The 69896-nt window shown below is 52.9% G+C and overlaps 2 protein-coding genes across 5 annotated transcripts in view; both read right to left on the reverse strand.

Moving 5' to 3' along the window:
• Positions 1 to 378: 378 nt before the first annotated feature.
• Positions 379 to 46339, reverse strand: CSNK1G2 (casein kinase 1 gamma 2). 2 transcript variants are annotated; one of them, XM_059831918.1, is made up of 13 exons: positions 46310 to 46339; positions 16615 to 17111; positions 8374 to 8414; positions 7742 to 7811; positions 7167 to 7315; positions 6406 to 6640; positions 6092 to 6177; positions 5563 to 5647; positions 5308 to 5456; positions 4747 to 4830; positions 2853 to 2957; positions 966 to 1072; positions 379 to 453 (listed from the first exon to the last, which is right to left on the reverse strand). In XM_059831918.1, the coding sequence occupies exons 2-13, from the start codon at positions 16799 to 16801 to the stop codon at positions 399 to 401; spliced, it is 1353 nt and encodes a 450-aa protein (XP_059687901.1). In that variant the 5' UTR covers positions 16802 to 17111; positions 46310 to 46339; the 3' UTR covers positions 379 to 398. The 2 variants fall into 2 exon arrangements, with proteins under 2 accessions (XP_059687901.1, XP_059687902.1); XM_059831919.1 differs by lacking the exon at positions 2853 to 2957.
• Positions 46340 to 49678: 3339 nt separating this feature from the next.
• SCAMP4 (secretory carrier membrane protein 4) overlaps positions 49679 to 69896 on the reverse strand; it is a 21146-nt gene continuing 928 nt past the window's right edge. For 2 of the 3 annotated variants that reach the window (XM_059831723.1, XM_059831724.1), the window contains exons 2-7: positions 64748 to 64815; positions 64250 to 64305; positions 58027 to 58183; positions 54737 to 54838; positions 53646 to 53763; positions 49679 to 52914 (exon numbers count right to left, since the gene is read on the reverse strand). In XM_059831723.1, coding sequence (XP_059687706.1) covers positions 52738 to 52914; positions 53646 to 53763; positions 54737 to 54838; positions 58027 to 58183; positions 64250 to 64256 — 561 coding nt within the window. In that variant the 5' untranslated portion in view covers positions 64257 to 64305; positions 64748 to 64815 and the 3' untranslated portion in view covers positions 49679 to 52737. Of the gene's footprint in view, positions 52915 to 53645; positions 53764 to 54736; positions 54839 to 58026; positions 58184 to 64249; positions 64306 to 64747; positions 64819 to 69896 lie in introns of all 3 variants that reach the window. The other variant, XM_059831722.1, reaches the window with a different exon arrangement.

Below are 69896 nucleotides of genomic sequence, written 5' to 3' on the forward strand. Positions count from 1 at the left end.
CTTGAAATTGTCTTCTGCTTCTTCTGACAGCGACGGTTCAGAGTCTGTAGAGTTGATCCCCATTTTCAAACTAGTTATAGACTCAAAAGCAAGTGACGCTGTGGATTTGTTTCGGTTTCTTTTTTTTTCTTTTTGACAGACGCAGGAACTTCAGCGAAGTCGGGCTTGGTTTGAGTAAACGGCCACGCACTGGGCGAGTGGCGGAGGAAAGGACAAGCAGTTTGGGGAGGCCCCGCTCCCCGCCTGCGCGTGGGGCGCTGGGGGAGGCCGTCTGGCTCGGCCCCCCCCGTCCCCGTCCAAACCGAGGGGCCGCCGGTGGCAGCTCCGCAGGTCAAGATCCAGCCACGGCCAGAGGGAGAGGAGCCATCGCGCACGCCGCTCCACCCGGCCCCGGCAGCTCACTTGCGACGCTTGGTGGTTTTCCTCTTCCTTCTCTTGAAGAAACAGCAGCACCTGGGGACGGAGGGGACCCTGTCAGTGCCCGGGCCTGGACACGGACGGGCTCAGCAGCCTCGTGGTCAGGGCAGAGCCAGTGGCGGGGCGGGGAAGGAAACCCCTCAGGGTCTTGGTGAGCCCCACATGGACAGAGCTGCTCTGGGAAGTGCCCCCGGTACATGGCAGGGGCTGGACCGGGAGCACCGCGATTGCCACAGCAAGTGACACCGACCAGGGTGAGTGGCACTGGCCACGGCACGCAATACCAGCCATGGCAAACGCCAGTGGCTGGAGCCGGGGCCAGGCAGGGGCTCCTGGAGAAGGAATGGCCCCGGATCCGTACATGCCCCTCTGCGCTGGCTTTGGGGAGGAGGCGTGAGCCTCGGTGCCAGGCAAGGGCAGTATTTACTCGCTCTAGAGCGAAGCTATTCCTCCCCAGAGGGAACCAGACAAGGCATCGCAGGGTAGCTGCCGAAACCCATATCAATCCCGGCCCCGGTGAGAGGGAAGCAGTGGGGCTGTGTCCTTACTTTGTATCGTCTGTCACCTCCACCTCGGTGGGGGCTGTGATGGGGGCGTTCGAATGTCCTGCCGTCGGGTCGTCCGTGTTCAGCTCTCCGTTGGTGGAGCTCATCACCTGGGGAGAGGCGAGCGTCAGCACGGGGCAGCCCGCGGGGCACAGGCTGGTCCTTAGCCTCGTCCCCTGCCCTGTGGCAGCTGCGTCCCAGAGAGGTGCAGCCCCAGGAGGCGGCACAGCCTCCCCCCCGGGCCCTGCGCGAGCCAGGAGCACCGAGGTCCCCATGCAGGGCAGCAGGATGGTGCCCTCGCCCAGACAGCAGTGCTCAGCCTCGGTGCTGAGCACTCCCAAGAAGCCCCATCGCACAGAGGGGTTTGATCCCCTCAGCATCTCTGGGAGGATCCCGGCTCCTGGGAACCCCTGCCTACCCCACCGGGAGAGGGGCTTGCTGGCGGCCAGCTCCAACATGCCTGGGAGACCCCCGTGAAGCCGTTGTTATTTCCAAAGAGACCTTGCCGTGGCCAAGCGACTGGACGCAGCTCTTGCTCCCCAGCCCCAGTGCCGCTGGGCCCTGCGGGACTCAGCCCAGCGCCCACCCTGCGGGCTCCTGCCGGCCTCGAGGTGCCCCTTAGCTCCTGCCCGCTCACCGGGGCAGCGGGACTGTGCACCAGGGCTGGGTGGAGATCCAAGTCGCCAAAGCAAGGACGGGGTTGGCACAGGCAACTGGAATTTGCCTGAAGCCCCCCTCCTGCTCCCACTGCCCCCAGGCAAAATCAGGAGCTCCCTGGGGATGCGCAGGCCAAAGGGTTGCCAAGCTGCTCGTCCCCAGTGAGGAGGCTCGGCCTTACCCAGACATGCGAAGGAGCTGCCATCCGACAGCCACAGTGCCCAGCCGGCAGGGCTACATCAAGCTACAGCCCCCCGAAAGAAGCCCGGAGACCCCTGTGCGTCACCAACACCCCCCCTGCAGTGCCGGGTGCAGGCGGAGGATGGGGGGCAGGTTTGCAGAGCGAGAGCAGGGTGCAGCCGCTGTGGCAGGGAGGGGACATGGTATGGGAGAAGCGTGGCAGAGCGCGAGCTGGCCCCACGGTCTGCTCCAGCCCTGCGACGGCAGTGGCAGGAGCCGGGCCCAAGCGTGGGACCGAGCACCAGCAAAGATTCACCGCAGAGCACCAGGAACGAGCAGGCGGGGACGGAAGCAGAGACGGAGGAAGGAACGCAGGCCCAGCCGAGGGGGACCCACCTTGGATGCCCCACCATCCTGCGGGCTGGACCCCACCAGCCCGAGGGGGGCCCAGCAGCGGAGGGCAGAAGGCTGCAAGGGCGGCGAGCACGCAGCTGACGGCGCGAGTGCAGGACCGAGGCGGGGAGACGAGGCCAAGGACTGCCCAGGGAAAGGGAGGAGAAGCAGGGCTTGAAGCCATCGCTCCAGTCAAGGAGGCACAGGGAAGTCCCCATGTCGGATAAGGCCGCATTGTCCGGCACTGCTGGGACGAGCGGCACTGGGGACAGAGCCTGATGCCCACCCGGCTCCTCATGCTGCTCTGTGGCACAGAGCCAGCTCTTCATCCATCTCAAACCGCCCTCCAAGTGCCACCGGCAGCACCAAGGGAGCCCGGCAGCCCCCGGGAAGCAGCACCAGCCTTGTCCAAGCTGTGAGCATCACACACCACGGGGACAGGGCAGCACAGCCCCCGGGTCCACGTGCTGCAGTCTAGGCAAGACCCTGGGCATGTGCGGCCCCGATGCCGCCCTGGGGCAGGGAAGTGGGGCTGATCCCCTGGCACGGCTGGCAGATACACGTCTGCCTGCGTCCGGCTGTGCGGGCAGGTCGCGTGGTGCAGGTTGGCTCTGCTCCCTCCCGCGCCCGCCCCTGCCCTCGGCGCGTGGTTGCATGTACCTGGACGGACCCCCCGAGCCTGCCGGCTGCCAGGTGAGCTCCCAAAGGCTCCTCGGCAGGCTGCCCACCGGCCTGAGGATCCCACAACTCCGTCCCCTCGGGCGGCTGCTCACAACAGGCAGGAGGAACAGAATGAAAAGAAACAAAAGAAAAGAAAAGAGGAAGAATGGGGAAGAGAAGGGAGAGGTGGAGGGAAGGGGCAGGGAGAAGAGTGGCAAAAGGAGTCGAGAAAATAAGACATGCAAAAGCAAAAACATGACCGGAGCAGCTCAAGTTTGTGATTGCAGAGGGCACTCGCGCAGCACTGTCCCGGCGGCTCCCCAGTACAGTCCCTATGGTGACACCGTGGGTCTGCATCCTCCCTGCCACCTACACGCACACACGCAACCCCAGCAATGGAGCTGGGCTCTTCCCCTGCACCGGGCACGTCCTCTCGGTACAGCTGAGGACACACTGCCCTGCAGAGCATGGCCAGCCCCATGCAGGGCCAGCGGCTGCATTTCAGAGCATGCTGGGACAGCAGTGCTGCTCGCTGTGTGGGGAGATGCAGCCGGGCCGAGGCAATGTCGCCGGCTGCTCTCCTGCGAGCGCAATGTTCCGAGGCCAACGCGGATCTCTGCGGGGTGACTGCGAGGAAGCGAGCTGTGCTGCTCCTTGAGGGCACCGGGCTCCTCAGCTGTCCCACAGCGGGGGTGCACCCCACTGCCAAACCACTGCATGGCACAGCCCCACAGCTGCTGAGGGCCCCTGCATCCCTGGGCTGAAAACTGCTCCCATGCTGTGGGAGTTCTGTGCTTTGCTTTTCCCACTGCCCTCGAGAAGGGATGTCGAACACAGCGCTTCTTGGGTGCTGGAGGCAGAGAGCAGATCTTACTGGGAGCAAGTTCCCAGGAACGAGCCAGAGGCACTTTGAAGACGACTCTCTCCCTAAGGAAGTGCTGCCCATCCACTGGCCAGCGAAAGCCAGGGCTGTCCCAGGCTCCCCGTGCTCGGCCCACAGCAGCGAGAGGCACCGCTGGGCCGATACATGGGTGAGGGAGGACAGGGTGCCGCACCCTTGGCTCCAGCCTGTTTGCAGGCACTCCGCTCGCTGTGGAGGTTTGAGGCAAGAGGACGAGGGTCTGTACGGGACCACTGGGGAAACGCGTGAGCTTTGCTCTTGATGGCAGCAGTCCCAAAACTGTGTTTCCTGCACCAGGGTAGGACAGGCTGTGGCACCGGAGGAGGGCTGGGCAGCCCAGCCCCTTTTCCACAACGACCCAGGCAGGGAGCTGCCTGCACAGCTCTGCCCAGCTCCCTGCCCCGGGCTGCTCCCAGCTCGGCCCCACGTGCTCTGCCAGTTCCTAGGGCAAAGCCAGCCCCTCTCTCCAGCACGGGGCCACACGCTGCCAAGCTGCCCCACAAATGTCCCCTGAGACCTATGCGACCCCCTCCTTTGTCCCATGTCCCCATCCCATTGATGAAAGTAGCACCACGAACAGAGCAGCAAGTTAATCCCATGGGGACACGGCAGTGGGGACATCATCCTTAGCGCAAGGTGGCTCAGCCTGTAATGTGCCCGCACCCACTGGCCAGCGCTAAACCCTGCAGCTTGCCGGCTGAAGCCCAGGCCTAGCACCTCCCCGCCATGCTACAGCCTTCCATGGCTGCTTCCTCCCACTTCTGCCAGGCCACCTGGCCCCAGGGACACTGCCCTGGTCCCCCTGCTAGCCACAGACCCAGACCTGCAGGGGGGGAAGCCCTCCTACAGACAGCCAGCACTGGGGAAAAAAGGATGCCCCAGTCCCTGCCTCCATCCAGAGGCCCTGCTGGGCTCTGCGCGTCTGTGGAGCAGAAGCCCGAGCTGCACACGACCGCAGTCCCGTGCCCCGGCCAGGGCAGCGCCGCCGCTCACCTGGTGTTTGGTGTGTGGCTGTGCTTTGTCTCTGTTCGGGGGCTGCACCTGCACCTCGCTGTGCATCGTGCCGATGGGGGTGGGCTGGGGACAGGACAAGGACAACATCAGCCGCGGCACAGCAGCCCTCCCTCCGCCCCGCACCTCCTGATCCAACCTCTGATCAAACGTGCAAAACACTCTAGAATCGGGGCCTGATCCCAGCCCCTACCCCCACCCCAGCAGCACCACACTTGGTGTTTGGCTGCAGCAAGACCACGGAGGGTGCCCATGGCAGAAAATGAGGTGCCAACTCGACTACTGGGTTCCCCTTAGCTCCAGGAGCCTCAAATTTCTGTGCCACACCTTTAACTCATTGGCACAACAGCCCCAGCTTGGAGCTGGCTGCTGGTGTCAGATGAGGACTGGTGGAGCTGATCTCTCATGGTGTGCGTGGCAGGGACAACTGCCGAGCTGCATCCTCCCTTGGCTGCTGCCACAGACCCCACCACGCTGCCCACCGCCCCCCGGGTGCCCTGGGGCCCAGCACCCTCTGCCCACCCCAACTCCCTTGCCACTCACCAGCGGTTTCCCTGCCCAGTCGTATTCATAGTCAAACACGTAACCGTTCCTCTCGAACAAGTCTGTGAAGAGCTTCCGCAGGTAGTCGTAGTCAGGCTTCTCGAAGAAATCCAGCCGCCGCACGTAGCGCAAGTACGTGGCCATCTCCTCTGCAGGGACAGAGCGGGCTCAGTTTGGGCAGGGGGACAACGTGCCAGGCCAGCAGGCTCTGGGGCCAGGCTGGGGACAGGGACAGGCCATGCAGAGTGACCTCACCTGGGAAGTTCTCACAGAGCACCTCCACTGGAGTGGCTCTTTTGGTGTCGCCGATCTTCTGATACCTCTCCTTTAGTGTGTCAGCCTGGCAGAGACAAGGAGCAGGTCAGTATGAGGGCCAGGCACATCCCCAGGAGAGGGGAAGGCACCGGGTGCCGTCAGACCACGAACGGTTTCTTGGTCCCCCTTTTCCAGGTAACAGCAAGAGCTCATTCCCAGGGAATCCCCTCACCCAGGGCAGGTCTGGAATACAAACACTGGGGAATGCGGTTCCAGGACAGCCACTGTGAGAACTGGAATACCCGCAAAGCAGGAGGGACACAGAGAGGGGGACACCTACAGCTGCTCAGCACAGCAAGAGCCTGACACAGAGCTCAGAGCAACAGACCCTGCATCTGGTGGGGTGCCAACCCTCCAACACCCGGGGGGCCAAAGCTTTCCCCTCTCCACATCCTGATACTGCCCATGCCAGGGCAGAGCCAGACCCATGGGGCAGCCGTGCCTACAGACAGTGGGAGCTGGCAGTTACCTTGAGGCCTTGCCAAGGGAGGCTCCCACGGAGGAAGTACATAAACATGTGCCCTAATGCTTCCAGGTCGTCCCTGCGGCTTTGTTCTGCATAGAGAAAAAAAGAGACATGGGCACGTTCCCACTACAGCCACCTTCTCTGTCCCTGCCAGACCCTGCAGCACCCCAAGTCCCCTGCCGACATCCCAGGCTGAAGAGCAGGAGAGGCGGTTTGTCCCCAGCCCCACCTCTGGCAGGGGGGAGCTTGCACCCTGCAGTCCCCTTCCCTCTCCCTTTCGGCCAAGAGGCAGAGCTGGCCGCACAGTGCGCACACACCTTTCCCGAGGTGGGTGTTGATGCTCATGTAGCGTGCTGTCCCTGTCAGGCTCTTGTGCTCTCGGTAGGGGATGTGTTTTTTGGTCTCAGGGTCAATATACTCTTTGGCCAGGCCAAAATCAATGATGTGGATGGTGTGCTGCCGCTTACTGCCCGGCCGCCCCACCAGGAAGTTCTCAGGCTTGACGTCTCTGTAGATCAGGCTTTTGGTGTGGACGTACTCCATCCGTGTGATCTGGGGGCAGAAGGAGATGTCAGCACCATGGCAGAGACACACCCTGCGTCCTGCACGCATGCCTGCACCCTCCCCCCCCAGGGCCCGACTCTGCTCCAGTTGCCTTGCCCCCCAGCCAGCAACCCTGCTCCCCTCAGCCCGTATGTCACCCTGGGTCAAAAGAACAGGCACAACAGGTCCTCCAGCCCTGGGAGACAACCTCAGTCCGGCTGCATCTCCGACACACCGCCAAGAGATGCTCAGCTGTGCTCAGAGAGGGGCTGCGTGGGGCTGAGGGAGAGCCCTCCTACATCAGCGAGAGGGTGAGGTATGGAGGGAGGCAGTCTGGGATGTGCCAGCAGGCAGCATCTCCTGTGGTCTGCCGGGTGCTGGCTCACCCCTCCTTCCCCTCCCCTTCACTGAGGGGTCCCCACACAGCCTGACCACCGTGCCCACGCATCGCCCCGCTCCCCTGCGGTGGTCTGCGGCCAGGCGGGACGGGGTGAGCCGTGCAGAGCCGCAGGCGAGGCGGAGGTGCTGTGCTCACCAGCTGGATCGCGATCATCAGGACGGTCTTGAGCGTGAAGGTCCGATCACACAGATCAAAGAGATCTTCTAGGCTGGGTCCTAGCAGCTCCAACACCATGGCATTGTACTTCCCGCAGGGGCCAAAGTAGTAAACCTGAGGAATTCCTTCTGCAAGAGATGGAGCAGGGGCTGTCAGGGGTTGCAACAGGGCTGAGCAGCACACGGCCATGCTGTCACAGCCATGCCATTGCTTGGAGCCGGGACGGGGGGCTGCAGATGGGGGGATATCTCTGCATTGTCCTCCCTCTGCGCTACAGACAGCCTGGCTCTGCTCTTAGCAGGAGGGCGAAGGAGGCAGCTCCATCTGCCTCCCTGACTCTGCTGCGTGGGAGGTGGGGGAAAGAACTAAATAAAACGGGATCAAAGATTAGACGTGGCTCTGTGTAAAATCGGCCTCTCCCAGCTGAGCAGATGGGCAGGAGTCACTCATGCCGGGGAGCAAATTTGCAGAGTCACATTTATAGGAAGCCTCCTTTTCCTAGCCGTGTCGCCTGGGTGGCCGGCTCCCCGTGGCAGCTCAGCCCAGCCCCATACCTGCATTGCCGAGCTGTTTGTAGAACCGATACTCCAGGTGTAGCTGGGGTGCCCGGGATTTTATGGGTTCCTTGGAGAAGAGAAAGACAATGGTTAAGGCTGTTGTAGGGAGCAGGATGTTAGGGAGGTCTGGGTGTCAGACACCTCCTTCACATGCTGGCAGCAGCTGGACTGAGAGCATTTGGGGTTGAGAAAAACTGATATAAAATGGAGATGAAGCCTCAGGGGATGATGAGAGAAAACTAGCCCATAGGGGAGCCAGACCCATGCCCTCCAGAGAGATCCTGGTGCTGGGGCAGGCATTAATGGGAGCAGGTATCAGTGGGGACCACCCTCTCCTAGAGGTCTTTCCACTGCAGGCACCAGCTGAGCACAGCACAGGCCACGGTGGGGTCCTAGAGAAGTGAAGACCCAGCTCTTCTCTCCCCAGGCCCAGATCACCCCACCTGCAGTGACGTGTCTTGCTTTGCCTGCCCTGAATTCCTAGCAGTGAGCACAGCTCCCAGCGCAGCCACCCATCCATCACCTATCGCAACCAGCTTGGCTCAACCCGCTCTAACAGCCTGGGGAGGGTGAACAATCTCCTTCCCAGGTGGCCTGAACATCACCACCCCGATCACGGAGGGACTCACCAATTTGATAGCTACGTATTCATTTGTGTAGAGGTTCTTTCCTGCAGGGAGACATGAAAAAGGCAATTGAAAGCAAGTGAGCCTTTGCATTAACCCCACATCACACCCGCCGCAGTCCCCTGAGGGCTCTTGGGCTGCAGAACATCCTGAACAGGTTTGGTGGCTCCCACAACACATAAACAGGCCTCGAGGCTCGAGCGGGAGCAGGAACCCACTGCGGGGAGTTGCAACACGCCACTTAATTACCCCCAGATGGGGTACGTGGATTCCTCTGGGATGGGCAGGCTGCTGGGGGGGGGGGTGGGAGCCAAGTCTGCTGGGAGAGGGGAGCATCCCAGTCCAGGCCTGCAGGGATGTGACTGGCCAAGGCAGGAACAAGGCTGGGACTTGCTGTTTTTCCCAGCCACATCCCTGCATGAGGAGGGGCCGCCCTGCTCTGGGAGGGCTGTCCAGAGTTGGGGGATGCTGCTTTGTAGGCAGCGGGACCACGCAGCGGGTGGCAGGGAGGAAGGACCCCCAAGAGCATTGGGGCAGCCTGAGGCACTGCAGCTGGTGGTGACTGGAAGACACCGCAGGTAGGTGGAAATTCCCTCCCCAGGGCTGGGGTCACTCCTGGGGATGGCACATGTGTGTGTGCGCGCATGCGTGCAGCTCAACCTCATCCTTTGGGATGCCCCCACCCACCCAAGGGTGCAGGGGAAGCCAGGAGCAGAGCCACAGCACGGCCCAGACTGTACAAGGAGGAGCTGAAGGCAGCAATGTGCTGCGGGGAAGGCCAGACAACTGCTTCCAAGTGCCCAGGAGAGCTGAAAGGGCACCCATGCCACCCCAAAGCCCTATAAATGACTTCCTAGAGAGCTCAGCACCTTCACGGGAGTTTTCACGCCCATAAGTACAGAAAGGTTGAACTCACGGTGTCTGCACATCACCCTGCTCACCCCAGAGAGCCAGAAGGGCAGGAGGAAAGTGTTACACCTGGAAAGCATCAGTACAACCTCTGCCCCAGGTCCATAAAGGCAAAGATTGAAGAGGTTTGCAGAAATATCCGAATGCCCCTTCTGCCAGAGCCCTCCAGGACACCGGGGAGATGGGAGTTAACTGCAGCAGGCTCCCTTCAACGGCACGCAGAGGCAGCAGACACGCGATCCCACTGCCTGGCATGTGCGTATCTGATGGAGCTGCATCTGTCTCCTCGGATTTTCTCCAAGCAATTTGCTCAGGGAACAAGCTCCTCCTGGCATAAGATTTCATCTGCTCCGACTGCCGCTTTCCACCTGAAGCAGCAATAAATCCTCGCCGGGTGACATCAGAGCCAGCTGCTGAGTGCCAGAGTCGGCGGCAGGATTACGGGAAGAGGGATGAATGGGAGATATTAATGGAGCGGCTCCTCCCAGAGATGGGATCTGCAGCCAAGGAGGGGCTCAATCCTGCTGCCTTGCTGACCCTCTCCCATCCCAAAGACCTCCACCAAGCCACTTTGTCTCCTACCCCTGCAAAACCAAATCCCTTCACAGCGATTAGGAAGTAGGTGATTAGGGAGGGAGAAGCGTCTGGCTAACACAAGCATATGCCAGACCCAAGGTTTCTGGCCCATCACGGACCAACATTTCCTGGGGAGGAGGTGGGATATCCCCCAGACCCATGCATGGCTCCAGAGAGCTCAAGAAAACCCTCAGTTCATTGGGAAGTTGATTGGGGCAGGGAAGAACTGAAATCCCAATGGACCCCAGTGCAGCTCCCTCGCTCCCGCTGTGAGCAGTCACCTCCCAAAGACTTAACGGGGAGAGGAGGCAGCAGGCTGGCAGGGAGGAGAAGCGTGTGCAGGCAGCTTATCTTCCATGCAGCAGGACCTCTGTTTTGCAAACAATCGCAAGGGAGAGCAAAACAGCCCCACGTGCAGGCCAGGATGCAGGGGCAGGCAGAGCCCAGCCAGGCAGGCATGGCCCTGCCTGCGACAACATCGCAGGGTCCCCGGTCCCCACATGCTCCCCAGCTAAGGAGGGTTCCGGCCTTAGGGCCCTACAGTTCAGTCCAAAAAAATCACTGCTGTCTTCAGGACAGTAACATGCAACCAGAAAATTCACAGCTGGATTTTCCCTGCGGTTAGGCTGGGTCTGAAGAGGGGGGGGGGAAAAAAACCCCCATGGCAGGATACCTGCCACCCTGCCAGAGCAGTACTGCAAAACCAGCCCAGCACAGCAGGGAGAGAGAAGGGAAGGAGGCAAGAGCATCCCCAGCAGGACTGTGCTTGGAGAGGTCCAACCCCTGCCACTGTTACCTGGCATCTGTCCTGTTCGCAGCGCGGTGGCCCCCCCATGGTTCACTGACCCAGAAAGCTGCCCGCAGAAACACTCTGGGAGCTGGCAGCCCTCTCCCAGCCCAAGAAATGAGTCCAAATCATTTGATACCCCCATGGTTCATCCCTTTCTGTAACTCTCGGAGGGCTTGGACAAAGTTGATAGAAAAGATGGGGGAGCAGAGAGAGCACGGACCATTGCTGCTGTCTAAGCACCACCATCCTCTTCCCCTTCCCCAATAAAAAAAAAGGTGTGAAGAGCAGAACCCGTCTATCATGAGAAAAAAGAAAAGCAACAGGAAAGAAAAAGCGAAAGAACAAGGAGGCAGGGCTGCGGGGTCCTTCTCCTGGCCAGGCCTGGCCCACACCAGGGAAGTCCCTGCTCCAGCTGCTCCTGGAGCAGCTCCTGCGGCCACCCCCATGCCGCCTGCTCTGCCGAACGTTCAATAACGATGACAACTTTTAACACCTAAAATGTGTTGGAGCCCACGGACTGCCCCAGGGGAGGATTCAAGCAGGCAGCACTGCAGGATTCACAGAAGAAAAAGTGCTTTTAAAAGAAAAAAGAAAGAGAAAAGCAGTAAGATGGGCGGCAGAAAGCAAATATTTGCCTTTGCAGAGAGGCCTTTGCCCAGCTCAGTGCTGGCAGCACCTCCGAATCCAGCTGCCAGCACCTGCAAGACATGGCATGTCTAATCAGAGCCTCAGAGGCGAGCCAAAGCCACCCATGGGAGGAGGCGGCCAGACCCGGGGTCTGTATCGCATTTAAAAGCCGGACATGGCTTTCTCTTGACCCTGAGCTAACACCCAAATCATCCCCCTCCCAAAGGCAGATTTGGCAGCGGTGGGGTCCGGCAGCTGCTCCCGCACATCACAGTGGCCGGGGAGGAGCCAGGCTCTGCACCGGGCTCCCAACCAGGTCCCCCTCCAAGTGGCTTCCCCCATGCCAGCCCCTCTCTGCCTGGCACTGTCCCTGGGTCATGGCACAGCACGGGGCACAGCGCCGGACCGATGGCGCCTGGGGTCTCTGCACTACAGCCCTGCCTGCAGCAGGAGCACAGAGTTGCACCTGGGCACTGGGACCGGCAATTTGGCTTCTCCAGTCCCCAGGCAATGCAGTCAAGGAGCGCGCGAGAAGGCAGCTCTGTGCGAAGGCAGCCAGGCACGGGCCAAGCACCACAAGCACCAGAGACACAAGCTCCATCAGTCCAAGCAATGACAATTCCTTGGAGCATTGGGTTTTAATACCATCGGGGGAAAAAACCACCCAAAAGTTATTTTAGAGTTTGATTTTCCTCTAGAGGAGGCTCTGAAAGGAAAAACAAGCGTGAACCATTAGCAAGGGAGGCCAGAGGAGCAGTTAGCAGGCAGCACGTGGGCTCTTCTCTCCCACAGCCTACTGCAAAGACACCCATGAGCTGCCTCCGGCGCGTGGTGGGTCTGTGGCTCTCACCAGCCAGCCACGTTTTAGAGGTAACTGAGCCCTTTGCCATACGTGCACATGCACGGAGGTCTCCGCAGAGCCGAAGACAGAATAGTGTCATGTGCAGTGTGCTGACCCCAGCCTGCATTTTCTGAAGGTACCTTTTGTGGCCCCCGAGAAGTAATCCCCCCGTGAGTAGCGGGGAGGCTGCAAGCCAGGGGTGAGAGCCACAGCTCAAGAGAGCTTGGGAATGTCCCCAGAACTTGCACGTGACCATTCAGCTGGGACGTGGCCCCAGCCCAGCTGTAGTAGTGACCTGCTGCTGGCTCTTACACCGCAAAAGGACACCATCCCCCATTTTCCTCCCTCCAAAACGCTGGCTTTACTTTTTTTTTTTTTTAAAAAGTTAATTTCCAGCTTTTAACTTAGAAGGAAAACATCCGCTGTGTTTCCATGTTACCATTAGAACTGAACGCACCAGGCTGGGGGACAGGCATGAGTGCAAGAAAGCTGCAAAAATCGTATTTGCAGAAGTTTATTGCAGGAAGAACAGCCTCCGCTGGGTCCCCATCCCTCCCCACACTCCGCTCCCAGGCTGAGGCTACCCTGGGGCAGCCGTGAGGCATGGCCTTGCCACAGCACCAGCCTCGGGCCAGGCTGGGGAGGGGGCCGTCAGGGAGCCCCCGCTGCAGGGCAGCCGGGACAGCCTCCCCTCCCCATGCCACCCACATCTCCCAGCTCCTGGCAGGGAAGCGGCTCAGGCAGCCCCACGCCCAGCCCCTGCCCAGGCTGTTTGTCTGTGCCGAGGCAGCCCGACAGGACAAACAGCAGCTCCTGGCTCCGAAGCGTGGCTCTGAGGCAGCCCAGCATCAGGCAGAGCTTAGCGGTGGAAGGCTTGCATACCACCAAGATGCTTCGGGCTCATTTTTGACCTTTCTGTTGAACGTCTGGGTTTTCTTCCTCTCCCCTATCTCAGCCCAGCAAAAAGCACCACCGAGGAGCTGCTAAGAGGGGGCTACTCCGACAAACCCTCACTGCAAGCTGTATGTGCTGGCCTTACAGGGAGCTGGCAGAGGCAGCAGGCTGCAGGCTGCCACTGCTCGGCCATAGCCTGGTGCCAGGGCACATCAGCCACCAGCCACGCTCCAGCCACCCCCACTGCCACCAGCTTCCTCCTGCCTTGTGTTTCAGAGGGCAGCATCCAGCCTTGGCACAGAGGCGGGCTGGCTGCAGGCAGCAGATGGGCAGGGGTGCTGCCCAGCCAGGGCAGGGGGGAGCTCAGGGGGCTGCAGGCAGCGGGTGCTGCCCAGAGCTGCCTTTGGAAAGCCCCAGGAGGAGCTGGGCTGGCGCTCATCCAGAGCTGCAGGCTGGCAGGGGGAGAAACAAGCCCCAGAACATGGTGACCCACCAAGCTGCAGGACCTAAACCTGCCCCTCGCTAACCTCCACATGGCTTCCCCCAAACCCCATGTGCCAGAGGGCTGGGGCAGCCGCCCCGCTACAGCTCCCAGCCCAGCTCTCCAGTCGTGCTGGTACAGCGAGGAACTGGCCAGCAACGCCGCCTGACTGGGAGGGGGACTGGCACTACGTATGTGTATCGCTCAGGATGCCAAGGCCGGCATGAACAGGGAGGGGCAGGATCCAAGCATGGCTCCAGCAGCCAGGAACTCCTGCCCAAGTCATTCCCCTTCTGGCTTCCCACAAATGCCTTATGCCAATTTTTTTTTTTTTTTTAAATTTTATTTTTAAACAAATCACTTTTGATTTTGGACACCTCTGTACCTGGGAGGACACTTGTCTCGATCTGGGGCAGCTGGGCTGAGCCACTCGGAAGGACAGATTGGCACCTGCCTCTCGGGGCAGTGGTGAAATTGGGCAAAGTGTTACCTGTTTCAGGAAGATAACTTCATCCTCCTCCATCCCCCACCGTTGGGAGCTGGAGCAGTCACCTCCTAGCATGTTTCTGCAAGATCTCCTGGCTTTTTTTATGAAAGGAGAAAGTCCAAAGAAGATTTGGGAGCTTTTAAACACTGAGTTATACTTTGGCCTCTGCAACCAGCCTGCCTTGAGGACTGAATACTCCATTCCCAGGGGAAAACTGAATGTCCAGCAAGCGCTGGGGAGCATCCCTCCTCATGCCACCACTTCACAGCAGGATCCCTCTGGTCCCTTGCCATTCATCTGCAGTTGGAGGAATCCCTACTTTCTGTGAAGTCTTGAAAGCATTCCTGAGCCCTGACGCAGCTCAGAGACACACCTAAGGAAGAGAGATGCGATTTTAGGAGAAAAGCCACATAGCTGTGGCTTCCACTGCTGTGATGAGATCTTGTGCTCAGGCCATTACCATGTTACAGCTGGGTACTACAGGGTGTGACAGTGCAGGAAAACCACGCAAAGGGACTAGAAACTTCTCTTGCTGGTGGCAAGGACAAATTCTCGCAGTGAGAATCAACCGCTACAGAGCCCTGGAGCAAGAGTTCTGTGCTTGTCCCTTCGGCCATGAGCAAACTGAGCCCAACTGCTCCCAGGCCCCTGCAGCGGCTGTGCTCTGAGCAACCCAGACCACCAGTTTCACAGATGCTTCTCAGATCTGTGTAAGACTCATGTCCACCTTGGTGCTGCCCCCAAAAAGCAAGGGGGTGGCCAAGGCAGGGGATCACGCCCTCAGCACTGAGCACATCAGACAAAACAACAGCCAAGGCCCCAGTTGTATCAGCCTCCTGCTTAGACCTACCAAAGCCTTGCCACGCAAACCCAATACAAGGATCTCGAAAGACAGCTCACCCAGAAACACATACCCACTGGGGGACATTCACTGGCAAGCAGGGAAAAGCAGGTGGAAGGACACAGGTAGACCCTGCATAGCTCAGAGCCCTCCGTCCACCCCCTCGCAGCCAGCCTTGCAGGGAGGCACCGGCAGTGGGATGTGCAGCGTCCCCAGCGGGTGTCCAGATCCACCCGGGTAGTGAAAGGAGCAGCTGGTGCAGCAAAATCCCTAAATACCTCTCCTTCCACAACACCTGGATCTGGGGGAAGGATCAGAGCTCTTCATGAGACCAGGAGAGACAGACCCTCCGCTGCTGAACACGGGAACCACTTGGCTGGATTTTAAACACAGCATTTTCCCAAACTCTCCAATTAAGCGGTGATCCCATTGGGGCGTTCAGGCACAGAATGGTTTAGCCTGGCACCAGCCAGTCTGTTGTGCTGGGAAGAGCTAACATTAACTCCCCACAGACAGAGGCGGCACAGCGAGGTGGGTAAACTCACCCCACCCTCCACACGGGTGCCTGAGCCGTGGCTGCCGGCGGCGCCTCCCGACAGCCTCCCACCTCCTGCTCCTTTTGCACGCAGACAGGCTGCCGAGACGACCACATTTACTGGAGGTTGAGCTCAGAGCTTGGTTTGAAAAGGCGCTGCTTAAAATATCATGGAGCAACAAGGTCTACGGCTGTCACAGGCTTCCTGCCTGCTCCAGGGACCAGCTCTCTTCCCTTTTCCTAGGGCACAAGCCCTTTCCCAAAGCACTCGCAGCCAAGGCCAACGCTCCGCCTGGCAGAGACTCCATCAACACATCCAACTCACATTCCTGGAGACATCCAGACTGCGCTGCTGGCACAGCGGTGCCTGGCACTGCCAGGCCTCTCCCAGCTGCCTGATGCCAACCGAAGAGTTAACAGCTTGCTGAAAGCCTCCTGGGACATGCCAAGTCCTTGGGAGAGGAGCAACCTACCCACCCTCTAAACAAGAGTTTGCTTGAACCGCTTCCTGACAAGCTGGGTTCAAAATGGGAAGTGACCATGGAAGGTACTTGAGCTTTATTCAGCCTTTTCTCTCTCTTCTCTGTAAAATTTTAGGAAAGTCTCTGAAACAACCAGTTTCAACAAACAGAGAATTTACCCGGGATAAAATACCGACTCGCTTCTCCAGATGCTGGCCACAGCAAAGTGAACACCCCACAGGCTCCCACTCTCCACCCGCTCTCCTGAGGCACGTGGTGCAGCTGGAGGGCAGCACCCTGTGCACAAGTGGGGCGAGATCTGGTGACCACACAGTGGCACCTCATGAAACATTACTCACCAAGTGTTCCTGGACTGGACTGGGGGGGAGCACCCAGGCCTGCATGGGCCACCACCACTTCCAACAGACAGGACTGTTGGACTTGATGATCTTACAGGTCTTTTCCAACCTTAGTGATTCTGTGACTGAACTGTAACGCTCTCCCTAACAAACCTGAAGAGCGATAGGTATGGGGATGAGATGGGAAACACCTCTGCAATCAGCCCTTTGGGCTGTGATGGGCTTTGAAAATTCAAGCACAGTGTGAAGGGGCTGAGGAAAAGGAAACTGCGAAGGAAGCAAAGGCTACCTGCAACGTGCAATGCTTCAACACTGTACGGCCGGTCAACACCCTTGGTGCTGACGGTCACAGGCATGTGCCAGCTCCCCCGCTGCAGGAGGTGGATGCCAGGGCAATGCCTCCACGAATAGTTACAGCGAGGACAGAAGACAACCCTTCTCACCTAGACGGAGCTCCCCAAAATTGCCGCATCCAATCTTCTTGCCGACCCGGAAGTTAGGACCCACCATTAAGACGCCCGAGTTGGTTCCAGCACTCCGGCTTCCATGACTGCTCCTTCCTCCACCTGTCTTGGACATCCTTTTACCTTCCTCCAGCTCCCCTTTCCCTCCTCTCTTATCAAAATCCATAAGTTTGTGATACCCCGGCCTCTCCACGGTTACGCTGCTGCCATACAAATCCCAGAGCTGCCGAAAGTTGAGGGGTGACGAGAAAAGAAGCAGGGCTCTTCTTGGCTAATACACCATCACGGTGAGCGATGGGAGGGCGGGGCGTGGAGAAGGAGGGATAAGTGGCCACCCACGGGTGCTGGGCTACTGAAACGTTAGTGCTTTCCAAGGTCCCACCGGGATTGTCATCATCGCCTGTTACAGGGAGTTCTTTGGTGGAGAGAACATCCTGCAGAGAGGGTCCTCCCAGCGTGGCTCCTCGGTCTCCCAACTGCAGAAAGGAGAGGGAGAAAATTAGCATGAGGAAACAAGGAGGCAGAGGACAACAGGGGGTTGTGGGCTCCAGGCTCCTGCCCCCAGCTCCGCAGAGCCCCTCCAACACCTTCCCTGCGTTACAGATAACTCCCACAACGATGAAGGGTGCCGCAACTGAGGGGTGGGAGAAGCTGGGGTATCAGGACCATCGCAGGGTGCCTTACGTCTTAAGATGCTGGCATAAATAAATAAATAAAAGTCTGGCTATGGCAGGCGGCAAAACGCTTGATGAGTGTCTCCAGGTCGGAGCCAGCAGAGAGTTACTTGAGGAGAACATCCCCACAGGGAAGGGCTGCTGGCAGCATGGAGACCTTTGGAGGCACTGGCCAAGGTGCTCAGGGCCAGGCTGCCACTGGTCAGACCCGAGAGTCCCCAAGAGAAGAGGACACACGTAAACCACTGTGTTATGGTGCAAACCACGCCAGGCATGCGATTTCCTATGAAGTGAAAAGAGGATATTCTGTCCAGGCGGTTGCTTGCCGGGAGGGTCCCTGCGGGTCCAGAGGTTATGGCCAGCTGAGTCAGAGCATTTCCCCCCAGCGCCAGCCCGCGTTGTGGCTGGGCCGGGACCTTTGTGCCAGGACGCGTGGGAGAGGACACAGTTTCTAAGGAGCTGTGCGTGTGTGGGGAATGACCACGCCCAGAGCTCCCATGACAGCCCGCCCAGGCCTGCCGGCCTGGGGTAAAACAGACACCCGTGAACAGGAACCCAGGACTTACTGACACCTCACTCGCCTCCATGGTGAGCTCCTGATTGCCTCCATTTCCTCCACTCTTGCAAACAAACCTTGATTTTAATTGCAAAGCTTGGAGTGAGGCACAGTGGTCAACAGGGCTGCTAGCCACAGCCTGGGCAAAAGCTGCTGTGACACTGGCTGATAGTAATTGATGGCTGTGGATGCTTGTTTGCTCAGTGGTCACGCAGCATCTTGCCTACCTCATGTGTGCAGCCCCCAGCACTTCCCAAGTGAGGCTGGCGGGAAGCCCTGTGCTGGCACTGGGGTAACCCGGGGTTCCCCTTGGCCCCCACAAACAGGCAGGGCTCAGCTCAGCCCCTTGAACCAGGGAGCTCCTTACCACATGCACACCCCTGCTCACTCACAGGGATTGGACTAGATAACCTTTAAAGGTCCCGTCCAACCCAAACTGTTCTATGACACTGGCTCCGCACAAGCCCCCCACGTACAGCTGACCACGCTCACATGGGTACAGCCTAACACCGAGGCCAAATCAGCCCCTCGCTCCCTTCCGGAGGGGTGGGATGACAAGTACCATTGATGAGCTCCGTGCTCAGGGAGCCAGGTTCCCAAGAGGGAGCCATACTCTCCCTCCACCCAGGACTCCCACTGGAGCTGCCTGGGGGAGGTCAGGCTCCATCCCTCCTTGCAGGGACACCAGTGTGGGAGGCAGCTACAGCATGCCAGGAACAGGACAGCCAGGAAGCTAAACATGGGCTGGGAAGTGCAGAGGGTCAAACAGGAGCCGGGTGCATGCTGGGAGGCCACGTGAGAGACAGACAGACCGACTGGCATGCGCATGCACATTCTGCTTTCCCCCCAGCATTCATCATCTCTGGTTTTACTCCCAGCTCAGCCCTTGCTGTGTTTTGAGTGAGCCGAGCTGGGAGGCAGCCCCCACCCCTCCCAGCCCACCCTCCCCAGCCCCAATCCCCCTCTCACCACCTTCCTCCACTTCTCTCCGGGCTCCCGCAACACCCACCGAGAGCCCTTGCTGCCACGGCCTCATTACCTGCGGGTTAAACAAGCAAACCCACACCCCTCCAGTGCTCAGACTCCAGGAAATGAGCACACTGCGAGCCCTGACGCTTGGCCAAACCCCGTAAAACTTTTTATTGGCTCTCAATAGCTATTAACAACAAAAAAAGGCTTCTTGTGCTAAAGGGTGCATGGGGGGAAATGGGGGAGGGTCTAAGAGCAACAGAGGGAAAAAAGCCTCCCAAGCCAGAGCTCAGCGAGGGGGAAGGACCGGCTGTGTAAGGGTCCATGGGCAGGGGATGCTCCCTGGGGCTGCCCCACTACCAGTCCTCACCTGACACCGAATCCTCGCCAGGGTCCACCACTCCCTGTCCACAGCACCCTGGCAAAATGCCACTGCTCTCCAGGAGGGACCAGAGCTGCAGGCACCGAAGGTACAGGGTGCTGGCCCAGCTCCTCGGGGCTGTTGTGGGTGCATGACGCCCATCTGTGGGACCTGCCTGTTCAAGTACTGGGGAACAAGGCTTTTCATGCAGGATGGGAGCCCCCTCCTTCCCCCGCAGGCTCCATCCTCCAGGCCAACAAGTCCGGAGCATCCCTAGAGCACAGTAGCCCCAGCACAGAGCAGCCTGGCCCTCCAAGGGCACCACTGGCAGGCCAACACCTGGGGACCATCCTGCTGCACCCAGCACATCTTGGCTGAGGGAAACTGAGGCACACAGAGCCTTCCAGCTTCCCCGAAGGCAGGCAGCTGCAGGCCGGCTCCTGCCCTGACGCTCCCTTCCCCCAGCAGCCAGCGGTCTCTGTCCCGTGCCAGCAGGAAGCAGGGTGGGAGCGGCAGCGGAGCAGGGCTTCCCTGCGCTTTGTTCTCCCCCAGCCCCAAGCGCACACGGCCAACACGTGATATCCTGCTCATTCTTTGCTCTCCTGATAATTTCCGCCCCGGGTTCAGCACATGGCGGTGCCCTCCCACCCGTCTCATGCTTCTCCCACCTCTGCTGGCCTCGCGCAAGGGCACCGGGGAGCCACTTCCCCCGTGACCTCCCAGCTCCTGGTGCAGGCGGCAGGGCACAGCGCTCCCGGGGCGTTTCGGGAGCCACTTTCCCCGGACGCGGCTCCTGCCACACACTGGGGAAGGGGCGGCAGCCGGTGATGCGCAGGCCATGCTGCTTCATACCCTGTTTTCGTTTTGAATCAGACCTTTATGTTCTGTCCCAGGGGGTTTCAGGCCCAGACTGTTTGCACAGTCAGGCGGCCGACAGCCAGAGCTGAGGGAGCTCCAGCCCCGCGCTTGGGATTATTTTTTTTAAAGAGTTATGGGCCAGTCTCTGCAAGGGAATTTCAGACAATGGAGCGAGACAGAGCCCTAACAGAAGGGAAAAAATAGATACTGTTTCCTGCGAGCACTGGGAGGCTATGCTGTCTTCCCCCAGCCCAGACGAACACAGGCAGCAGCGTGGCATGACTCTCCAGCCCTGCCTGTGCAGCCAGCCCCAGCCTTGGGAGCAGCCCTCCCGGCTCCAAACCCCGACTTCAGGCAGCTGGGACAGAGCAACGACCAGCAAGGCCATGGCACTGACCCCCGTGCTGGGGCTGTGTGCCAGCCGGCTGCCACGCTGCAATTCCCCCTTTCCCAGAGCCGGGCGGTCAGAGCAGCAGGAAGTCACTGAACCGCATCCGTGTGAGTCAGGCCAGGGCGAGCGATGCTCCTCCAAACTCTGCCCACCAGCCTCCCCTGTGGATGAGCCATGGGGAGGAATCTATTTTCGCATCCAAAGAGCGCCAAGGAGAGGCAACGGCTCTCCGCACCTTAGTACAAAAGCAGGACCCACCTCTCTGTGTGGTGTCAGCAACTGGTCAGCTTTTCCACTCTGTGCCATAAAGAGATCTCTGGCCTTTAAAATTGAGAACAACCTAATTAGAAACAGAAAACTTTGGTAAAATCCCAGGATTCCCACTGCTCTGGAGCAAACAGCTCTGCAAACCCCATGTTTGTTAAAACCTCTGGATGGGCAACAGGGACCCAGACCTGCCCCGTCCTGCCACCTCAGGGTAGCAGCGCCACGGGGAAGATGCCCCTGATAAAACTGACGGCACATTGTTGTGCTTTGAACAGGACTCCTCACCCAGAAGGTCACACCGAGGCAAGCAGCCTCAGAAAAGCACCTTCTAGGCTGGATTTGTTGGCCTGATATCAAATCAGATGCAAGATGAGACTAAGAAAACTTCTTTCTCTCTTTGGGGGGAAGGGGAGGTAGAATAAGAAAAAAAAAAGTTGGCCTGAAGTTTGGTAGAAGAAATTCCAAAGCAAGCTGTGGTCTTAAAACAAATAAGCACTGCCCTGCAGTGTTTGCAATGCAAGTGCTCCAAGCCAGGGAACCTGAAAGTGAAATAAACTGCAGACAAGTGCAAGTGACTTCAGCACCTCCCCAAAACAGAACCACAAGAACACTGAAAGTACCATAACGGGGGCAACACCACACTCAAGCAATCATCTGAAACCTAAAGAAGGGGTTTGTGTTGTTTTTGTTGAAATATTGGGTTCTTTTTATTTGCCATCTGGTTTTGAGCATGCCAGGTCTGCTCCAGTCACATTTACAAGCTTTTCCCTGCAGTCATGAGGGTGAGAAAAAGGGATTGGGGGTGGGGGTTGTTTCTTTTTTTTTTTTTTTTAAACCAGCAAAAAGCCACAATTCTAGTGCTAGCCCTTGTCTCCGAGACCTGTGACTTAGACTGAAATATCAAGGCTCGGGAAGTTCCTGGCCACATTTGCACGTATAAAACGCTGAAAAGTTGTATTTTTTAAAATTTCTTTCCTATATAGTGAAATCTCAGGGTTACTGAGAAAGGACTTGTACAATACCATCTGGGGCACATTGTTCTAGGCCCTTTGTACATACACACTGTTCCTGCCTGGAAGAGGTTACAATTAAACGGGGCAAGACAAAAGAAGGGAAGAAGAGGAAAAAATAGCTGCCCTGAGCAGGGAGGCGATTGGTGAAGGTCAGGGAGCAGGTCCGTGGCGCTTCTCGGAACACAGTCCAGGTGTCCTGGACCAGCTGGCACCCCTGGACGGATGCGATGCTGCTACCAGCCACAGAGGCTTGACCGTACCGAGCCCTGATCTCCGCAAGCCTTTGGGATGGTTACTTGAAGCTGGTTTCCCCATGTACTCTGTGCTTCGCGAGCAAAAGAGAAACACAGCTGCATCCAGATGAAAGAGAAAGGAAAGCTTCTTGAGAGCACAAAAAAGAAAAGCCCTTGACACTACACAGCTCCAAGTACAGATCACTGCCAATTAAAAGCTAAAAATAATCACAAATACCCTGATGTCCCAAAGGACGACCCATCAGCTGGCTCCCAATACAAAAATGCAGACCAAAAAGCAACCAGTGGCCTTACACAGCTGAAACCAAAACCCAATAAATCTTAAAAGTTGAAGAGGCAGATGAAGTCTTAGCTTACAAGGAGATCAAAAGTCATAAAACAAAGCAAGATCCAACATCTTTAAAGGAAGCTGCAGACGATCCCAGATGATGTCTACAAAGGTTTGTAGTTAAAAATGTATTCCAGCCTTCAGTGCCGGCAGCCAACCCCGCTCATGACGAAACGGGGAAAAGCTGTGCCACAACACAGAGGTTTCCCAAAACAAGGGGTCATGGAAAGCCTCACCAGGCTTACCACGGCAGACCCCTGTAATGGGTACGGTCAAGTCAGAGGTGGGAGTGGAGGCACCAGAGGGATGTGGGGCAGCTCTCTCCTCCCATGGGAGAGCAGGAGAACCAGGGCATCCCTACGCAGGCACCCGACAAGAGCTCAGCAACCAGAAAGGCAATGGGCTGCTGGAAGGCTCCAGCTTTTGAGCAGTGTGTAGATGCGTGAGCGCTACCCGAGCGCATGGAGCCCAGCCTCCAGGCACCATCCCAGCGCTGCGAGGGCCCTCTCCATCTGCCCCACACCTGACACGAGGCCTCCAGAGACTCAAGACAAGCAGGACAGCTCTTGGTACTCATGCGTGGCTCTGACTAGGGACCTTCCAGGTTGAGGGGAACGACTCATCTGGGGTGTGAGCAGCTATAGAATGAGAAACAGATGCTGAAGGGAGGCAAAAAACCCCAAAACCTCATTCCAACCTAATGCTGTGAATTGTAGCAGTACAAAAGGTCCTCCTGAGATGGCGATTTGGGCCCACACCTGTGTCGTCCACAGGGCCACCATTCCCACACATGTCCATGGCAGTGGGGAGCAGAGGCCAGCACAGGATGGAGGAACAAGACAGCAGTTTGTGGACAAAGGCTGTTCCAGCTGCCCCAAAGGACAGGAACTGGCCATGGAGTCACCTTCTCCCACCAACTTTGCTCTGGATTGAGAGGAAAGGAAAAACCTTCTGGAATGTCCCAGCGCAGCAGAAACCCTTCCCACAGGGTCTGCAGTGTCCCATGCTCTGCAGGACTGGCTGAAGTCCACCCTCTGGGCTGAAGCTCCTCACTTCTGCTCTTTCAACAGCTGAAAGCTTCAAGGAAAAGCCTGTCCAAACAGCTACCACAAAAGGGAAATACAGTGGATTTTCCAAGATGTAAAAATAACGCAACTACTTCTCATATTCTGGAAATTTCATGTTCAAACCATATTTGTCCAAGCCCAATGCTAGCGTCTCTTGCGGGACAGCCAATATGACCAGTACAACTAGACAACCTGTACTGGAGCGACAGCAAGCGCATACATGTGTGTAAAAACCCAGCTTGACCCACTGTTATTTAACTGATGTTTAAGAACAAATACAAGCAAACTGGAACTAGGCCACCTTTACACTAAGGTGGGAGCATTCACACACCTTCAGCATCAATTTGTCTTCACGGGCTCAAAACTCCTCTCTTCCACAACCAACAGAGAGCTGTAAAGCTGGGGGTGATCCACTCCCAGGCCCATAGCAGTACCAGGAACCTGCTCCCCATGCCGCTTTCCTTCCCTTTTCTCTCTGTGCACACACACACCCCCCCGAGCCGCAGGAGAAAGCCTGGTTCGAGATGGCCACATCAGACACCGAGAGAAGCCTGATCCTGTTTCTACCTTGGAGAGGTGGCAGCATGCTCCGGAGCACGCTGCCAAGCTCCCTGTGACTCAAGTCTTAACATTTATGAGAAAAATCCATGCTGGGTGAGGAAACAAGAAAATTGGTAGGAGGGGCTTTGGTTTGTTTTTTTTAAACGAAGAGTCCTTCCAAGACTTGGACTTGGGCAGTTTACAGCAGCCTTTTGCTTGGGCAACAGGCAAGTCATAAGCTGGAAGCATAAGCTCCTCTCCCTGTCTCGTGCTGCTGGGGTCAGGCAATGCAACGGGCTCCAGAGGGATCTCCTGAGCATCCTCCACCCCCAGACACACACCTCTCCTCCTAGCTGGACACAGCAGCTCGCCATCAGCTCCTTCCCACAGCAGACATGCCAAAGAAGCTTGGACACAGGTCCGTGGGGTGGGCTGTCCCCAGCTGCATCAGCTGCTTCCCCAGGAGGAAGAGGGAAACCTTGCTGTTTGGAGAAAACCTGTCCTGACCCCCACCCAGGGAAGGTTCCTCTGTGGGCTGGACAGGCAGCGGGGCTGTGCAGCACTCGGAGCTCACCCCACCTCGCACCTCTACCAGCTACAGCTCCGGTTGTGGGAAACCCAAGCAAACCTACCACGGCAGCAGAATATTCCTTATGCAAAGGCAAATTGGCTTGTTCTGGCCCAATTTCCTCCTGATCCCTCAGGATAAGAGGAGATTGAGCGCTTTCACTGACGATCTCGAGGCACCTGGTCAAGAAGGGCGTTCTGGATGTGAGCGCCTCACCTGCCATTGCATAGAAGAGTTGTGCCAACCCCGTCAGGATGGAGGACCAGTCGCATCTTGCAGGGGACAGCCCCTGTGGAAGAGTCGGAGCAGCAGGACAGGGGGTGAAGGGGCATTTATCTGTCCCGGGGAATCCCTTAAAAAAATCAGGAAGTCCTGAAAGCAGACGCTTTCCCAGCAATACATGACGCTTGTGCGGTTTCTGCTGATCGCAGCCACAAGAACATCATCCCCCAACCCCAGCAGGGTCAGGTTAAGCAGAGATGGCATCCAGGCCTCCTCGCAATCTCCAACGCTCTTCCCAGCTTACAGCAAGGCAGGAGCCAGCACAGCTCTGTTTACTCTGTTTCCTCCTTTGTGCGTTCATGTTGGTGTCAGCACAACAGGAAGCTCTTGTTAAATAGTTTGTTACTTAACTGCTGATGCAGAGCCACCGGGGAACCCAGGCGTAACACGCAGCGTGTTTCGAGAGGTGGGGGAGCCTTGTAGCTCAAGTTCAGGGCTGGGATTTGAGAGCTCTCAGCTCTGCCACTGCCTCCCTGGAGATCTGGGCATGTACTGACTTCCTGGCCTTTTGCATCCCAGCCGTTACACTGGGATAACAACTCCCCTGCATCTGCCTTGTTCATCCGAGGTCCCCAGGGAGATGCTCAGCTCTTTCTCAGTTTTGGAACAGTGCTGAGAGCTCAGCAACCTTCCCCCTGCCTCCTCCAAGGCATCCTTCAGGGAAAAGACAGGAACACAGTAATTGACTGAAGAAACTCCCCCACCAAACAGCAAGGCCATCCCATGAAATCCTCCCACCGTACCTGCGCTCCTGCTGCCCATGCGCGAGATCATCAGCCCACCACGGGGGAATATCCAACGGTCACCAATCTACCTTTCTGATCCTCACGTCAAGCCCACCAGCCTGCTCATCCCAAAGAACAGCCCTCATCTGAAGCCCTACAGCCCATCTTCCCGACTGCTTCCTTACAAGCCGTTGCATCCCTCATCGCACAAACATGGACACTGGTTCATGTCTGTACAGTCCTATCAGACTGAGTCATCGATTACACGGCAGACGCAGTCCTATCACCATGGTCACTGTACCAGGAGCGTTTGAAGCGCAGTTTCCCCTTCGATATGGGAACAGTTGCGGCTGGTCTGCCCCTCCAGCAAACAGAGACACCGCAGCGTGGTTTCACTTTTTGCCCCACAATGCTTATAATTAGGAAATTTGCAAGGGCAGTTTGTCCAAAACATGGGGTTTTTTCCATCCAGGTTGTTTCTTGGAAAGGAAAAAAAAAAAAAAGAATAAAGCCGAGGCTAATGTTTCCACCAGAATTTCTTCTAGTGTTCAGGGGAAAAAAACACCAAAACACCCACAAAACCCCTAAACTGTGGCAGCAAAGCTTTTAATCCAACATGATCCGAGCATCCTTGTTCCAAACCTCCCCTCCCTTCCTGGCTTCCCAGCTCTTTACTGAGAACACGGTGCGTCCGTGAGGAGGGAGGACTCCAGCCGCACGCTTTAGCCCAGCTCAGCCCCCTGAGCAGCAGGCACAGGGTGCTCCCGGCACCTTCAGCCTCGCCAGTGCCCTCCTGCCTCTGCCGCTCGCTGCACCCCATGGCCGGGCTCTTGCCCTCCCTGCATAGCAAGGGGTCAGACACAGCCAAGACAATTTTTAGCACCGTAATTAAAAACAACCACGACTAACGGAGCAAATAATCAGACACACCATCACCTCCAGCTATATAGTTAACACAGAACGAACAAAGAAATTACTTATAGCAAACAAAGCGACAGAGGAGGAACGCGTTGAGCCTCTGTTAGAGATTAAAGCATTTACCACGCGTAGCTGTACTGCTCTCAGCACAGACCATCAGCCAGCCTGAGCACCTCAGCATTTTACCCTGGCATCCCTCCGTGGCTCTCGGCCACATCCAAAAAAACATCCAAGCCACAAAAACACCAGGATTTAAAAATAAATAAATCAAAAAAATAAAGCACTTGTTTTTTACCCAGAGTTGAGCTGTACTGTGAAGAAGATGGATTTTTCTTTCTGGCTTCCTCTTTCAGCTATCATGTCTGTTAAGTATTTTTCTAAATTCAAAGTGTTCTCTTGTTACTGCCTATTCCCTTCCCCAGGAGATTTTTTAGACACTGTGCACTCTGGTCAGCTCTTAACCTAAAACAGATCAAGCTCCAAATCTCTTCCATTTTCTCCCAGCTTCCAAACACAAATATGGCTTTTTAAAGGATTACTGTGAGTTTTCTTTTTTTTTAAAAAAAAAAAAAAAAGGTTTATGCCACATTGTTTCCTCCTTAAGGACGAGAAAAGCAGACTTTCAACACTGTAGCAGAGAACTGCTTCTCCCGAATGGGAGTCCCGCTTCACAGCTCGGAGGCCTCACCAACACAAAACCAGTAATGACTCAGACGTGATTTCATTGAGATCTTTAGAGGATACTAGCTGACATATTCAATATCAGCCTGCTTTAAAGGCAAAATCTCAGCTGTTCCTCAAACTCCACCACCACTAACGGTGCAGTTAGTGCTGGGATGCCCCCCCCATCCCAGACAGACTCTTGCTGCCCAAGGAGCTGTATGTGCTCACGAACCTGGAGTGTGCACAGCGTCCCCCTGATCCAACTCCAGCATCCCAACAGCCCCAAAAGAGAGTGGGAGCAAAACTGAAATCTGTTCTCTAAACATAATGAAATTAAATAGGCAGTAAAAAGGGGGGAAAACCACCAGTAGTAGTGTTTTCAGTTCCCAGTGGAGCCCAGAAGGCAACGTCCTGAAGAGCTGATAGGAACTCACGTGAAGGTATGAATTCCCCACGCTGATGTGATTTTCAAAGAATTGCCTCCTTTTCGAGAGGAGCAAGGAAGAGCTGTACAAGCCACGTGCTGGAGAACCCCCCTGGACTGGCAGAAGGGTACAGAGCCGGACAACTTCACCCTGAAGTCTCAACCACTCACACCACAGCTCAGTGTGGACGAGGAAAACTCCCTGCCTGGCAGCGGGTAGGCAGGCAGGCAAGGATGCGTGTGTATAGCGTCAGCTCTAAGAGTCAGCTTTCTGGCAGCAGTTCAGCAGTAATTATTTTGCACCCAAAAATATCTAACGAGGAAACAAGCCCCTCTAACCAACAGGAGTGGGACCGTTTGGATGTGTGTTTGCTCCCTGCTTGCGTAAGCAGAAATAGAAATCAATGTGCTTTGGACAGTCCAAATTCAGAACAACCCAGGTCCTCAACGGTTTTGAGCACAAAAAAGCTTGCCGAGTCACCAGCTCTTCTAGGGCAACTCCTAAATCACTCAGTAAAAGCAGCCAGAAAGAAAACTTCATGCAGTATCTCTCCAATGCTGGAGCTGCTATGTAGTTTGCTCCCAGCCAAATGCAGAATTTCACTCATTTTGTTGGATCCCCATCCAAAGCAGTTACACCTGGATGGAAAATATTAACTGTGCTTTACCAAGGAGCCGGAAATACCACAATGGAAATTTCAGCAGCAGCACAGGAACCAAGCAAAAAGCTAAAAATACTTCTCTAGGAAAAATAATAATAGTAAATATACACATGCTAAAATAAGATCTGAAAACTAGACCGGAAAAGATCAAACACGGCACAAGTCAGACAAATCCACCCGAGAACCAAGTGCCTAAAGAGAGCCTATTCACCTTTTTTGGCTCATCAGCCACAAATTCAAACTTCCAACTACAGAATTCATAAAATCTACCAGAAAACACACTGAAGCTTTATTAGAGAGACCTGAAGGGAAAAAGCTTTTTGGTTGACTTTACAGACCCCACAAAAGGGATCTGTATTATACCCCTTGGTTTACCCCTTGTGTGACATGCAACTGGGCCCAACTAAGCCCCGGGGCAGCCACCTCCCAGCTCTCGAGCCACGTCCATCTCACGAGCCATTCCCACGCTCCCCATGCCAGATCCACACTGCATGGAAACAGCGGCAACGCCAAACCACTGTGGTGTGTTGGGAATGCAAAACCCCTGGTTGCAGGAGGGAGACAGGCAGCAAGGGATACCTGCTCACCTTCCCATCCAGCCCTGCTGTTGTGCCTCTGGGATGTTACTGGCATCTTCTACCCGCTCTCTACTCCAGTATCCCTTCTCTAACACCAGCAACAACCGTCTTCATGGCTGCTGGGACAGGAGAGGTTCTCGTATGCAGCTGGAAGATGGCAAGATCAGCAAATGACCTGACTACAGCTCCAGCCTGCTGCCCCCACTGCTTGTACTAGCGTCGCTTTGGTGTTCCTGCTCACAGATGGAGCAATTTCTGTCTGCGAAACTGCAACTTGCTTTGCTGTTACCGTAAGAGGGACACCGCAGGTTACAGGTGGGTAACCAGAGCAGCAAACCTGGTTCTGAACAACAGCGGAAAAGACACAGGCTCGCCTTCTGCCCCTGCATGAAGTCAATTACCCAAGGCTGTAATTCCGCAGAATCTATCACATCTTAACAGTTCAGCACAAAAAAAGCCAATTAGTATGTTGAAGTGGTTTCAGTTTTACTAATGTAGAGTTAGTAGTATTGGAAGAAAGGAAGTTCATTACAGACAAAGTAACGTCTGGCTGGGAGACCTTAAAAGGACAGTAGTCAGAGTCCAACTCCCAGCTCTTCATCCCTTCCCACAGCCCACATGCTCCAGCAGTTTCCATGGGACACACAGAGGCACCCCAGCCAAGACGCTGACGATGCCTTTCAAGCCCCCGCTCAGCACCGCAAGCGCTGGATTCAATAAGGCATTTCATACAGAGTCACTTACTTGAACAAGTGGTCTCAGCCGTCAAGCCCCTCGCATGCGCCGGGTTTTGCGGCTCTGCCAGTGGGTTTTCTATTTAAACCAGACAATACATCCACAACACAGCAAGCTCCAGTTAGACACCGGATACTAATTAAATCCATGCTGCTGCTAGAAGGCAGAGCTGCAAAGGAACCAGCTGCCTTCCAAGAGTCCACAGCAGTTGGCCAGCAAAAAACTGTTTACCAGTCCCCTGCCTTCCCCTTCTTCTGCTCTCCCCTCCACATATTTACCGAGGTTGACATAAGAGCAGAACCTCCTTCTTCTTGCACCGATTCCACTGTCACAAGCACGCTCATCTTCGGAGAGAGCCTGTAAAGGTTTCGTTTCTACAGTCAAGACCCGATACTGCTATTTACTCCACTCATGCCCAGAGCACAAAGCCAGAGACTCAGCTGTACAGCCAACATCAACCCCAAGAAGCTTCAGAGCAGAACAATCCAGCCAGATCTGACTGACACACTGGGAAAGGTCAAGTCCCTAATGCTCACCTAATGCAAACCCCAAGGTTTGCTTTTACACCTGGTGACTCCTCACAAAATAGGCTCTCTCTGCAAGCAGGTATCCAAAGGATTGTCCGTATCCCAAGTCACTGAGTCACATTTTGTGTCCTGGGAAACGGAGAAGCCCCAGGAGAGCTACTGCTCAAACAGCTACTGAGCACTGACCTCTGGAAGACAACTACAGAGCCAGAGCCCAAAACATCTTCAGGGACAGCCCTATTCTGTATTTCAACCTCTGCCACTGGATACGGATCCTTTTTAACCATTTTTGCTTCAGCTTTGGGGAAAAACCACCTTGACAACTCAGCCACCCTTTTACTGCCTTGGCACGCGATATGGAAAGGGAGGCTGAATGCAGACAGATCCAGACGTGCTCCAAGCGACTGCTGGGCCCACAGCACTGCAGGGATCCAGCTGAAGGGCGACTGACTTGTGAAAGTTGAGCAGCGCCTGCAGATGCAGAACAGGAGCTGCACAAGCACGTCTGTAACAGGCATCACCATGCCCTCTCCATCCTTCCCCCAGCACCATAGATGTTTCGAGAGCAGGTTTAACTTCAGGTAACCTGTTGGTTCAGCAGCAAAAGGCACATGGCAGCAGTGGGACCCAAAGCACCTGCAAAGCCTTTCTGTGAAAGGGATGATCCTACATTTGTCACAAACACACAAATTCACTGCCACCACAACCCAGATCATCAGCCTGGTTGTGACGGTACCTATGCTGGGCCACGCTCCAGGAACAAGGCAGGAAAGTACTGCATTCAGATGTCAGACTTCCAAGTAAGGCAAGTTCCCCTTCCACTTTCTTCCCTCCCGTCTCCAGAGCTTCGCAGTCACCAGACAGTGACAAAAAAAAAAAAAAAAGGCTTCTAGACAAATAATTTTCACCCAGCAGCTTGGAACAACCATTTCCATTTCGCATCTCACATCTGAGGCTAGAACACCTCCTCCTGTGCTGCTGCAGCCTGAAACAAGGTTAAGACCACCTCTACCAGCATGCTAGTTCTCCAGCCCTGTCCCTGAATACTCCCATGCCCTCAAAAGCTAACATTTTTCACAAGAACAAGATAAAGTGCTGCTCGCTTTTCTCTTGATAAGGGATCTTAGCACACATCCGGCAGCGTGCACAGGAATGGATGTGAAAGAAGAGTTGCCATCGGTTTCACAGACAGAACAGAGGAAGGCTCTCTCCCCGCCTCCACTGCAGCCAGAGACGTGCTGCACCTTTGTTTTGCAGCAACAGCCACAGCAGCCGAGAGCTGCCCTGCCTCCTGCCAGGCCACCGGGCAGAGGCTGCAGAACCTGCCCAGCAAAAGGAAAAGGTTTAGGGACAACCTGCCGCAAGTGGACTTTGTCAGCAAACCAAGAGGAACAGCAGGTACAAAAGGAGGCAGCAGCAGGAGAGGAAACATCAGAGGAGCACACCAACAGCCCAGCAAAGCAGAGAGGGGAAACACTGCAGCAGCTGTGAGGCCACAACATGCCCACCTGAGAGCCGGTCCTGAGCCCACCCACTTGTTGCCTTCTAGAGCCAGCGGCCACATTGACCCACAGAGAATGGCGCACAGCCGCGCTGTTAACACACCTCACCAGAGCAGGAGAGCAGATGTTTTGGCAAGTGACCATCCATCTCCCACCCCACCGTGACCGGCTTGCTTCCCAGCCTGGCACCAGGGCCACTTTGCACTGCTACCTGCTAATAAACTTCAGGGCTTTCCTTCCCTCCCTCAAATTTGCAGTTGTGCATGTGAGCACACGTGTGTATCTACACATTAGCATGAAGTCAGACAGTTGAAACAGAAAACTCCTGGAGATCTCTGAATCCCAATCTGTGAAATGAGTTCTTTCCACCAAAGCAGAGAGATGGGAAGGTGTCCTGCTCTCCCAGCCCTAGGACAGCCCAACTGTCACAAGGCCAGTCCATCAATAAAGTGTCGTCACACATGTGATGCTGTGCACGGCACCATCGCTTCTCTCCACTCTGCTGAAGGCAGAGCAGGATCCACAGCCTCCGTTACAGCCCACTGAGAAAGACCTACAGCCAAAACTTCCTCCTGTTTATGCAACCACAGGCCCCTGAGGATGGAAAACAAGCCAGCACAACACAGAAATAATCCTCACCACAATGTGAAAATGCCACACGACTGAGGGGCTGCTGTGCCACCTTCACCCCTTGTCAATGGGCCACAGAGCAAGCTCCAGCCCATGGCAGGCAGCCCTGGACCCACACCCGTCAGTGCAGCCGGCAGATGACACAGCAGCTCCTCGCTTGCTGGCAACACAGCTCCTTTATCAATTCCCACGGACAGGAAGGTCAAGAGCAGCTCTCAACGAGGCACTGAGGAAGGGGGTACCCCCGCAGCCCCGAGTCGTGGACTGCTCTGTACAACAAGCTGGTGGAGACAAACGGGCTCCCCGGCGAAGCGCAGCACAGCTTTCTCACACTGCCAGACTGCAGGTGAACTGGTCTCCCGCTGCCAGTCCCTGCCTCTCATTCACCCTCCTCTTCTGCAGGAGGCACCGCGCTGGTGTCATGGGCGTCATTCAAGGGGGACACTGCCCACAGGATGATCCATGCCTCCTCACGGCGGGACGAGGCTCCAGAGAAAGCCCAGGCAGAGGTGTTCTGGTGTGCACAAGTCGGAGCATCCGACCAGACGGTGGGGCGAGACCTCCCGCCAAGCGCCGTGGGAGAGCTCCTCATGGCTCTGCTTACAGAGCACCAACCACTGCTGCGTCCCACAGGCCAGGAAGCAGCAGAAGGGGAGCAGAGGACATGGGAAGACACAGCCATCCAAGCACTGTCTCCGAGGGAGTGCTGTCAAGTGGTGGGAGACATTCAAGAGCAGAGGAAGAACACGACCCTTCCGAGGATGTCCTCAGAGATCCCGCAGCCTTGAATCCCACATGTGCTTCCTTCCGGCATTGCGAGGGATCAGCTGTAGCTAGGATGAGGGGCTCAACATTTGTTCTCCAAAGGATAAGGGACATTTCCCAACCCCTTTCCTGTAAAAAAAGCCAATTCCTGGATGCGCATGGCTCCCTTCCCTTCCTTTCCTCCCCCAACCCCAAGCTGGGTGACAGTCTCAAAACCTTTCATCCACCTGGAGGAGATTTCCTCCCTGCAGAGGAACTCAACTGAACACAAGCACGGGGGAGCCAGGCGCGCTCCTCCCCAGGGAGCGGGACGCCAGAGCAACATACTCAGCACTTTTTCCTCCCCACAGCCTTTGGATGGGCTCCCAAATAACCTCAGGAGCAGGAGACTGGGAACAAACTGCTACCCTCAGACACTCACACCAGGGGTCTCCCCACAACACAAATGGTTTGAAACTGGCCGGAGCTGGCCCAACATCACTGAACAACCCAGAGTACCCCCAGTCGCTCCCAGCTTCCAAGGAGCAGGAGATGAAAGTTTAGCAGAGCACTAGCTCTCAGCACTTCCATTTTCCCTCCTTGCAGCCCCTAAGCAGCCACAGAATGACCAAAAGCACTCCCTCCGCTCACCGCCTGCACAGCCTCCTCATGTGCCAGGCACTGGGAGCAGGGGGTCCCCGGTACACCCCATGGGGGCTGAGCCCCTGGAGCCGGCAGGGGAAAGGCTTCCCCAGAGCAGGACAGATGAGGAGCCCGAAGACTATCATCAGCACATCGCACCAGCCTGGCAATTTATGTGCTAGGGGACAAACCTGCTCCGACAGCAGGTGATGCTCACTCTTCTGGAAGCCACCATCTCTGGAGGGCAGGACATGCCTGCTGCCCAAACTGGAGTCACGCTGCAAGTCCACAGCAGACTTTTCTCTGAACCGTAGCTTTCCAAGAAACCACGCAGGAGAAAACCCTGTTACCCGCTATGTGCAGCCCAGACTGTCCAACCAGAGTCCAGGCCACCAGGGAGCTCTAGATGATACCAGGTGTGGATGCCGCTGTTTCAAAGCTTGTACTTGCCACCCCTGAACACACACAAATGACCACATCTGTCATGCCAGGTGGGAGACCCCAGAGGAGACCACATCCATGACCCTGCGCTGGCATGCACACCATATGGTTCCAGGGGCTGGGCACACACCTCCTTCCCTCACAGCAAGCTGGGCAAGAATCCAGGCAGCAGCATTAGCCATCTTATCGTCCCAGTGTTCCTAGTCACAAGCTCCAGGGGCTTTCCAGACGGCTGATCCAAATGCTAAATGCCCCCTGGCTCTTATACTACTCCTTGCAGCAGCTGGCTCAAAGTACTTCACCAGGGAAGTGTCATTACAGAGGAGGGAACTGAGGCACTTAACTGCCTAACATCGCACAGAAAGCAGTGGCAAACGAGGGAGAAAAGCCTGGTGGTCCCCAGAAGCTGCTGTGCCCTCTGAGGTCATCTGCGCAGAAGGTGGCCCTGACCACGGGCACCTTCTCCAGGCCAGGGCAGTAACCCGGCCTTGCGCAGCACTGCCCGCTCGGCGCTAGAAGCAGGTCAGAGGCCTGGCTGCAGCGATTGCCAGATTGGTTTCAGATTTGTCTCCTGGTTCGTATTTCCAGGAGGCAGTGGAGCGGACACCCCCAGGCAAAGCTCAGCTAGTACCTCCCTCCTCCTCACCACCAGCACCACCCTGGTCAGGCACCATCTCTTAAGAGCCATCAACCTTCTGTCAAGGGATACAGAGGGACACCAAGGGGTGTTTTATCTCCTGCTTCCTCCCCGGCTCTGCCACTCCAGGGCTCTCACCAGGCAGTGGTGGAGGAAAGGAAGGGCTCGCTGCCTGAACAACTGGGGAGGGAGGGTGAGCTGTGCTGTATGGCCCAGGAAACTCAGCACAGAGCCAGGGAGATGCTGGGAGCGCTTGCAGGGGAGCTGAAAGCTCAGCAGTGCAGCCTAAGCCGGGAGAAGATGCTGGCCATCAGCCAGACAGCTCAGGGCAGCCCCGCTGCCCCCATGAGGGACACAGCCAGGAACTCTGTGCTGCAAAGCAACCAGCTCCCGCCAGGAGAGCGCAAAGCCCATCTGGGTGGCTTTGAAAAACCAGACAGTTTTTCCCCAGTCACTTTCATCAACACTTCTGACGGGCAATTGCTGTAATACAGATTTGCCCTGCACCTCAAATAACAGGGCTTCTTCCCAACCCTGCTTTGGGACCAGGGCAGGGGAGGAAGCAGCAGAGATGAAAGCCACGCAGCACTGGGGGGACGAAAACCACAGCCTGTTTCATCTCCCCCCTCCAAGATCTGGGATAGTTACTCATCCCGCAGGGAACGGGGGCAAGTTGAGCACTCTGGGGCCTTCAGCTAGAAGGGGCTTCCAGAAGGGGTTACTAACGAGCCACTCACATGCCAGCCACAGTTTAAAGTGGGGAAACAGACCCACGGAGACTCCAACTCAGCAGATTCGAAGCCTACATCCAGCCCGGCTGCCAAAAGCTTGTGCACCGCAACAGCAAGATGCGTGTGACAGCAGGGTTCCCCCGCTCCTCAGCCCATCTGGGGACTGTCAGTCTGCAGAGATCTGCTTGGCCTCCTGTCATGTGTATCGCTACCAAACCCTCTTCTGTCAGCAGGATCTGGGTTGGCATAAGCACTTTTAATAGTAGGATTTTTTTATTTTTTTTCCCCTTAACCCATATCCTCTTGACAGAACCAGGTTAGGAAGCAGCTGCACTGGCAGATCTGGGATAGCCTTTTGCAAGACAAGGCAGGGGAAAAAGGGGTGCCCGGATCCAGTTATCTCTTCAATCACCAAACTACAGCTAATTGCAACTTCCTCAACTCCCCTAGGGTCACAAGGAAAGGGGGAACAATGCCAGCTCTGCTCTGTCCCAGCCCAGTCACTTTGCTCCAGAGTGGGCCCTTCGCCCTGGAGAGCCCCAGAGCAGGGTGGGCGAAAGAGGGTGTCATTCCCACCAGTGACAGGGGCTGTTTCCATTTCTGGGTGGTGGAGCTGCAGCTCTGCCAAGCCGAGCTGTCCCACATTTAAGCAAACACCACTTCCCCCTCTGCTTTCTTCCCCAGGCTGCTCAAAGCCCCACACCTTTCCTCTCAAATTACTGCCAAACCTTAAGAATTGGGGGGGAAAGAAGAGGGAGAGGGAAGGGAAGGCTTCCGGGAGTGTGTGTGTGTATGTGTCACAGGGAAACCTCTCCCCAAAAAGCTGTCAAAAGTCCTTGTACAGAGGTGCCAGAATCACTTCCCTACTGCAAAGTCACACGGGAGCTGGCTCGCTGCCACCCTGGCTTACGTATGCTGCTCCCAGCTCTCCACTCCAATGGGGACAGTCACCCAACGGGGGACAGCCTTCCAGGACCACAAGCAGCACCCGCCGTGCAGACTGTGAGGAGGAAAGAGTAGCACTGTGCGATTAATCTTTCCTGCAGAGTAACTGGGGCGGAGGGATGCTCTGTGGCACGACAATATCCATCAGCTTACATGCAAGCGTCAGCATCTTCAGAGAAGCAACGAGCAATCCATGAGGCATTTATCTTCCCACCCCCTCTATTACAAGACCAAGCAGCTCAATCCATTACACATTTCCCTGCAACCTCTCAAAGGTACAGAAGCAACCTGCTTATTTTACAGATGGGGAAGTGAAGCAGCACGAAACTAATGTGTCCATGATCTCAGAGAAGAAAAGTGGGAGAGGGAAGGGTGATTCCCAGCTAACTGGAGACTAACTGGGACCAATTCCTAAGACCCAGACAAATACCCCAGTCTGCTGGCTTACAGGGAGAGGTAAGCTTCAGAACAGAGGGGCTAGAGACCTACATCCCATTCCTGGGCACACCACAAATTTTTCAGGATCTTTTCACGCCTCCATCCCTCACGTAGAGGATCAGACCCGCAATCCTTTTTTTAAAGACCGTGACAGCTTTGTGGATTAAGGACTCAGACTGGTTTGCCACCAACCTCCACATCAGAAAGGCACGTTCCAAAGGTTTTTTCTCATCTTCCCTCGCTCCCCACCTACGTGCATTTTGCACAGGATCAGAAGGCCAGGACCGAAACAGGAACACCACAGGAGTGGCTACAGCCAAGAAGGTGGCTACAGAGGTGCTGTGGACTGGGAAAGGATACTTTTCAAGCGGTTCATCCAAAAGACTACTCTCAAACAGGTAGATCTAGTGCGACCTCACTGGTTCCTCCCTTTACGTTACCTGCTCAAGACCTGCTTCTCTGAGCCCTACACAAAGGGCTTAATTTATAAAGTCAGAGGGATCACCCACATGAAGGAACATGTAGGATACACCACCACCCCCCCCCCAGGAGGGCCCATTTCATCTTGCTGCTATTAATACCTGGAACATTATTTGCACGAACAAACTGTCCCTTCTCCCTCATTTCTGGGCTCTCACTTCTCCAATTTGTCCCAGAAACCCCAGCCAACACACGTTCACCCTCCTCTAGTACACACTTCCATCCAAAACCCAAACATTTTCTTTTTTTGAGTGAATTACTCACATGTCTAGTTCCTGTCACCTCTTCTAGTCCCTGCAGACAGGACACAGCTCTCCTGGCTCCCTCATTTATTATGCAGCCAATTTGTGGGCTTAAACCCATCAACACTTATTATGGAAACAGGCCAAGACTTCCCACAGCTGCACAGTGCTCTTGGGTGCCCACCCGCAGCCAGCCCTGTGGGTGCGTGCTCAGAGGGGCTGCCAGCCACACTCTGGAACATGAACCCCTCTACGGCATATCTTCTTATACAGCCCCCGATCCCCTCCGAACGCCAGCACCACACCACCCTCTGAGCTGGATGGGGCTCTGACAAAAGCCTTTGCTTCCCCAGTGCCAAACCTGTCACTAAAAGCCAGAGCCATGCTCTGGCTGGAGTCAGCGCTCCTTAGCATGGCTTCAGGCTGGGATTGAGGGCTGCCTGCAAGCCCTTTGCTACACTGGAAGGAAGAAGTTCTCAACCTGTCAGAGCTGGGCTGAACTCTGCACACAGGAGCCTGGGCAAAGCCTTCCCCTTGGGTTGGCTTGCAAAGAGCTGCGTGCCTTTGATTTTCCTTCAAGAGAAAACATGTTCTTTCTGTATCTAAGCAAAACTCAGCTAAAACAGTCGAGCATGGCCAAAAGCATCCAATCAAGAGCACAGAGCATGAGAAGTCTGGGCAGAGGATTACCATGTAGCCAAGGAAGCCCAGACTTCACATCCAGACCCGGAATTACTAACCTGCCCTGTCTGCAGAGAGGCCTGCCTGACCTGCCCAAGGCCGCCTAAGGAGCTGGGAAGAGAGGACCAGACCCCTCTCCATTGCCATGTCCTCACGCACCACAACCAGCCCATACAACCCGCAGAGATGCTGGCATAACCTGACCTGAATTTTGACCTACACCACTGGCATCCCAGCACAAAGCTCCACACAGCTGCTTTTTGCCCAGAAACATGGGACAAGCTCAGTGCTGACCAGCAGCGGACACTGCGAGAAGGATCATGCTGAAAGGTGAGAGGGGACAGGAGAAACCACAAGCACCTCATCGAGCAGGTCCAGGGAATGGGAAATCCTGCCATTAGCAGGATCCACTGCAGAGGATTTCACAGCTAATGAACTCTCACCAAAGACCACAGAGAAAGCAAAAGCAGCAGAGCATTTCTTTTCCGATAAGCTGCTTTTATTGAGAAGTTTACGCATGCTTCAGCCCGGCTGCCCACACCAGCCCCAGCTGGAAAGCAGCTCCAAACCTGTGCCTTTAAATCCCCCCTGGCAGCAGGCGCGCAGGACTGGGGCTGTGTGAGCAGACACACCCTGCGCCGCTGCCTGCTCCAGCCGCCGGAGCACACAAACATTTCCTCCCAGCCGCTCCTGCGCTGCGGCTCAGCCAGAGCAGCCTCAGTACCTGCCAGAGCCGCACCAGAAGGGGAACACAGGCTGTTTGACACAGACCTGTAAATACAGAGACTTAAACTTGTTTCCTGAAATCCCCCCTGCTTCCCCCCCCAGCAGTGGATGTTCTTCCCTCAAACTTCTTCCTTAAGGCAAATATTTAGAGTCTAACAGGCATTCCTCATCACAGGCACAAGTTAAATATTGGCCCTAAAACAACAGCAAGTGCCTTTAAATTATTCTGGCTGGAGAAGCACCGCTCTGGACTTTGATTTCTGGCTCTGAACAAAAATAGGAGCAAAGCACCGAGCATTACACTCTTCTCCCAGGAGAAGTCAGATTTCAGGCTCTGCACGTCCCCTGCCAGGACCACAATCAGCAGTGGGAACTGTCCCCTGCTTGTGCATTATCACACCTCGGGTGTCTGCTGTCATGGAGCCAAACCCGCTGCAGTGCATCCTCTGCGCTGTGCACAGGATTATTTTGAGTCTCGTTTCCAGGTCTGCGCTTATATATACACTCAGAGAGACATTAGAGAAGACCTGCTGGGAACCGTGGGTGCCATCCAGACTGCAGTGAGGGCATTTGCACATGTTGTCCTCGCCCCTCTGGCTGCATGACCTCCATTCTCAAAGGCACCCATCCTTCCATCCAGCCATGCCTGGCAAACTGATCTCTCCGGTGCAGAAGATGCTCTAGGCTGTTCCTGCTATGCAGGCAGCCCAGCTCCCTGATGGACGTGCTAGCTCTTGCAAGAAAATATCTCAGCAAGGTAGGAGCCCAAGAAGTCAGAGAGATGTCAGCAAAATAAACAGGAGAGGGAAGGGTACGGAGGAAAAAAAAAAAAATGCAATGAGGTCAGCACCCCTGAAGCAGGGCTGCATCTGGGCTCTGGGACGTTGTGGGTGTTTTCTGCACAGAACAGGGGAGCAGAGCTCCGGTCATGACTCCACAGCCAGCCCTGAGCGGCCGGAGTCCCTGCAGAGCTGGCCTCGCCTCAACCCAAAGCAGCCCTGCAATGCCCCGTTGCTGCCGAGCCAAGCCCATCGGCAGACGGGGCTGCTACATCACCGTGCTGCTCACACACCTCCTGCTGAAGGCAGGCCTGCGTCTGCGCCTCACAGCCGAGGCAAAGGAGCCCCTGCCAAAAACCACCTGAAACCAGAGTTTGCTCCAATGCAAGGGGTTTGCCCACCATTTCTCCGTGGCAAAATGCCACACAGATTTACACAGAGAGCTTTAGCTAGAGACAGGTTACTGCAACACAGCACAGGTGTGCCTGAACAGCATACTGCACAGTAACTCACATTCACAGTGTTTATTCTACAACCAGCTAAATTCAGCGTGGTGTGTGTTAAATGAGCTTCCCTCTCACGCTCATGAACTTGGTGCCTGCAGATCTGGTAAGCCCAAGGAGCACCTTGCTTGGCTCTCCCCGCTCCAAGTGGCGGGCCTGGTAGGGAGAAAAGGGGCCTGAGCAGCAGAGAGTTGCTCCCTGGCAACATCCCCTGCTGTTGCATGAGATGGAGAGCATGACGGTCTGCTGTGCTGGAATTCCTCTCTCTACTCCCTTCCCTGCACCGCAACACCTACTGCTTCAAGCTGGAGAATCTGCTGGGGACTCTGACAATCTCCTCTCAGGAGCCCCTGAGTGGGCAGACACTCCTATGAAAAATAGCATGGGTTTAAAATCAGTTGCAAGTTACCTTGGAGGAAATGTTAAAGCTCCATCCCTCCAAGCACTTCCTATTCCTTCCCCAGCCGCTGAAGCGCACTGAGCAACGAGCTCCAGCAAGCAAGTTTGTGCAGGAATTCCCAGGGCTCAAGGCGGAGACTAGTCTATACCTGTCAGCACCAACACCTCTGGTGCCTCGTCCTGTGGCACACTGACCCCACACCCACCAGAGGCGACTGCTGCTCCTCAGCTCCTGGCTGCAAGCAGTCCCTTCCAACATATAGACCACAGCTCCGCTTCCAGCGCTTGTTCTAAGTCACGTCCTTAAAGTTCTCTGTACTTGGGAACACAAAAGCTAGACTTCAACTCAAACCTGCATCGCCTTCAGGATAAGAGGAATCGGCATAGCTGGGGGTGGGGGGATTCCAGGAGAGCCTTAGCCTGCCCCTCGCCCACACAGCACAGAAGGTGCTGGAAAGCACCATCCTCTCCCTGCATCAAGCTGGGGAAACCAGGCAGAGAGTATAAACTTCATCACTGCCAACAGTCCATGCTAAAAAAAAGGAAAAGAAAAAGAATTTCTTGCTTTGTTGTTTATACCTCAGTGCTATCTCAAAAGCAAAAAGCAGTGAGATTTTCTACCTGAAAACATCGGGCAATGACAAGAGTCTGTAAGAATGGAGCTTCTGAGTAGTGCAAAACCATTACACCTCTGTTCTGGTTTTAAATTGGATTACTGCTGACCTTTCAGACCCCATCATCCAGCCCCCTGCACCCAGGCATCAGCCACTCTTAGCAAGACTTTCCAGCATCCAGACTGGGAAGGGGAACCAATCCCCAGAGACGTGGCTGTGCTCCCAGGGTACCCACAAACCCTCCCCGCACCGCTCCTCCTGCACAGGTCTGCTCAGCTGCAGACCGGCGGGGCTGCAAAGTTCTTCCAAAGGAAAGCTTCACAAAATCCAAGTTCAAGACCAAACTTAACCCCTGTTTATTAACTTAAGAACATCCCTCTCAGGCTGACAAAGCCTGCGCATCACCTGCCAACTGTCTAATTCACCATTTGGAAAGAAAAAGCCAGGCCTCCCTCATTAAAAAACATTACATAATGTTAAATAACAAAGGGCTACAGGACACTCTTTGGTTTGTGGACATGTAAAAGTGTACAATAAAAAAGTTAATGCTTCTTTCCTCCAGACTCTCAGCGTCTCAAATACCCTGGGAGCCCAATGAGCACCTTATTTTCAAGACCTGGCTGCAACAAGGTCTGGGCTCATCCCAGCTACTGCTCTCGCGTTCAACTTACTGCCACCTCTGCCCCACAGACAATAAACAAAACACAGCACTTCCCAGCTCTGTTTCAAAGCAGTGTCCCTACCAGATGGCAGTGGGGCTGTATTCTGCCTCCTAACGTCTGATACTCGAGAAGAAGCAGAGATCTCAGCCTGCGGCACAGGGAACCCTTCCCAGGCCTGAGGCTCAGCTCCTCCAGACCTCACAGGAGAGGACTCCAGGCTTCCTGCATGCCACCATCTTAGTGCAAGTCTTTTTAGCAGACGAGATCATGAGAGCTCCTAGTTTTAATGTCACATGTGAACTAGCCTCAAGACATCAAGGCCTTAGTTTCCTGCAAGTGAGAATGTTTATGCTGCAACATTTTAAGCGACACGGGTCTGACTGCAGTGGAGAAGGCAGATGTCAGCAGGGTACTGCTTGGAAAATGGGACTGTCACCCACCTTCCAGCAGAAGAATACAGACTTCATGGGCACTGGGAAGTCTTCCTGGACACACAGCGAACTTCTGTCCGTCATCTTTTTGGAATCAATGAAGCCAATTTAAAGTCTTTCAAGAACTAATTGAATTCCTCTACTCCAGGAGCAAACTCTCCTTACTGTGAGCTGTGAAAGAAATCATGGACATCTTGCTCCATGCAGCATTTTAAAACACCCTGTAAAGTCTTACCTACAAGTTTCAGCTTACCTGAAGAACCACTTCCTAAATAGTACAGCGTGGGATCACCTCAGCACTTATCGAGTGCCCCAATCTGTTGCAACGTTACCATCGCAGCAAGCGGAAGACAGACAGACTTTTTGTGGTTTTACACACACTGCACTTGCACCCAGCACACACTGTACCACCTCTCCCTCCCTATCACAACAGGGCTGGTGGAACCTGTGAGTGGTGGGGATCACAGCTCTGAGCACCTCGGGTTGAGACAAGCCTTGGAAGGGCAGACCCATGTCTCAGCCCAGCTGCCACAGAGCCACCAGCAGCTGAGAGAGTAGTAAAGACATGGCAGGAGGTATCCTGGAATATCTCAGCTCAATGCATGCTCTGCAGTAAGCTTTTTTTAAACCGGTTATTAGGAATAATGCATCAACGTAACGTGCAAGGGAGGGGCTGTCCAACAGGAAGGGCTGCAGCCTGTGTAGGGATTTAGAAGAATTCCCCAGGAGATGGAGGGCAGCTAGCGTGAATCTGGGAGCCAGACGGAGAGCCCCAATACTCTGCGTTCAGCTGCCCCAGCAGAAAGTCCCCTTTACACTTTCCTCACAACTGAGTCCTGCTTCTTCTCTACAGCAATGGACCTACCAGAGACACAGACTGCCAGTAGGAAGTATAAACATCCATTCTAATAAAAACTCAAACCTATTTATAATCACATAGCTTTTCTAACGGGAAGATAACTTGTTCTCCGGCAGAACCCCAGAGTTGCCGAGAGACCTGCTCCCCCTCCTTCCCCTCCCGCCTCACAGGGTACAGCAGGACTGAAGCAGTCTCCAAGCCACGCCACGTCTGGGCCCGAGGAAGGAGGCTTGGTTTCACAGCTTCTCACTGTGCCCAGGACAAGCCAAGTCTGCCTAGTCAAAGCCCAATTACAGGGCTGTGGGCAGAGCTGTTCCCACAAGCTCTGAGCAAAAAGCCGTTGTAAGCACACGAAGGAAGCTCCTGCATTGGCACCCGAGTCTCCCCCCTCTCAGCAGCACTACAAGGGAAGAGGGTTTGACTCCTGACACAGCTGGAAGTCACAGGAGTAGCGCCAAGCAAACCAGGCCACTGCATGCTGGAACCAAACCCCACATTAACCAGCCCTGGCAAGTGAAAGGACAGCATCACTTCCACAGCCCGGAGGTCCGCACCTCTCCTGCAAACCCCCAGGAAGGAGCCAAAGCACAGCAGTGGTTGCCACTTACCCGAGGCTTCCTCACCATCTCAGACAAGCCTTTAGCGCCTGTAGCACTGCAGTTCCGCTATCTGAAAAGCGGAGATAAACAGCTTCCTACCCAGACAGGCCCATGTGAGCAGGTCCTTTTAACAGCCTGTAATGCCCCCAGACCGGAGGCTAGGCACATACCTGGATGGACCAGCCAAGGCACAGGATTGCTGTTCCAGCACAGCTAATCAGAGCTCCTCCTAGCTAGGAAAAGCACAGTGGGGGGGAAGAGAAGGCTACAGAGCACAATCAGGCCCGAGTCCAGTAAACATGTTTATTGGCAGTTGCTCTCGGACACCGTCTCTTCCAGCCCAGTGGGGCTGGAGGGGGTGGGGGGAAAAATACTGATTGTCCATGAGCACAACCCTCATGTCATTCTCATTGATCCGCTGAGTCACTCCCATATTAACAGTTTTGACAACACTCAGGCTGCACAGGAGCTCGGAAACAGAATACAAAACAAGAGGCAATGCGAAGCCTCTCCACGTACTGACACCAGCGGAGAGAAGCACTCGCAGGGCGGAATCCAGAAACCTGCTGAACTGCAAGTGCCAACTTCCTCCTCTCCACTCGCTCTTCTGAGGAGTGCTGCAACAAGAAAACCAAACACAAACCACGCTGCAAGGGCAGGAACACAGAGCTCCATTCAGTGCACCCAGAGAAACTGCTGCACAGAAAAACAGTCTCCCCTGCAAACCACCACCAACTGCACCCCAGTCGTTTTGATGCGAGTGCAAACCAGAGGGGCAGCTGTTTTCGCAAAGAAACTACAGAACTGATTTATAAGGCCTTACAGATTTGTAAGCCAACAAGGAGGAGATCAAATCCCAAGGCAGACTGACACAGGAGAGCAGCCGTCCCTACAAGCTAACAAGACAATCCCCTGAGGGGAACTGGGGGCTCCCCAAGCGTGCATACCACCACAGACCTGAGAGAAGCTGTCGCCAGCCAGACGGCAGATCGGGGTTAGACCATCCTTGTCTGCACCACAAGACTACAACCCATCCAGAGGCTCAAAAGGTGCTAAGCAGCGATAAAATCATCACCAAATGTTCCTACCTGTAACACACCAAATTAAAACAAAACCAACAAATCTTTGGCGAGTTCCTCACAGCAGTCAAGCCTACCCCGCCACAGAGAAGGCCTCTCCACAGGATCCCCATGGAGGCCTCCTGCCCTAATTTACAGCAATTCTTTCTCAGACACACTGGCAAACACCAAACGTTTCCTCCAATCTGTTATATAAGGCCCAATTTTTAAACCTCTGTGCTGGCAGTGGGGAGATGGGGGCATGCTGCGTGTGGCAGGCTAACAGGACAGTCCAGCTGGCAGATGAACTTACACACTCCTCAAAATTCATTTCCAGATATCCAACCACTTGTTGTACAAAAGGAAAACAAATGGATTAGTTAACGAGGCAATTTCCAAACACACTGGTGCAAACCACTCTCATCCCTGCAGTCATTTTACACACTGTTTGACCCAGGTCCCAGTTACCTCTAGCTTGTTTAGAACAGACTAATTTTCATGGCAACTGGGAAGAGGTTTAACAAACTTCATCTTTTAACTTCAGAAACACACCCAACACGGCAGGTCCCCATGCTGCCCAGACCACAAGCCATTCCTCAGAAGAAGACGACACCTTGCTGAACATCCCCACAACTTCACGTTATTTGCCCCCCCTGGGTCCAAGAGCCTCACTCAATTCCTCTCTGCCAGCCACCAAACAGGAGCCACAGGCCTCTGGTGGCCCAGCTCCACAGGAGAGCTGCTTCTCGTCTGCAAACCTCTCTTCTTGGCTGCCTTAGGAACAGCTAAAGTCAGCTCCTCTCTGGTGGGGGCAGAAGGGGGAGGGTATTTTTCCTGTTTCTCACATTCATCCTCACCCGCTTTGCTAAAGAAAAAAAAAAGCTATTTTAAATACCAGATTCAGCACAGTCCCTTTCCCCGAATAAACACTTCCCAAGCCCTCTGGAGAGAGGAAAGCCACATACAAAGGAGCCAACATCCTGCGAGGCTCCGGCTCCACCAGGCAGGCCAGGGCAGGGTGCAGGCCCAGGGGACAGAACCGGGGGAGGCCCGACCCCATCCCTGCGCCGACCCGGCCTCAAAGGGGCCTTGGGGAGGGTCGCGATCTCGGGTGGACCCGGACCCCTCCCCAGGGCCACAAAATAGGCATCGCCGGGAGTAAACGGAGCGAGGCGGCCCCGGGCCCTCAGCCCCCCGGCCCGACCCGACCCCAACCTGAGCCCTACGGCCCCCTCAGACCCCCGGGGCCAGTCTGACCCCCCCCCGGGCCCCACCTGACACCCCCTCCTCAGCCCCACCATCCTCCCGGCCCCTTCAGCCCCCCAGGCCAAGCCTGGGCCTCCACCCGGCACCTACCTTGCCCTGTGGCACCCCCGGCCCCTTCTGCCCTCCGGGCCCTGCCCGGCCCCCACAGCCTCCCCAGCGCCCCGGGCCCGGCCCCCGCCGACCCCGCCTGAGGCGCCGCCCGGCCCGCCCGCCCCCCCGTCCCCGGCACTGCCCGGTCCCGGCCGGGGCGAACCGCAGCAACAGGGCACCCCGACGCGGCCCCGGCGCCCCGCGGCGGCGGTTACCTCCGCGGGCCCTCAGCGGCGGGCCGCGCTGCCGCTGCCCCGCGGCCGCCTCCCCATGGCGGCGCCCCCGGCCCGGCTCTCCTCACGCCGCCTCTCGCCTCCCCTCACCACTCCGCGGGCAGCGGCCAGCCAGCGACAACGCTACGCCGCCGGCGTAGGCTCCCCGCGCACCCATGCGCCCCCCGCCACGCCGCCGGCGCAAGCGCCCTTCCTGAATACCAACTCCGAAGCGGAGAGGCCCGGCGAAGCTCGGCGCAAGCGCAGCCGACGGGAGGGTGGTGGCGCAACGGCGTTGGCGTAAAGCGCGTTCGAGAATAGCAGGCTTGAGGCGAGCGGCGGGAGAGCGGCTTTGCAGCAGCGCGGGGCGCTTTACGGCAGCGCCGCGCTTGGCGGTTACCGGCGGCGCCTCCCTTTAACTCCGCGCTGCCTGACGGGCGGGAGCGCGGTACGGGGCCCAGCTCCGCTGTGGGGATAGGCCACTACGTTGCCTACAGCCCCCTGTACGGCACAGGCGCCGGTATAGGGCACAGCTTCCCCCATAGGGGCCAGGCCCCGCTATAGGGTACCCTATAGGGGTACAGCCCCCTGTAGGGAACGGGTCCCACTGCAGGATGTGGCCCCCGGTATGGCGGGTATAGCGACCAGGATCCCGTATAGGGCACCGTCCTCAGGGTGGGGAACAGCCCCATTGCAGGGAACAGGCCCCAGTATCGGGGACAAGCTCTGGTATGGGGTGTATCAACCCAGTTATAGGGGACAGGCCCGATATGTGGCTGAGCACCCCACTAGAGTACAGCCCCAGCATGGGGGTACAGCCCCACCATAGGGTACAGCCCCTAATATGACTTACCGCCCGCTGTAGGGCCCAACCGGCACGAGGGTTGGGCAGGGCAATCTCTGGGGAGGGGAACCGGGTCGGGGGGGGGTCCTGCAGATGGGGTGCGGCCGTGGTACCAGTGGGCAAAGCCCTGCAGTGTCCTCCATCCCACCCCACCTCAACTTGTGGCAGCAGAGGGAAGCCGGGGGCCTGGATTTTACAGATGTTGAAGCCTTTTTGGGGACGCCAGCCCTGAGCAAAGCCGCCACCATCCCCGCTGCCTCGCAGGGGAGGTCAACGGGACAGAACTCCAGGCTGGTGGGACCCGCCGGGACAGAAGCCAGGCGGGCACGCAGTCCCTGGTGCCACCTCCAAATGCCTTTCACTTTCTTCAGTTTTGGAGTTACTCTGATCAATCATTTGGCCATAAAAGTTCTCTCCCTGCGCTCACTCAGTGAAGGAGGGCACAGTTGGGAGAATCATTTCTTTCTCTCAGTGCCACAAGAGCCATCCCTGTTTGAACCTTTCAGGGTAACGTTGGAGGGAGGAGGCACCCCTGTATGATCCCGCTGCTCTCATCTTCTTCAGGGCATGGGACAGATTCACCCCCAAAATATTTTCAGGCAATGGGCAAATGAGTTTGTGTGGTTCTGGGGGAGAATCAGGTCTTCAGCCACCAGCGTCATCCCAAATACCCATTCCAGCATTTCCAGCTGCTGGAATTGATTCTCTCCCAGTTCCAGGGAAACGCTGGGAAACCCCCAGCATTTGTCTAAAGTACTTTTCTTCCGTAGGTGTTTGCTTGTAGAATAAAATGCTATGATTTTAGAGAATTAGGAAAATAAAATGAGCTACTCCGCATGTAAAGCACAGATGTTGCCACCCCATCTCTGTGCTGTGACACAGCGCTGCTCCTCCTCCTGCTCCCGGCTCAGGATGGGGGCGAGGGGCCGTGACCCACGTCCTGCTGCTGGAGAGAACAAAATTGCCCCCGAAGTACCTGATGGCAGAACCATCCGCCGCAGAAAGAGGCGATTTCAAGCACTTTGAGAACACACAAGTTGTTCAGAAATTTGGCTTGAGAATTTAACCCATTCTCTGGAGCAGGAGAAGGGGAAAGCAAATAGTTTTGATTTTATTTCAAGGCAAATCTCCAGTGGTGAACACGCGGTGTGCCAGGCGTGGTCTGCAGAGACCTGTATAGCTCATGCTACGGAACCGGCTCCACACCGGCGAGTTAGCGAGAAAAGCTGGGGAATTTCTGTCAGGAAAGCATCCAGCTATGAACCCTGCCCTCCTCCCGCGGGCACAAGTTAATTAGGGCTAATTTTCAAGCAGACAACACACCGAACCACTCTCCATCACGCACGGGAGAACAAGCTGCTCGCGGGCGGGTGGACAAAACCTTCCTGCCATGAAAGAGTCTTGTTCAGGGCCTGGGAAATCAAAGAGCGACAGAAACACATCAAGAACCAGACAAAAGAAAAAGAAAAAGCCAGGCCCCTCGCAGTGTCCCATCCGATGCACCCCTGGGCGAAGGGCCCCCACCCCGACCACCCTGAGACTTTGCAGAGCTCCTTGGGGCGGGGGGCTGAGCTCAGCTACACAACCACCCCCTGTCCCCACGCTTTGGGCACATTCCTGACGAGCCTTGCCCCGTTCTCCTGCCGAGCCCCAGCTCTTGCGCAGGGAGCATGGCGGGGGCAAACAACTCGTCGCTCCCAAGTGCCGAGGACCTGCCCTAGTAGCAGCCGGAGCAGCAGCTTAAAGCTGTGCATCGCGCTCAGACTTTGAGGACCTGGAGCAAGAATTTGAGCAAAAGGCATTTCATCCTCGTGTTCAACACATCACTGGCACAGCGAGCAGCTGGAGGAAACCAATGGCAGTCAAAGCAAGTGCTGATGGCTGGGCAGAGGGTACCCGGCACAAGGCTTTTGGATATAAGGAAGACATTGAGATTAGCAGACATCATATGGAGCAGCTGTGATGAAAATGACTCTCTTAGGATTAAATATCTGCTACAGAGTTGAACTGGGGTATGAAGCCACAATATGGTAATTTAGGACAATAAATTCAGCTACGTGCTAAATAGAATGATTCAACTCACCTTTGCTGTCAAACAGACTGTTTACTCCAGGGATAACGATCTCCTTCTGGGCAATAAACTGGAGAAGGCGGAAGCCGGTGCTACAAGGGGCTGGCACAAGTCTCTGCACTGCTAAGGAGAGGCCAGGAAAAAGACCTCGACCCCAGCGCTCGGGAGATGCGACTTTCTCGCCGCCACCCACAGCTCTGCTCTCAGTTCCCTTCGTTAGAAAATGAGAATAACAGCAGCACCTTTGATAAACGCTTATCAGGCATCTGTAAGAGTACAAACCACAGTGTGCCACTCTCGCGCTGGTCCCCAGCACAGAGGATGAACTTCATCCATAAATGTGCTGTTCTTTCAAGGAAAAAACATGTGATGGGAGACTTTGGAGGAAAATAGAGATTTCGCCATTTCCCTCTGCCAGATAACTCCGGTTACCTAGGAACAGACACACTTCTCTAATGCGGCCAGTTCTTCTCATCAAGCACAGGATGAGCATTTATTGTCTTGTGATCAGGAGAAAAACACAAACAAAAACCAGAGCTCCACAAATGACATGAAACATCGCACACATACACGCCACGTGATGCTGAACAAAACCGGGAGCCAGGTCCAGGTTAATGGTGTTAAGAAGTCTTAGAAATCTAATGTAAACATTTAAAAACATACAGAGGAGTCCAAAAAAATAAGCCACGGTAGTGCAGGCAGCATGTTGAGTCAACTTTCTGGAATTACGGTTTCTGGCATCGAAGAGGATGGAGGGGGGATGAGAGACGGCAGATCCTATCCAGAGAGGTTCATTTCAGCTCTGTAGAGATCTCAGGCAGTGACTGCTAATGGGGCACAATTTTGGTGTCCGGCTCCAACCATTTTGGTACCTAAGTACCCCCTCTCCTTGCATCAAGCATTTTCAACGTGACTGAACGTGGGTGCTTCAAAACAGTCCCCCCAGATTATCCAAGGGGAAAAAAAAAAAAGAAAAAAAGAGAGAAGCACGATGCGGAGTCCCCAGCAACGCTTCTCCTCTTGGTTCCTTTGAAATCTTCAACCTGACACACTAAAATGGACAGACACCAATCGCTTTTGCAAAATTTTGGCAAGAGGCTGAGGATGGCGAGGGGCAGGGCTGGAGGGAGCGCGGTACAGAGGTGCACCATGTTCTGGCTTCCAAGTGTGGCCAACCTCACGTTCAGCCCCATTAACCTCCCCTCGCTCCCCCGTAGTGCAATCGTATTTCCAGGGAGTTAATCGACAAGCAGTTCTTTTATCACTCTCTGATGGCAAGTGACAAAGAACACTTAAAATTACACTTGACACAAGACAAAGGCACCTAAAAGCTTGACAATGCGATCAGGTCGTGTTCTGTTAAGAAGGCTTCAAGCGTTCGTACTTACAAGCACATTGTACACTTGCAAGAAAAAAACCCTCGTGTTCGGAGCACGTTAAATATCCCAGATCCAGCAAAAGGCTGGTTCTGCAGCAGGGCGTCAGTGTTGCTTGTAAACGGAAATTCAGGGAGGCTCTGCCCTCTGATTCATGTTTGCTTTTGCTTTGGCCCTAGTAACAAAGGTGTCATGCAGACTCCAAGCTGTACTTCACTTAGTATTTACAGTATGACACAGGAAAAGTTAATAGAGCAAATGGGAAGTTCTGCAGGGGCAATGGGGAAGGAAGAGTTTTCCTTTGTGAACTATTATTTTATTAGATAAGGCACATGTAGAGACAGTTTTCAAAAGATCACTTGCAAATCAATTCCACCTAACTAGGACAACCTCCCTGTCCCTTTCCAGGAGCCAATTTTGTTTTCCAGTTACTCAGTGTGAATTTGGAGTGACTCCACTTATACTGTAACACCTTTGGCATCCCATCCGCCAGCCTGCCAAGCCGGGCAGGCTCTGGGTCTGACCCACAGGATGCCCAACACCTTCCAAAGTCTCCACAGTCGAGCACTCGTTCCTTCACAGGATCATTGGCTGAAACTTTCAGACCCAAAGACTTTGAACACTCACTCCCTGTAAAAATATTGGGAACTGACCTCCCAGTTTTGACAGGATTGAAAAAATTCACAGCAGGCTGTTGAGGGAGAAGAAAAAACTGCAGCCTTTGCTGCTTGGATCACCATAGGACACAGGGGAGTTGGATGGCTCAGGCTACAGGAGTCCTGATGTGCATGCACAGAATGGAGATGAACGATGAGACGGATGCTAGCTCTCAGGGAAAACTATCCCTCCCAACAGCTTTATCCTCTCTTTAGCTGATTTTTGGAGAAAGGCAAAAATCTCTCCCTGCTTGTACCTGGAGGGGAAAGTGCTGCTGGCTACACAGACGCAGACCAGGTGTGCACAGCTAACATCAGTTACGAGGACTAACAAGCTTTCCTTGGTCTACCAGACCCCACTGCATAATGTTTGGATTTCAACTGCGTCAGTAGAAGACAGAATTAAAACTATTCATTGTAATAGAATTACTCCCAAACCACACTGGGGCCCCAGCACTGAGATCACTAGTTATCTTGCATCCAGCTACTGGCTGGGAGCCCAGAAAAAACAGTGTCCCAACAGGGCAAGGTGTGTCCCGTAGGGCATTTCTTGGGTCAGCCCAAAATCTGGATGCCACATAAATGGAAGTTAGATGGCACAGAGATCTCGTGCTGCCTACCTGTAATAGGGTGAACATCACACAGCTAGCCAGGTCCAAAGCCCAACGTCAGCAAGCTTTTCATTAGTTTCCAGTGGGCTTTGAATCAGGCTTTTATCGAGCAATCATTAACCAAATGAGATGAATCTGCATCTTTGAAGCACGCAGATCCAGCAAAAACTTTTGGCAGCAGGGAAAGCAAGACTTCTAGCATAACAATAGTCCTAGCCAGACAACTGAGAACTCTTGTGGACTTCACATCTGAACAACACTCACCCACAGCAAGCACCGTTATCTAAAGGATTCTTCACCAGAGAGTGCAGGCAAATGAGGTGGTAGATTTTACAAATACCTTCGATATCACTAGTACCAAATAATTTAGGTGTTGCATTTCCCTTAAAGTGAAAAATTCCAGATTATTAATCCGGGAGAGTAAACACCAGTTGCTACTAATGCTCTGATTGCGTTTGTTACAGATGACTTGGCGGTGTGCTGTGTATTTGATGAAAACTAAGCAGGGAGGCAGGAGAAGGAGCGATTGTGGTAGTGTTCGCCATCGTGGGGAAGTCAGCCTTCTTCACACATGGTCATGAGAGGATTCCCTCAAGCAAGGGCACTGAATGGTTGGTTCCTCAGTCTGCAACGAGGCAAATACTGGTAACTCAACGCAAACAAAAAACTTTCTGATAAGGTCGTGCAGTGCTCCGGAGGTGGCAAGGGCTGACAGCACATATCTTCTGCAGTGATGAGGAGACAAAAACCAGAAAAAAAAAAGTCCCCGAGATGACTGGGGTGCTTGGGGGGGGAATGCAAATGATCTTTTCAAATAACAATAATAAAAAGACCAAAAAGAAGAGAATCCAGGCAGTTTGCAGCTGTTGCTGCTTAAGGCCATTGGTTTCCCGGGGGATAGTTGGGCACTGTGGGATACTCTGGCAGGCTGTTCCCAGAAAAATTGCTGTACTGGGCCTCCCTGCTGGGGGGGTTCCTCCATGTGCCGCTGTTCCACTCATCCTGAGCTTTCTGAAAGCTTCCACCAGCCCCTCGGTAGATTTTATGTACCTAACAGATAAAAGAGAGAACAAGAGGAAAGTCAGCAACAGGTACTCAACGCCTCTTCCTCAGAAGAGCTATAGTCACTTTGGTACAGTATCGTGTATTTATTTCTCTCTCTTTAAAGAGCTATATTCCCAAGGAACAAAAGCACTAAAAATGTAATAATACAGTGACCAGAGGTGCAAATAGATAATATCAGCCCAAGACTTGAACCCATTTCAGCCACATGTCTGGGATTCAGGTTGGGGTTCCCACAGCAAGGCAGCCAACCCAGGCCAGTGGGCTGAAACCTCTCTAAAACCGACACTGCTGCTTCAGCAGGGCTTCCGTCTTCTCTCCTCCTCTGCTGTCAGTCTACTGAAGCTTTCCAGACAGTCCTACCTCCAAATCCTTCTTTCTGCAGAGAACCGAGGACCAATTCCCATCCCGCCACCCAGTCCCCACTGCAGGCCATCTCGAGATGCTTCACCTTTACCATCAATGACCATCCCAATGAGCAATGAAACTTGCTTCGAGTGACATAAAGGAACATTGCCACATGACATGGTGACAACATCCAGCCCCAGCTGTCTTGTGTTATCTGGATTTATTTGTCCTCTAGATACTGAGAGACACTGACTACACTAGAAAACGTTTAAAAGCAGTGATGTCTTACAGTGGCTGCTATGTTGCCCATTCACATTACTGCGACACAAAGTGTGGATACGCCAAGTCAGAGAGACGTCTGAAGCACCTACCCTTAAAATGCAGATAAGCATTGCGACCGCTGACATTGTAAACATAATGGCAGGAAACAGCATGAACACAGCAGCTGCAACACTGGTGCTAAAGAAAGTAATGGCTGCCAACCATCCACTGGAAGAAACAGAAAAGAAGAAACAATACCATTATAGCTCTCTTTAAGTGTTCTTATTATCAGAAAAACTGTTTACTCATACCCAGAAACTACAAGGCCGCTGTAAAGCTCTTGAAAATAAAAAGAACAATGAAGAAAACGGACAGAATTAAATACAGCTCAGGCAGGTATTTCCCCAAGATCTCCAATCTCGCTTGCCAGCATCCCTCACTAATCCAGTCTCAGACCTTTAGGGGACAGCCAGCTGCACAGACTTTGGGAAGAGAAGATTTATTCCCAAGGTGCTTTTGGTTGTGCAGAGGTTGTGCGTCTAGAGACCAGACCTGGGAAGAGGGAACATGAGGGTCTTATGATTTACACTGACTCTCTGTTCCTTTGATGGCAATAACCAGGTAGGGCAACTGGAGAGCATCAGCAGTTAAGAAAACAAAATGCCGTAACAGAGAGCTAGGACTTTCTATTATTTGTAGTTTCAGGATGAGTTGCTCTCAAGTCTCTAGAGACAAAGTTAAAATGCCAAACAATTATAACATAAACAGGGACAGACACTAAAATGCTCCCATTTATTTTAGGACAACTCTCACAATACTTGCTCTATAGGCCAACAGTGAGTCATCATGCACTGCTCACCATGTGCTGCGAACAATTTGAGGGCAATGCTAAGACACGATCAGATTAATCTTGGAACTGTCTGGTTAAATGGTAAAAAGAAATCGATATTGTAGCAAGGTGCTAAAAAGAACAAGCGGGTGAAGATATCCGACTTCTGCCAATACAGCAATGAAAACAGAATTGTGTACTCCAAGAGCAGATATAATTATGCCACAGAGGAAAAGAGAAAGCTGCTTCCACTCCACCCTGTACAGACTCCCACCAGTTTCTCAAAAGTTCGCGGAAACAGCCCATAGCCTGAAACTCTCAGGCGTGGGAGCTGAGTGCTCAGCTGTAAGACTATAGGGGTGTCCTGCTTACCAAGCTCCCCATCCGGAGAAACCAATCGCTTGCAGGATCGTGAGAATAAACTGTGCGCCAAAGATGAAGAAAAAGGCCATAAAATTAAATGAGCTGTCCGACCTGTGAGGGAAGAGAGGAAGTTAGGGGGAGACTGGCACCTCGCGCTGCTTCACACTGACGTTTGACCCCATCACGTACAAACCCTCAAATGCGGTATCTGAGAAGAGACCCCTCTACAGCTATATATTTTGAAGGCTACTCCTCTTTCCCCGGCAGTGAAAGCACGCAGATCCATGAATCATCAGCGTCTAGTCTCTTCCAATAAGCCCGGCTCCTGTAATTGCTCTACCAAAGTAATTGTATACATGATAACACATGAGGACAGGCAGTCTCCTGCAGAACAGAGAGTACCTGAATCATTTCTCTGACCAAACATCTGAGGACAGCACAGCCTGACACCTGCACAGCTCAGCCACTGGCAAGTAGGCACAAGGGGGCCTGAACACTGGCAGGCAGTTTGCCCATATGCTAAAAGTGATCACTGAGCATGAGAATTCCAGATGGGAATGTCTCAGTGGCTGCTTGTCATCAGGCTTACACACCCACGGTTAATAATCCAGCACTGGGACATAATAGGAAGAAAACCAAGAGAAGCGGGTGGTACCCTGTCCAGGGAAATGCAGAGGCATGCTTCTGCATCTTTGCGGGCTCCATATCTCCAGGATGTATAGGTTAAGAGGGTCCTGAATATGTGAGGTCCTTTAATTTATGCAGGTATAACAGGCAACATGAATATGATCCCAAACAAGAAGGCTGACCAGATATGTTCACAGTCTCTGTCATGGGTGCACTGGGGCACAGCACAGTCTTGCCCGAGTTTTGGCTCTGCCACAGAACTGCAGCAGAACATCTTCATCCCATTAAACCAGTTATGTTGACAAGCCAGCGTTTCACTGTAAGCCCAGGCACATCTAAAACTCCCCAAACTATCATTTTTAATGATAAAAATGATCCCCGTTCTCTCAGGAACTCACAGGGCCCATGATTTACACAACCGATTTACAAAAACCACTTCAGTTGCTTATGAGGCATCTTGGTGCAAGGGGAAGTTTGCAAAAGTGTTCCTATCATTCCCAGCTCCTGCTTAAACCTTGAAAGTATTTAAATGTTTATTATTTTAGTTATTATTATTTTAATGTCTAATTTTAATGTTTATTAGCATTATAATTCTAGCCCCTAAAGAGGAAATGAGGGAGGCAGGACCACAGGCTCTGGAGAGGTCAATGCAGTAGACCCTGGCTAGTCTGAGACAAGTGGAAAAGCCTCCAGCCAGACCCCTGCTGCTCTGAGCCATGTGTGTTGGTACGGTTATCTTTCATCTTTCAAAAGATAGCCACACAGATGCTGTGAAAGAAATCTGCCATCCCTGAGTATCCTCATGATCCCGCCCTTCAAATATCACCTCAGAGTGCAGCAATGTGAAAGAAATACTTTAAACATGGACTGTTCACAGTAGTGTCTATCATAATCCAATTAACAAGGATTAGGCTCGAGGCTGAGTCTTCAAACAGACTCTTGCAACTACGACCTGAAAGGGCTGGAGGAGTCTTCATTTGAAAGGATCTGTGGGAATTAGTGAGGATACACAGAAAAGGTGATTTCTGATCCAGCTTTCTGGTGCAGATTTGCAACAGCTTTGCCCTAGCGCCAAAGCTCTGCAGCTAATTTAATTTTGGATGCAGATGTATGACGAAGGTTTTACGAAAGCATTTTTGCAGTACATGATGCCAATATTGAAGGGTTGCCTCTTCCCAGAACAAGCATAGCAAGCGGGTCTGACCTCGCTTCCTGAATCACGACTAGCTGCGATCCCACAAGAAACAGTGCTGCCCCACTGCAGTGTTTTTCAAGCCTCTTCTACAACCGATGTCAAAGTCAACGATCTCTGGGCTTGCCAGTCTGTCCCTAGGGCTTATTCTTTTTTTAACTGTAGAAGTCTTTACACAGAGTAACCTCAGGGACCTTTCAGTATTCAGTTGCATAAACACATACAAACAACATTAAAGAAATAATTAGAAACGGCCCTTGTGAAGCCCAGAGGAGGTCAATGGGGAGGAGTAATTTTTCCCAGACTTCAGAATGGAAACTGCTCTTTGAACAGAGCTCTAGCCGGCACTCGGAGGCCCTCGAGCTCCTGAGCTAGGGATGGGGACAAAACCCCAGCCCCAGAGGGCAAGAGTTCAGAGCTGGTATTTTCATGTCTATTAAAACTTTCAGATGAATCCAACCCAGTGGTCTTCCATTTCCATCAGAAATAATCCTCCCCTGTACTCCAGGATGTAGTCACTGATGTTTTAAGCACCACCAGTGCATTAGCTGCCCAATGTTGTTAGTATACAAAGCATAAATTCGGAAGAGCATTTAAACAACTAGTTTAGCATGTGCTAAATAGATAGCATCCCACCTGCCAACTCCCATTTCTATCAGTTGCTTTTGCTGTTATCTAAACCAACTCATCACAGAATCTGGTGAATAATCAAAATCCAGAGTATTCCGGTAATGGGGAACCAGAAAGAGCTTCACCTTCAGAGTCCAAATCCCTGACTGGTGCGTGGGGTCTGCGGGTGACCCGCAGTGTGACACTACGCAGGTCCCTCCCCTCCTCTGTGCCTCCTCTCCCTGCGTCAGGCTGGAAACTGCTCAGGACCTTCACGGCTCTGACAAGCATTAGGCATTAATGTCTGAATAATGCCTCGTGATCCACAGCAAGCATGAACAAATGTAAATGATTATTAATTAAAGTGAAAATGTAGGATGGCTTTAAATATTTGTGGAGTTTCAGAAGGACTCGCTCCAGGGCTGCTTTTAGCTAAAAAGCAAAGCAGCCAAGCTCTCAAGTGTCTACAGACAAAAACCAGAAGAGTTCTCAAAAACTAACAACTTAATAGTCTTCCATCAAAATAAGCCTCAATGAAGCTTTACCAAAGTAGTATCTATCTTACTGCTATACTGATATGAGGGTGCTGCTATGCTTGAGATATTTAAATAAAATACGAATTTAATCCTCATGGAAGTGGCAAACTACTCGCTGCTGCTCACCTCCAATCCCAGGCAGGTGACCCTCAGTCCTACATCTAGTATTTAAAAGTAGCCACATTCTTCTTCATTTCAAAAGTAAACAAGACATTCTGACATCAAGTCCTTAATCTTTATCTCAGACAGAGATATCTCCAGGGGCACTCCCCAATAACAACACATCTCTCTCCCAGAGGAAACCGAAACAAAATGCCTCATGGGCTTCTACTTACCGAAAGGCTTTGTACGCAGGTCGGAACCAGCAGACGTAGCCGCAGGGACTGAAGAGGATAAACCAGAGGATGGCCAAACCAAAATTGACCCCATAGCCTCCTCCGATCCACCACGCCAGGCATGCAATTATATTCACTACTAGCGTGATGCAGTAAACTGTAAAGAGGGCAGAGGAAAGAACGTGAGGTTGTGCAGTTTCACATCTTCACGCAAGAAGGAAACAAACACCCGGTGTTATAATAGGAAGGGTCCACGCTGCTGTGGGAAACTCAAGCCCAATAATGCAGCCGCTCCAAGCGAGTCGCAGGTTCCTGCACGACCCCAGGAGCCGGCAGCACAGACGCATCCATCTCCAGAGCCAGTGCTGCAGCAGAGGGATGAGGAAACTCTTTTGGGACCTGCCAAAGGATGGAGAGCTAGGTAACAACCGGTGTGACCAGTACAAGACTCAGACCACTATTACTATGAATTACGAGCAAGGTTCAATTCCCATTTGTAGCAAAACCCCTTTATGAGAGGAGAGGGGTGTAGAACACTGCCCTGCAGCCAGCCTCAATATGACTTTGGTCTCCATGCTTGCTGAGGCTGCCTCAGGAGCTACTACAAAGCCAGCACAGCGCCTTGCAGGCTCGCTCTCTGCTTCCCTGGGCCTCTGAGGAAGCCTGGAAGTTAGCCTGAGGGCTTGTGCAAGCGCTGCCTTGAGCGAGGGGATAAGCAAACTCCAATCAGGCTGAGAACATGGGACCACAAGGGTGGCTTAAAGGCCCTTTCACATCCCTGTTCCTGCCACTTGGATAAAAAGGAACAGTTGACAACAGCCCCCAGAGCACACCAGTGCTGCGCTAAGTAGACCTGCATGAAGTGACACTGCTCCCCCCTCTCCCTGAAGCTCAACATCACCGCAAAGCCCGGGCTGCACACTTCCTAGCTTTCGCAGGCTGAGCTCAGTCCCCCTGCCAGGGGCTCCCCGCTTTCCTCCCCGTGCTCCCCTCAATACTCCAGGGACTCCCTGCAGCTGTCCTTGCATCCCCCCCGTCTCTGCCAGTGTCGAAGAGGCTTAGCTCAGTTACAAGCTCCTAATTCAGAAAACAGGTGGTTACTCTTAAAAAACATTGCGGTAACCTGTATCAATTAACACAGATAAAGAGAAATGAGAAGGCGGAGGGTCCAAACACAAAAGACTCTTCAGTACCACCTGGTGATGAGCTCACAGTAACACTTTGGACCCTGGTCTCATTTATTCAGTCAAAATTAAATACCCTAATTCCTCATCACCCTTTGCCCTGCCCATTCCTTGCTTCACTACATGGGGTGGCTCTGCAGCATGCCCACACATCACTGGCTTGGTCTTCTGACTCCCGACGCCAGTCTGGCCTCTCCTTCTGACTCTTCTCTTTCCTCCTCTTGGCACAGAACCACCTGCCTTCACGCAGCCCGGGGGCTGCTAAACAACTACAAAGTTTTGTGGTTGTAAAATAATATTGACAACACAGTCAGGAGAATCCAGTGTGGAAAGCATCCGAACCCAGCTGCTGCTCCTGACATACAAATTACATGAGAGTTAAAATAAAACGTTGTTTTACTACAAAGAAAATTCCTTCTGAGTAGCTAACAACAAGGCTTTACACGCAATGGTTTGGATGTCTCTTAATATTGGGGGGAAGAAAGAATTTCAATTATTTACATTTCATTTCTTCGGTAATTAGCTGTACTTCTCCAAATTTTTATTTTCGGAAGTCATTTATTCTCCAAAAGTTACTTAATAAAAAAACCCCACACCACGCCAAGAGCACCTATAAAGTTTTAAGGAACTTCTGGTTCTCCCTGCGCATCAGGCAGGAGTTTGTTCTCCAGTAGTGGGAGCTCTGGTACAGGTTTCCCCAAATCACCATCCACCTTAATAAAACGTTCACATCCAATTAAAGTAATGAGCATTCAACCCTCTAGCAACGACTTTTGTGTTTCTATTTTTAACACCGGCCTTTTCTTGTTTACCGTCTTCCCTCCATATGCGTCTCTCTCTCCATCCCATCCCAAAAAGTTGGGGAGACCCCAAAAGAAAGTGTGCTGCAGCTGGAAATTTAAAACTCCTGGTGAAAATGCCAGGTCTCCTCAGCCATGCGTAGACTCGTTGCCCAAATGGCTGGCACCTTTCCAGCCTGCCATTAACTTGAATGAGGGGCGCTTTGTTTAGGAAGAGTCGCAGACAAAGGCAGCTTTACAGCATGCAACATTTAACCAGTTAGTCTGAAGGGACAAGCAGTTTCTTCAGGCAAGAAAATTACAGAGCTCATTTCAGCATCTCTAAATAACGAAAGAACAATGGAGTGATAGATTATGCTATTATTTATGCACACAAATCTCTCTCATACACACATCCTATGCATCTGGAATAAAAGCCATGCCACCAAATGCATATCTGGCAGAAAACAAGCTTTCCTTCAGTGAGAAGGGTAAATAGGATGACAAGCATTTGGGGAAAAAAAGATAAGCAAGGCAAAAAGATTTTTAATCTTCCAAAGCATTCCCTGTGGTTCTCTAGGCCTGGCACACCATTTTTCATCCCATTTCATTCCTTGGAGAAGAACGGTCAATTTTCATTACTGGCTTTTGAATGGCGAAGCCAGACAGCACAAGGCCAGAGCCAGGAGGTCTGTTCATACCGAGTATCAGCAAATCACCAGCTGGGACCAAGAGGATCAGCGCCCTTCTCCAGCAGGATGGGGACCGTTCTGCGGGCTATGGATAGCTAAGGAAGAGACAGCGTATCGCTAGAAGATACTGCTTTGATTGGGAAGGGAAATCTGGAGATGGCACAAACAAGGGGGAATTTTAGCCTTCCTATAGCAAGGTGGGGAGACAGGTAGCAAGCAAACAAGCCACAACTATTTTCTTGCCAAAAATTCTCCTATTCATCTTATCTTAGGTGAATTGGGAATTACTTTAAGAGGGCTGTTTTTGGGAGGAAAACGTAACATGACATTAATAAAGGTATCAAATGTGGTTTGCTTTTTTCCTCCTCAAATTTACTAATAGAATTTTCTAGCACTGATACTCTCTCCTTTCTTCAACAGCAGCTCTGTGGCAAAGATTCAAGGCAAGACAGCTTAAAATTTGGGCATAAAGTTACATTACAGTATTCTAAGAGGAATTGCTTTTCATCAACTAATTGCAATCAAAACTTTAAAGCACATAAGTCATTGAAATCTGTGGTTTTTTCACTACAGACATATGTTTCCCCAGCACAGCTTTCTTATTCAACTTACAGATCCATACGTGGTAGATTCTCTTCACCAGAGATTGATAATCGATGGGAATTTCATCAGCAAAATTCTGGTAGAAACATGGTTTCAGAGGGATAAACTTGGGGAGCGGTGGGAAGTTATTCACCTTTTCTACAATGCAGAACACAGATATTAGCTAAATGCAGAAACATTCATATGGCTGAGCAAGTGTAATATCCTCCACACCTTCCCAATACACACCCGTGGACCCCTAGGTTGAGGGGACTCACAATAATCAAAAAGGAAAACCATCGCCAGCTCTGGCCATTCACGTTACTCACTGCAGCGTGTTCATCCTCACCCTGGACACCAAACACCTTGTTCTCCTTCCTCAGCAGCGGACACGACATATAAACTAGCACTTGCAAGGCTTAGAGCGAGGAATAGATACGAGCTAATAAGCAACACATGGATTTGATACCTTTACACATCAGTGTAAAGTTGCGTGAAAGTACTGCAAGACAAAAAACACTAAAAATAAGCTCCAGGATGAGGTTCTGCAGGAAGGGGGGAGAGACCAGCAACATCTGGGGGAATCAGGCTGCACAGAGGTTTTTAGTTACAACCTCTCAGAAAACCAAAGCAAGAGGAAAGGCTGGTGATTGTCCAGACAAGCAGATTTACCTTCAGACACAAGCTCTGAGTAAGTGGGCTTGCTGGCACATGGATCAGGCCTTAGGACCTGTAGTAGATACGTCCCAGTGACAGTAAGGAAGGGTGCCTTCGCAAAGCATCTCTCAAACTGGAATTTAGTACTCAGATACCATCCAGTTCAGGGAAGGCAAGTCAAATGTCAGGGATGATTTTGTTGTGACAGGACTCATGAACACACCCTTTTTTCTTCAAAAGCCAAGTTTTTCCTGTAAGGTTAAGCCCCAGGAAAAAAAAAAAAAAGCTTTGCATTCAGATACAATAAATCGGCAAATGCTGACAAAAGTGATATGGTGAAGAAAAAGAAAACCTTACCTTGAGAAGAAATTATGTTTTAAAATCAAGTAATTAAATGTCTAAACCCTCTGCATTTAAGCTGCTGTCAGCTTCTAGACAGATACGCAGATTTGTCTGCGTATACGTGTGTGCCTGGATGCGTGTTGCTACATGTTTGGGAATGTTTGCTCTTGCCTTCCAGTGCTGATTAAAGTTTGATTCCAGGGCATTGTGACTAACTGTCTCTAGTCCACTTCGGCCCCAGTAAACAGAATTAAAAACAACCGGAGGAAGAGATGAAGAATGTCCTGGGAAAACCTCCAAATGGCACAGAAGATGAGAGGAAATGTCTGAACAAGAACTGTCAGCACAAGAGTTCCCCTTCTCACACAGAGATAATGGCAAGAGAAGACATTTCGCAGGAGCAGCTTCTTAACTTCATTTGAAGGTTGGCAGGGAAGAGTCTAAAGCTGTAAGCCATGCTTTAGGAAAGAAAAGGCTTTACTTCATGCAAAGGGAAGGCATATTTTCATGCAGGAACTATGGTGAGGATAACGCCCACTGTGAGTACATCAGAATTAAATATGGAATAATGTCTGAAGTCACCAGCCCAACTTGACTTTTCAGTAGACTTTTCCTTATAAAAACAAACATTAAGTCTTCTGCCCCTCCTCACCCATCTCCTCTAAATGCATTTTACATTAATTCAGATACCCTCTAAAGCTGGTATTAGTTACTGGTTAAATCTACTGCTGACCCCATCACATGCAGTGCTGATGTCCCACGGCTGCTTTCAAAGTCCGTAGGAATTTGGACTTCTTAGCACTAATTTTTTGTTTGCTATAAACACCTAATGGGTTTTCGCCTGGACAGTCTGTCTCAGCAGCCTACAAAAGGACATAACAATGCTGGATCAGAGGACAGGAAGGGGGCACAGCTTTTAAAGCTAAAGAGACAGCTCTCTAGGGAAGTGAGTAAGACCAAGATTAACCAACCACAGTAAAAGCAGATTCTCTAACAATCTTTTTTTGTGAGGGATAAGGAAAATTTTGCTCTGTCCCTCTTCAACAGCTGAAGCTGCAGCTAGTTACTCTGGTTCTGCTCTCTTCCATTTTCTCTCTCCTACAGTACAGATCTGCCACGGGCAATAGAGCTGCTACCAGCCCCTAGTGCAGGAGTCCCCAAATGGCGGGGCAAAACCAACTGGTCTGCTAGGCACCGGCCACGGCAGTTTGTCATTTTTCAAGCTCACAAAATGCTCCAAATACTTCCACAATTGTTTGCTAGGTACACAAAGATCAGGATTACACCTCTTCTCTGTTGCCGCCCAGCTGCAAGCAGCCAGGTGACCACTTTTTCCCACCCAGAGACCCTATAGTTTTCAACTGTTCTGGGTTACTTCCGAGAACAGACAAAAGAAATCAAATGAAAATATCCCCTTTCGTGTCTGACTGCATAGCTTGGAGTGCTACAGCACTCCCATCAAGGCTAGGATCAACGCATTAGATCAGCAAGCACAACCCGTGCTTTCAAAAACCAAACTGTATTATCAATGAACAGCAGCTGCATGCAAGTCCCAGACTTTCTCTTATCTTAAAAAAGTTAGGAGGAATTTTGTTACTAATTTCACTACAATTAAAATTAAGATGTATTAATATCAATAGTACAGCTAAGGACACAGTGGAAAGCTTTTTAGCCTCTATAAGGAAGGAATTATTCTCATGTACTTTTTTGTGAATAAATTCCATCCTCATAAAACTTTCGAACAAGTCACAGCTGAGCCTTTAACACTAGAACAGTAACCTCAGCTGACAAATCTACAGTGGATACAGCATAAAAGTGAACGTGACCAAGGCAAGAAAAGAGAAGTAGCTGAAGAGCTTTAGGGATCACTAAGATCTCAGGAAGGGATACATGTCGCATACCTGATGCGTTACAGCCATCAGCAAATACCGAAAAACATTCTCTGAAGCCGCTCTCCCTACATTGCCATGTTTTGAAGTGCTCTTACCTGCCATTTCTATTAGGAGTGTTCCCCGGTGAAGTTTCAGATAGATAGCAACAGATCTATTGGAGAAAGAAAATCAGGTCAGCACACGTCACTAACCAGCGCCCAAAGAACCTCCTGGAATCGGGAGTATCTCCGGCACAGTGTTTGACAGACTGCGAGCCTGGGGTTCCCACTACAAGCTACTCATCTCCAAGTGCCCAAAGTAGGCATGCTGGAACCTTACAGAAAGGATTACGATTTCTCCTTGTTCATATGAGGCTCCACCTGGTAGCATCTCATTCAGCACAACCCCACTGTCAACCACTTTTAAGGCTTGTGTTATTCAGCAGCAAACAAACGTGCTCTTAGCGGTACCTGGCAAAGGCCGAGGACGCACAGCAAGCCACTGCCAGAACATGCGCACCTTCCAGCTGCAGCCAGACAACAAGCTGAGACAGACGGGTCTGGCTGGGACCCAGCAAAGTGCATACATCAGAAGAGAAATTTGTACGAGCTCACCAGACTTAATGCCTCATTTAGGTGTTGAGATGATTTGTTGGCTCCTGGCTCTCTGTGGACCTTCCCAACTGCTGAAACAAACAGGTTATTACTGTTAGCTGGGAAGTAAACTGCTGTTAAAAAAAACCAAAACAGCTGGTACCCAAACCCCAACATCCCTCATTATTTTAATAATTCTGCACAACCCTTCTTAAATTGCAGATTCATTCTTCCTGTTACCACCATTGAACATGACCATACTTCTGGAAGAATCAAATCCTGCAAAGTTTACTCGGCGTCAGCCGTGTTGCCGATTTTGGCAGAACTGATCACGCAGATGAAAGCCGCAGAGAGGTCTGTGCTGAGCTTTGATTCTATCCCTTTTTCGTTAAGGATAAAAACACCCTGTGCCCCTACCTGCAAATCCCAGAATACCACAAAACAACCCTCTAAACCAGCACTGCAAGGTCTGACAAGAGTTACGCAGAATGAAGGAAGCATAGACTACAAACCGCCCCTACAAAAACACAACAAATGCCACATGCTGCTGCCGGCACCGACAGCAACCGCAGCACCGAGGTCAGAATAGCTGTGTTGTATCCAAAGCCCTTGGGATTTACAGCAGCTTGTTCCCTTTTCTGCATCTCTGTGCTGTCCCCCTGCGTGCCCCGGGTGTGGTCTGGAGGTTGCAGAGTTTACAGTGGTGCAATTATTTTGTTGGGGTTGCATTTACTTTCCTTTTTAATTGAGCTACTCTAGCACAGTCCTTGGTGGAGACAACGGCACTCTGGTAAGAAGTGGGACCTATGCAGGCAGCTTATTCCTCCTGTACGTAGAGATGCAGTTATATACAAGCTTAACTACACCAACACAGAGGAGAACATATTATTTTGCTCGTACCAGCCTAAAGAAAGCAACAGAGTGTGCATAGGAAAGCTATGTCAGTCATGAGCTGCTCAGGGCAGCACTCCCTGGTTAAAGGCTCGCACGAGGGGCCCCATTGCAGCTGAAGCCGCCGGGCTTTCCCACAATACAGACATTACCCACTGTCTGACAGGCATTTTATAACTTATCATTTAGAAATGGAAGCATTTTGCTTTGCCTTTTTAAAATGTGTGAATGGAAAATAAAGTATGAAGACAGTTAAGAATACAATTAAAACTTCACCCCACCCATTTGCAGCTGCTCCCAGCTGAGATCCGTAAATTTTGGGGGAAGAATAAATGACACACAAACACCGGTTATGCTAAAGCACTAAGAGAAAAGAATCTTTCACCGAAAGATGAGCAAATGAATAGGGTCCACCTTCGGAAGAGGATTATTTAGTTCATCTACTTCAGTGCCAGTGTCTTACAGCTGCAGAGCAGTGGGAGGTGTCAGTCTGTCTGCTGGAAAAGGGACCAGAAGGAAAGACCAAAGGACACATTCCTGGCTTGACAGGGGCATTGTGGCCAAACAGTAGCTCTTGGGTGCCCTCCCTTCTTAAGGAGACAACTGTGGTGCAGTTGAGTGGCTTTAACTCAAATAAATGAATAAGAAAACCAGAGAAAACAGCATTCCGGTGATCCGCTGCCTTCTCGTCTTACCCTGTTGTTCTCATTTACCTGCTCACTTCCTAATAAATCTCAGTCACAGTTTAATGCTTTGAAGACAGAGATGATCTTTATGGGTCCCTTCCAACTCGAGATATTCTATGATTAACAAGTAAAGAAGCTACGACCTCAACTACCAAATAGTCCTCTCTTCGGCAACCTTTGCTTTTATGAGTAATCTCACAAGAGTTCCTGGAACAATGTAATTCCCCTTCAGAAAGATGTGTTTTGGAACCACAAAGCAGCATTAAGAATATTTCTTTCTGCAAGGACAAGCGCATACGACCAAGTTTTACACTGAATAATCAGCTCCTGAGATGCATTGACCTTCCACTGGTTCAGCTGCACCGAGTCTCCAGCTCTGCTCCTGGTGAAAGGACAGGGAGCTTTCCCCCACGGACACCTACGGCAGCAAGCTCAAACCTTTCGCGGGCGTGAACTCAGACTCCACGATCCAACCCAATAATATTTTTGTTCAGTGCTCTGAGATATACTCGCACAGCAGTCGCTGTTTTCATACCTCCCCAGCTCACCACTTAATTTGGGCAGGGTTTCTGCAAACTCTTAATTGCAGGGTCTCAGGATAACAGACCTCAGATGTACAGGCAGGGAAAAATCTTGTGTCTTGTAAGTGATGACGTTGCTCAGCTCGGACGGACAGTGGCTAAATCTCCTTTAGGGGGAAAATTCACTGTGCAGCCTAACCATCCTCAAGTCACGCTCCAGTTGTGAGATCCTGCCATAGGGAAATCGATTTTGCAGCAAATACAGGCAAACAGGTACATAAACAGGCATCATCCAACCACACGTGAATTTGTGCAAGATAACAACACATATAAATAAGCGCTCTATTCACCGGAATGTTTTCAGTTTAATTGGGAATAGATAAAACCCAACGTCCTGCCCTCCACTGCAGAGATTTCTTCATATAAAATCCACTACTTGCGGAGGCAGGAAAAAGCCACACAAGCTAAGGAAGCCATGGTGCAAAGTGAACTTCCATTTTCCACTGTGCTCATCCGCGGTCAATGAATAACTCCAAAGTTTACAGTCCAACACACATGACTCACAAGAGCCCACTGGAGACAGTCGGAGCTTTTCTTTACCAGTGTTTCAAAGACAAAAATGCCCTGTGTCATTTTAGGAGACAGCATTTTCCTTTTAAACCAAGACATGTATGCAAGCAGCACTGTTCTTCTAGGAGGACAACAACATGATTACTCTGAATGCGACTTTACTGTGAAACACATTTCACCGTCTCAGATTAGGGAAAATTTTGTGAAGGAATACCTGCGGCAATCTGCTTGAGGCACATTATACGACTGTGTGTATGTTACTATTTAGTCCCCTTGTTTATTCTGCCTATATTACAGTAAATAGCTTTAAAAGTTTCAGTTATTTCTCACTACTACTTTCTCCAAAAAGACAGAAGGGCAGTAGGGGAAATAAATAAAGGACAGGGCAAAAAAGGAGTTCTGACAGGGAGGTGGGAGAGCTGAACTCATTCCTGCTTTGCCATAAATCCACCTGGTGACCTGGGGCAAGTCCCCTAAGACCAGATTCACAGGACACCAGCTCCTCTCGTGCCATCTGCAGACGTCCTGGCCAAACCCAGAAGAGCCCAACATCCTAAGCTTTCCATCCAGCAAAATTCACCAGCTTCTGAAGTCTTGCTTTAGGATATTTTCTGTACTGCTTTTATATTTTCATTCCAATATGATGACTGTAGCGAGGCTAAGAGCTTCTACGCAGATCTGTACTCGAGTGTTTAATCTAGAGCACTTTGCCGAAAGCAAATCGAGGGGCAGGATCCATACATAACAGCAACGGCAGAAGAACTTGCCAACAGTCCCTCGTAAGATAATGATTTAATGATTAGGGCACAAGTGGAATGAGAAGACCTGGGCACAACGCACATCTCCTGAAAGTGGTTCAAGCTTACCCCTTTGGTGAGGGCTATCACCAGAGACCAGGCTTTCGGAAGTCACTTCATGCTGCAAGCCAGGAGACCCCAGACATTTTGGAAGAGCAAATGGCCCAAAAGCAAGGGCACCCTGCAGGGATCTGGGCGTCGTGGATTTGAAACCACCAGGCTCGGCAAGGAATCAACGCAACCTCCAGTGTTCCCAAGACAAGCGAATGCCTTGCTCGTATGCCTTTCCAGTTGCATTTAAAAAGAAAGTGGTGACCCTGCACTGGTTTTAAGAAAAAAGGCTGGGTTTGAGCCTCATTGAGATGCCCAACTCCTGTCAGGAACTTCCCAGAGAGCCCAAGGCAGCAGAGGTCACTCTGCAAGGCACCAAAACGCTTGGCTCAGCTTTACGAACCTAGACTTTGTATAGCTGATACAGTTTATATTTGATGGTGTTTCCTCTCCCTGCCATATGCTGCCAACCCTCGCAGAGTGGGACACTGCCCCATCGTCAACGCCAGCGCAAAGCCTGCAGTGCTGTGCTTCAAATTAGATGAGGTGACAAAACCAGCCAAAAAAGTAATTCCAAAACCTGCCCAATATGACAAGTGAGAATGGAGAAACTGTTTATGGCAGCACTGCCGCTGAGAAAATGCACAGGGAACAATAAAGTTAGCAAGGGTTAGCCTCCTCCCATGTCAGTCTGACAGACAGCTCCAAGTTACTGGAGCCTCTGGGGGTGCCTGGCTGTACAGGGCATTTTGCTGCTCCCCTTCCCCCTCGTCTCCCATCCTGGAGCTGGTAAGAAAGCACAATCAGAAGCAATTCCCCTCAGGTCTCTCCCAGCCTGTTTACACAGCCATGTCTACTGCCTCAGCAGATGGGCAGAAGCCTTAATTTAGGAACTACGGAACCCACAGCAGACAAATACTGACTTTGATACGACTGCTTCCAGAAGTAAAGCTCAGCTGCTTAGGGGCAGAACTGCAGAAGGCTCAAGAGGAAGACAGAAAGCACAGAAACACACGTGTTCAGGGCACCAGCCTTTTCTACCACTTGTCACCTACTTGGACTGGCCTCACGTAGAAGACCTGGGCTGCAGACAGTAGCAACAACATTAGCTGGCCCAGAATAACACCAAAAAGCAGATAAATTAATCCATTACCTGCTTAATTTCTAATCTACTGCTCTCTTCATCACAGGGTCGGATAAGAGTTTCCTGAGCTAGTTAACGCTCACAAAAAAAGTAAGCCAGAGAGGGGGAAATAAAATTACAATGTCCGTGTACTGGCTCTATCAAGGGCAGTATACGAAAGAGCTGGTACCCAAACCACACACATCTAAAAGCTTCACCCTTGCTCCTCACAGTCCCTGGAGACTCACGAACTTCCCCAGCAGGAGCCGTGCAGCCGGCCTGCACTCAGCCTGCCCCGGACGCACCAGCCTCATCCCCTTGGCCTGCCCCGGACGCACCGGCCTCATCCCCTTGGCCTGCCCCGGACGCACCGGCCTCATCCCCTCGGCCTGCCCCGGACGCATCGGCCTCATCCCCTCGGCCTGCCCCGGACGCACCGGCCTCATCCCCTCGGCCTGCCCCGGACGCACCGGCCTCATCCCCTTGGCCTGCCCCGGACGCACCGGCCTCATCCCCTTGGCCTGCCCCGGA

This window comes from Gavia stellata, chromosome 32 (genome assembly GCF_030936135.1).
Source record: "Gavia stellata isolate bGavSte3 chromosome 32, bGavSte3.hap2, whole genome shotgun sequence".
Taxonomy (NCBI): Eukaryota; Metazoa; Chordata; class Aves; order Gaviiformes; family Gaviidae; genus Gavia; species Gavia stellata.

What these genes read in the sequence shown, in the direction of transcription:
- CSNK1G2 (XM_059831918.1), bottom strand. Translation starts at nt 16,801, where the DNA reads ATGGATTTTGATAAGAGAGGAGGGAAAGGGGAGCTGGAGGAAGGTAAA. An exon ending in AATACGTAGCTATCAAATTG is followed by an intron (nt 7,812 to 8,373) that starts GTGAGTCCCTCC and finishes CTCTTCTCCAAG; the next exon opens with GAACCCATAAAATCCCGGGC. An exon ending in TGATGATCGCGATCCAGCTG is followed by an intron (nt 6,641 to 7,166) that starts GTGAGCACAGCA and finishes TTCTGCCCCCAG; the next exon opens with ATCACACGGATGGAGTACGT.